General features: G+C 55.0%; 5 protein-coding genes across 10 annotated transcripts; 2 read left to right on the forward strand and 3 right to left on the reverse strand.

The window, feature by feature from the left end:
- Positions 1-7,599: 7,599 nt before the first annotated feature.
- On the forward strand, positions 7,600-19,919 carry PDE4C (phosphodiesterase 4C). 3 transcript variants are annotated; one of them, XM_036849084.1, is made up of 15 exons: positions 7,600-7,763; positions 10,766-10,957; positions 11,656-11,692; positions 11,778-11,851; positions 12,083-12,135; positions 12,431-12,543; positions 12,624-12,717; positions 13,255-13,418; positions 13,618-13,716; positions 14,148-14,312; positions 14,399-14,498; positions 15,132-15,286; positions 16,955-17,077; positions 17,334-17,516; positions 18,043-19,919. In XM_036849084.1, exons 1-15 carry the CDS (start codon positions 7,618-7,620, stop codon positions 18,430-18,432), a joined length of 2,088 nt encoding a protein of 695 aa, XP_036704979.1. In that variant the 5' UTR covers positions 7,600-7,617; the 3' UTR covers positions 18,433-19,919. The 3 variants fall into 3 exon arrangements, with proteins under 3 accessions (XP_036704979.1, XP_036704977.1, XP_036704978.1); XM_036849082.1 differs by having other exon boundaries at positions 7,618-7,763; positions 17,436-17,516; XM_036849083.1 differs by having other exon boundaries at positions 7,618-7,763; positions 17,439-17,516.
- A 3,882-nt stretch (positions 19,920-23,801) lies between these two features.
- Positions 23,802-29,421, forward strand: RAB3A (RAB3A, member RAS oncogene family). The gene is made up of 5 exons (XM_036848785.1): positions 23,802-23,960; positions 25,104-25,331; positions 26,470-26,588; positions 27,211-27,335; positions 28,567-29,421. Exons 2-5 carry the CDS (start codon positions 25,104-25,106, stop codon positions 28,755-28,757), a joined length of 663 nt encoding a protein of 220 aa, XP_036704680.1. The 5' UTR covers positions 23,802-23,960; the 3' UTR covers positions 28,758-29,421.
- A 56-nt stretch (positions 29,422-29,477) lies between these two features.
- Positions 29,478-32,391, reverse strand: MPV17L2 (MPV17 mitochondrial inner membrane protein like 2). Its single transcript, XM_036848786.1, has 5 exons — positions 32,135-32,391; positions 31,332-31,502; positions 30,596-30,672; positions 30,299-30,427; positions 29,478-29,983 (listed from the first exon to the last, which is right to left on the reverse strand). The coding sequence occupies exons 1-5, from the start codon at positions 32,319-32,321 to the stop codon at positions 29,894-29,896; spliced, it is 654 nt and encodes a 217-aa protein (XP_036704681.1). The 5' UTR covers positions 32,322-32,391; the 3' UTR covers positions 29,478-29,893.
- A 10,571-nt stretch (positions 32,392-42,962) lies between these two features.
- Positions 42,963-48,674, reverse strand: IFI30 (IFI30 lysosomal thiol reductase). The gene is made up of 8 exons (XM_036849234.1): positions 47,603-48,674; positions 46,248-47,345; positions 45,030-45,212; positions 44,865-44,939; positions 44,542-44,634; positions 43,571-43,723; positions 43,337-43,390; positions 42,963-43,252 (listed from the first exon to the last, which is right to left on the reverse strand). The coding sequence occupies exons 2-8, from the start codon at positions 46,488-46,490 to the stop codon at positions 43,190-43,192; spliced, it is 864 nt and encodes a 287-aa protein (XP_036705129.1). The 5' UTR covers positions 46,491-47,345; positions 47,603-48,674; the 3' UTR covers positions 42,963-43,189.
- A 633-nt stretch (positions 48,675-49,307) lies between these two features.
- Positions 49,308-61,814, reverse strand: PIK3R2 (phosphoinositide-3-kinase regulatory subunit 2). Of its 4 annotated transcripts, none has more exons than XM_036848111.1 (16): positions 61,688-61,814; positions 59,631-59,884; positions 56,219-56,311; positions 55,831-55,872; positions 55,591-55,722; positions 55,287-55,497; positions 54,707-54,792; positions 54,448-54,556; positions 54,260-54,358; positions 53,931-54,111; positions 53,703-53,828; positions 52,524-52,666; positions 52,117-52,293; positions 51,217-51,288; positions 50,870-51,040; positions 49,308-50,542 (listed from the first exon to the last, which is right to left on the reverse strand). In XM_036848111.1, the coding sequence occupies exons 5-16, from the start codon at positions 55,703-55,705 to the stop codon at positions 50,335-50,337; spliced, it is 1,698 nt and encodes a 565-aa protein (XP_036704006.1). In that variant the 5' UTR covers positions 55,706-55,722; positions 55,831-55,872; positions 56,219-56,311; positions 59,631-59,884; positions 61,688-61,814; the 3' UTR covers positions 49,308-50,334. The 4 variants fall into 4 exon arrangements, with proteins under 4 accessions (XP_036704006.1, XP_036704003.1, XP_036704004.1 ...); XM_036848108.1 differs by having other exon boundaries at positions 59,137-59,884; XM_036848109.1 differs by lacking the exon at positions 56,219-56,311 and having other exon boundaries at positions 59,137-59,884.
- Positions 61,815-62,634: the final 820 nt, after the last annotated feature.

Raw genomic sequence — 62,634 nt, forward strand, 5'->3', positions numbered from 1 at the left:
ATAGACTCATACTAGCTGGAGAGATCAGGGCAATATGGAAACCCAGAGGAGGCTTCTGACCCAGCGCTGGGGGGTGGAGGGGGGGAGGAAGGGCTGGTTGGAAGAAGTGACATCTAGGCTTAGCCTAAAGGATGAAAAGAAGCCAGCCAGGAGGAGCACAGGGAAGTGTGTGCCAATTAGAAGAAACAGAATGTGCAAAGTCTTGGACTCAAGAGTATCAGATGCATGAGGAGTTGAACATGGGTCACTGCGGCTGGAGGGTAGGAGGGGAGCCTGGGGAGGTGGGCAGGGGCTTGACCACACAAGACTTCATGGGGTGTAATGGGGAGACATGGGTGGGTTTTCAGGGGATCGAGATTGGCATTTAAAAAAATTCCCTGCGACTGCTGTAGGCAGAACAGTCAGGAGCAGGAGTGGAAATAGCTGGAGCCCAACGAAGAGGCCTGGGCAGTTCTGGGCAGGAGAAAGTGGTGCCTGGACCAGGACAGGAGCCATGGGCTAGAGAGAAGTAGGTTATTTATGAAGTAGACACATCAGGCATTGGTGGACACCAGCAGGGGGTAAGAGAGAGGGGGCACTGGTATGGGCAGCTCCTGGTCTTTGACCCTTCACATGTGACATTTCTTTTCATCCTTGCAACAATGCCAAGAGGTGGGAATACCATCATTATTCCCATTTTCTGGAATAGAAAACAGGTTTGTGGAGGGAAAGTGACAGCCAGCCAATGACAGAGCCCACATGTCCCACCACTGGACCAAGTTGTCTCCCACTGTCAGCTTTGGAGGACAGGGGACTGAGCCATATGTAATGGACAGAGAGAAGCAATTTGTTTTGCATCACCCAGCAAGGTGTGGTAGTACTGGGGCTGGAGCTCGGTCCGCTTGACTCCCTGGCCCAAGCATTTTCCATTCCTCCAACTTGGGGACATAACTGGAGTAGAGGGTAGACAGTCTTCATGGGAAATATCCTTGGGATGTCCTTGTGAGCTCTCTGAAAAGATCGGGGCTCTTCCTCTCCCAAATCTGCTGCACCAAATGGCTGCAAATGCTTCCCTTCCCCAGCCACACCCACCTTCTCAGCCCTGCTCTTGTCCATGTCTACTTCTGTTAACCGTGATGATAGAAAATATTCTCGCCCTCCCTTTGCCACTTCCCAGGAAATTACCCCTGAGATTAGAATGTCTTGTGGTCAGGGCCTTGAGTTTCTAGCACTGTGGGAGGGAGGGGCAGGCCTGGGATTTGAGGGCAGCAATTGTGACTGTGAGGTGGGACCCAGGGCGTCACAGGGCGAATGAGATCCTGCCATTTCTGCTGAGGATCTGGGTGTCGGTGTGGCTATAAAAGAGTGCCCCTCTCTACCCACCCCCACTGTTGGCAATCCCAACCAGAGGCAGCTTCTGTGTGCCCATCCCAGGCATTGGAGAGCCCTGCCACAGCCCTCCCCCATCTCTCTTTACTTCCCGGATTCCTGCCCTTCATGTATGTGGGTTTTAAGGTCCCAAAGAGACCCCATCTGGGGCTGAACCGCTAAGCCTACCTTCCTGAGCAGAGAGACTGCCATCTGTGCCTACCACTGAAGACCAGAGCCCTTGACTCTGCTTCCAGACTCGTCTTTGCTACAGTCATGGGGGAGGGTTGAGGACCCACCACTGCTTTCAGCACCTCCTGGGCAGTCGGCACCCTGGTCTGAAGGTTCTCCCGAACCCCTGTCTGTCTTCCTGCCCTGCCTTTCAGAACCGACAGGTTGCAGACAGCTCCTCTCTGTCTCAGCCACCCGGAGCTCCTGCATCTACTACCTTCTTTCCTTTCGGCATCAGGAGTCGGGGCAGTGCCTTGGTGTTGGGGGTCTCCAGAGCCCCTGTTTTCCCGCTCTCCATTCAGCAGCAACCAGGAGGATAATTTCTGTCTTCACTCCAAGTCCGTGTCTTGCCCCTATTTCGTTCAGCACTAGAGGGGACGTCAGGCCATTCTTGGCGCTGGGGATCTCCCCACACCCTGTCTTCAACCCTCACCCGCAAGTTCTTCTTCCCCTGCTATCTATCCTTCAGCACCATCTCAACGAGGACAGCTCCTTGATGTCAGCCCCACCTTGAGCCCCTGTTTCTACCTTCTCCCGCCTCAGCACCGCCGGCGCGGACAGCTCCTCCACCCCCGGCTCTGGCCGGACCCGGGCTCAGACACTTCGCTCCCGGGGACCGCTCCCGCGCCCTGCTCTCTGCCTGCTCCCCGGCTCGGTCGCATGGAGACCCCGGGGGTCCAAGAAGGGGTAGAGGCACCCCGCGAGCTGAACCGCGCTCGCAGCTGCCAAGGCATAGCCAGGGCTCCGAAGCACCTGTGGCGGCAGCCCCGGCACCCCATCCGCATCCAGCGGCGCTTCCACTCAGACCCTGACAAGTCTGTGGGCCGCAGGGAGCGGGACCTGAGCCCGCGGCCGGCGCTCGAGAAGTCGCGGCGCTCCTGGCCCTCCTCCTTCCACAGGCGGTAGGTGGGCGGGGGCAGGGCCCTCCCGCGGAGTGGGGGAGGGGCGCGCAGGGCCTGGCGGGAGTAGGGGAGGGTCTTTGCTTTTCCAGGGGCGGGGGTCTCTGCCTCTTGGCTGAGGCTGGCGCTTTAGAGGAGGGTGGAGCTGGGAGGTGGTAGTGCCATGATTGCTTATGGGTCTGTGTGACCTGGTGTGCCCAAGTGCCGTTGCATCCGAATGCGTGTGAGTCTGAGCAGTTGCGACCCCGTGTGTGCTATCTGTTGTGTGAGTGTCCACAGCTGGCTGTGTCTCTGTGGGTGATGGGATGTGTTCAGGTGTGTGTGTACCAGTTAACTACGTGCTTGGGTGTTTCCCCTTGTGGTGCCCCTGTGTGTGTGGCTGGGCACGACTGTCCTCGCTCTGATCCAGTTGGGTGTCCAAGGGCCCTCCAGACCCTGGAGTGTCCTCGGGTGTTTGTGGGTTTGTGGCCACGGCAAGCATTTCAGGGGAGCTTGGGTTGGGTATATGAGAGGGCCAGGGCAGGCTGTCTGCTGTGCTGGGGGAGGAGCCTCCTCTGTGGCGTGTCCACACACACACACACACACACACACACACACACACTCACGTGTCCGCTGATGTCAGAGGGAAGCCTCTTGGGGAGCCTGAGCACAGGATGTTTCTTCCACACAAGAATGAGGTGGAGAAGAGGGGAGCAGAGGTGGGGGAGGGGCTGCTCCCGTTTCATATAAACTGAGGGAAGGGGGCAGAATAAGACAAAGACAGAATAGAAACAGAAAAACAGGGGCCTTAGAGGGGTCAGAGGGGCCTCAGTGCCACCAAAGAGCAGGGTCCAGGAGTCCCAGGCCCTCCTTGGATGGGAGGGGGAGCTAAATCAGGCCAGACCTAGAGCCCTGGGTTTGAGGCCAGGCTGAGTGACCTTGGGTGAGTCGCTTTCCTCTCTGGACTTTTCTCTTGCCTTGGTCCCTGGACCTCCCCGGGGCCACAGGCTTCTTGATCAACAAGCCTGGCCTAACACCCCAGCCTGGCCCTCCAGCGGCCCTGGCTGGTGTGTGGGGCAGAAGGGCCCCACAGCCCAGAAGGGTTGGAGCTTTCCCAGGTGACCCAGCAGGCCCCTTGCCTCCACCCTCCAGCCCTCAGCTCCTCCTCCCCTCTCTCCCAGTGACTCATGATTTTCCATCTTCAAGAAAGAACAAACAGAGACTAGGTTTGGGCCCATCTCGGGGGAGAGCCACGTGGCTCTGGAAGGCAGGAGTGGTGGGTTGTGTGCCTGTGAGTGTGTGTGTGTGTCCCGCCCATGCATATACATGCTGATGTGCTGGGAGAGGCTCAGCCTTCAGGGAAGCTGGGTTCAAGGCCAATGTTCTGTGCACTGCCAAGCAAGCAGTGGTGCTTCCCTGAGCCTCAGTGTCATCAGTGAGATGCAAACACAAACTCATAATTTCTGCATTCTGTCATGAGCGTCCTGTGCCAGAGCATAGTCCTCAGCTGTGGCCCGCCTCCCCACTACCCCAGGTGGATCACATGGGTCTGGGAGGGTCTGAGCATCTTGTTCAGCAAGCATTTATTTAGCAGCTACCATGTGCCAGGCCCTGTACTGGGGCCACAGCCCAAGGGCAAGCAGGTGCTCATAGGCTAAAGGTAGAGACAGACTCATACCAGCTGGAGACAACACAGAGTGATCTGTGCTGTGATGGAGAGAGAGCAGGGTGCCGTGGGGCCCAGAGGAGGCTTCTGACCCAGCTCTTGGAGGTAGGGGGTGAGGAAGGACTGCTCGGAAGAAGTGACATCTAAGCTTAGCCTGAAGGGTAAAGAGAAGTCAGCCGGGAGGAGTGCAGGGAAGGGTATGCCAAGCAGAAGGAACGGAATGTGCAAAGCGTCAGACTCAAGAGGATCAGATATATGAGGATATGAACACAGATCAGTGTGGCTGGAGGGTGGGAGGGGAGGCTCTTATTCATCTCACAAACATTTACTGAGCACCTACTGAGTGCTGGGCACTGAGGGCACAACTGGGAGCAAGGCAGACCTGGTCCTGCCCTCAAGGGACTGGCAGGTGAGGCAGACACAGATCAAATAATCAGGACAGTAAATGTGAAATTGTACCAATGAGAGGAGGGTGCTCTGAGAATATTTATTTACTTGGCTGGTCATGGAGGGCTTCCTGCAGGGGGTGATGCTTCAACTGTGACCTGAAAGACAAAAAAGTTAGCAGGGGGGACTTCCCTGGTGGCGCAGTGGTTAAGACTCTGCACTCCCAGTGCAGGGGGCCTGGGTTCGATCCCTGGTCAGGGAACTAGATCCCACATGCATGCCACAACTCAGAGTTCACATGCCACAACTAAGGAGCCCGTGAGCCACAACTAAGGACCCGGTGCAACCAAATAAATAAATTTTTTAAAAAAGTTAGCAGGGGAAGAGCCTTCAGGCAAGGGCATGGGATAAGAATGAGCTTGGATGCTTTGAAAAACAGCAAGCGGGGAGGGGATGATGAAGCTGAAGCAGAGTGAGCCAAGAGGAGTGTGCGGGGGAGGCAGGCAGGAGTGAGGCCACACAGGTGTCCTGGGAGGTGTGGATTCAGAAGTGAGGGCAATGGGGAGCCACAGGAGGATCTGGAGCAGAGTAGGGTGAGATCTGACCCATGTGATCATCTGCACATGTGACTCAGCCTCCACCCTCCTCTCTCTATCTAGATTCTTCAAAGGGAGACTTTCCTGGTTGTCCAGTGGTTAAGACTCTGTGCTTCTGATACAGGGGGTGCGGGTTTGATACGTGGTCAGGAAACTAAGATCCCACATGCCCTGGAGTGTGGCCAAATTTTTTTTTTTAATTCGAAAAAAAAAAAGATAACTAGATTCCTCAGGCGGACTTGGGCAAGTCATCTCTCATCTCCAGACCCCTGTATACTTGTCCATAAAATGGGTGTAACAGCACCCACCTCCTGTCTCACGGGGGCCACCTGGTGGCAGAGGAGACAAGTGCTTGCCCAGGGAAGAGGCTCATATAGGGGAAATTGAGACACCGAAGTGTTAAGGGCACTAGAGACTGCTGGGCACCTCCTCAGGTCACATAGCATGCAGGGACAAAGTTAGGGTGAGACAAAGTCATGTCAACCCCTCCTTTGGCCTCTGCCCCTTCCTGGGCGAAGCTTGGGGTCATCTCTCAGGGTCAGGCAGGCCAGGTTTTGAATGCTGAATCTTGGCTCTGTGGCTCAGTTTCTCCATCCAAAAAGCTACTGATAATGCATTACCGTTAAAACTGGTTATAAAGTATTTAAAGTTGAATCTATTAATGAAACATTAATATTAAAACTACTGATAAAGCATTAATGTCAGAGTAGCACCTGGGACTGCAGAGGAGATGGAGCCATTTAAGCATTAAGTGGAAGAGGCTTGGGAGGCTGCCAACCTAGGCTTGAATGACCTCAGGCAAGGAGCACACCTCTCTGTGCCTCGGTTTCCCCATCCACAAAATGGGAATAATAGTCCCCACTTTATAGAGTTGCTCCGAAAATAAAATGACTTTTACATGCACAGCCCTTGGCTCAGCACCGGGAGAGCAAGGAGTGCTCAGTTCGTACCCATGTGTTTAGCCTTAACCTTCCATTTTATGTTTGTGAATTCAGGAGGACTGCACCTCTCTGTGTCTCAGTCTCTCCTTGGGGATATGAGAACACTGTGAGTCTCCCCCATGGGGTTGAGGTGGTGTCAAGGCTCCTTGGACCCAGCCCCAGTCTCTCCACTGATCCTGGCGGCCTCTATCCCCTGGGGACCAGCTATAATTAGGTCTAGCCGCAGCAGCTACAGATGGTATTTTTGTCTTGGGGACAGAGAGTCTGATTCCCACCAGGTGTCCGGTTGCAGGGCCATGGGGACAGAAGGGGGTTCCCAGCCAGACCCTTGAGACTCTTTGTCCTCCTGGGCCCCAGTGTGACTCCTCTGTGAGCCTCCATTTTCTCATCTATACAACGGGGACCATGGTATGATTGACATGTCAGGGGAGGGTCAGGGTCTCACCACTGAAGCCCTGATCTCCCGAAATAGTATCTCGCATCCCCCCAGGATTGCCAGAAACCTGGGTGGCATTTGTCTGGGGCTCCCAAAACTAGTGCAGTCCCCTGGGCCAAGACCCAGGCAGGGGGCTTGTTATCCCACAGCAGGACACAGTCAGGCCCATAGCTTCTGTGTGGCCTCAGCTGGGAGGCCCAGCCTCCCTGGGCCTTGGTGGCTTCTGCCTGAGAGGTGGGTGTTCTGGGTCTTGTCTCCAAGTGTGACATTCTCCGAGACTTGGTTTCCTTTTCTGAAGAATGGGGCAAGACCACCCAACCCCAGCATTCTGAGGGTAGGCCAGCTGGTACAGACCCCTGAACAGCCCCCCTGATACCAGGGGCAAGGCTTCCCTTTCCAAGGGTCCTTCCTGGGGTGGGCGGTGGCAGCTGAAGCTTCACAGGACCGGAAGGCCTGGCAGGAGTAGAGTGCGGATGTTTGTCCAGTAGAGACAGCAGGAGAGGGGAAACGATCCAGAGACAGGGCCTGGGGAATGTCAGAGCAGGTGGAGGTCATGTGGGGACTTGTGGAGGGGGACAGGAAGAGGGGGAGCTGCCTTGCAGTGAAGACTTGCGACTGTTACCACTTTTCTCCAAGCCTCAGCTCCCCACCTGACAAAGGATTAAGGGTTTGTAGTTTCTGAGCAGCCCCTTGGTGGCTCAGTCCTCAGTTTCTCCATCTGGAAAATGGGTAGAGGGGTATTGCAAACACTGTGTGGGATCTGGGCAGCCCCTCAGCAAACTCTGTGTCTCGGTGACTCCCTGATAATGGAGAGCACTTCCTTTTTTGACTTCTGTATCTCTTTTCAGCCGAGTTATCAGCTGAGCAAGCTGCACTACTGGGGGACATGGTGGCAGAGGGAAGTGGTATAAGATGCGGTTTCTGGGCTCCCCCAAAGGGGAAGCAGAGAGTGTCCCGTCTAGCTAAGGGCCTCGGTTTCTCCATTTGTCCCGGTGAAGGCGTCCCTGAGCGGTCCTGCGGCGAAGGCGGGGCGGGTGCGTCTCCTGCCCTCTCCCTGCCGGGCCCCGCCCCCGTGGTTGTCCAGAAAAGGTCCCGCGCAGCCTGCACTCCGTCCAGCCTCCACGCGGTCTTGGCGATGCAGGGCCCCCCTGCGCCCGCCCCGGCCCCTGTGCCCAGCTCCCCACGGGGCTCCCCGCGCGGCTCCCCCGGGCTCTTCAGGAAGCTCCTGGTGAACCAGAGCATCCGCCTGCAGCGGCGCTTCACCGTGGCCCATCCGCTGTGGTGAGGCGAGACAGTGGGCCTCGCAGGGGTCATGGGAACCGTCGGGCTGGAGGTGGGAAGGGCAGAGTCAAGGACAGCTGGGGCCAGGTTGGGGGTCAGGGCATAAAGGCTCTGCCCCTTTGCCCTTTCTCGGTATCTCTCTCCCTCTGTCTTATCTCTGTCTCTTTTAGTTGATGACTGTCTCTCTCCATCTCTGTTTCCCTCCACCCACCGCCTGGACACACGCCCAGGGGACCAGCCGTCTGTCCCTCTCCAGCTGTGCGGCCTGGAGCAGGACGGGCTGAGGCTCACGTCTCCTTCTGACCCTCGCCAACCCGGGGCAGGCGGGCTGAGAGTCCTGGAGGTGGAGGGAAGAGGGTCACTCCTCCCCTCGGCCTGCCCCCGCCATCCGTTCTGGCGCCAGCAACGGGATGGCCTGGTGGCCTCACACTAAGCCCTCGATGTTCGCGGAGGAAGACGTGATTTGATGGAGGCCTTTGAGGCAGGGTGTTCGCGGTGTAAGAGAGCTTGTTGCGCACCCGCTCAGAGCGCCGCCTCTGCGCAGCCCCACTCGGTTGCGTTCTCCAAGGACTCGTTCCACCGCTTTAGGTTTGAATTCCGGCCCTTCAGGAAGCGACTGTCACATCGTGGGTCGCAGGGCAGAGGCTGGGGTTGGAGGTGGGGCTGGTGGGCGCCGACTGGGTCTCGTACCTTGCGCTTGGCTCGTGCGGTTTTCGCACTTGGTGGTATCTTGTGGCTCAGAGACTAAAGGTCCCTTCTCCAAGGTCACACGGCCAGTGGCAGCTGGTGGAGAGGGGGGCAGTCGTGACCGTGGTCCCTGATGGCGCCACTTCAGGCCGAGACTGGGGTCCCGGGTCCGGGAGAGCGCCCAGAGGGCACCAGAAGCTTGCGAAGAGGGGTCCCCGCCGAGGGCTCCGGAGTGAGCACAGGGGCGTCAAGGACGTCAAGGGCGTGAGGCTGGGCGAGGGCAGGTCTCTCCGAGGCCCCTGTGCTTCAGTTTACCTGTCTAACCGATGGACAGACGCGCCGTTCCCACAGTCGGTGCGAGCTCCTCCCCGCTGCCCGCGTCATGGAACCACGGCCTGACCCCGCAGCTCTCGGCTAAGTTTAGAGCAGAAAGAAAAACAGCTTCCCCCGCAGCGACAAAACCCCGGCTCAGCCCTTAACTCTCCGTGCTCGCTACTTGGATTCGAACCCAGCACGCTGTGGCCTCTCCCGGCCTCAGTTTCCCTATTCATCCATAGGTGTGCTTTTCCCAGAAGTTTTGGGGAGATGAGAGGGAGGGGTAGGTGGTAGCCACTCCCAGGCCTCCCCCTCTGAGCACAGGTTTAGGGTATCCACCGCCACTAGCCCGCCCCCAAGAGTGTCTCTCCTCCAGTCACCCGGCACACTCGGAGGCCGGGTAAGCGCTAAGAAGTCCCGCCCCTCCGGGTGACGTCACGAAGCGGGAACTCAGAAACGCTGGACTTTAGGGGCTTCTCCAGGAGCCCCAGAACCCGAACAGACCGAGAGCGGTCGGACATAGCCGAACACCCGAGTGAGGCCGGACTAAGCCGAATATGCCCGACCTAGCCCGAGCGCCACCCGGACTTTCTCGAAAAACCTGGCGCTACCGAACACGCCCGAACGCATCCGAACCTACCCGAATGCGGTCGGTTGTAGCCGAATTCTACCGAACTCACCCGACAGAACTCAGGGGAAGAGGTCCAATCCTGTATGATCAGACCCAGCTTAGTCAAACCTGGCCGTACTTGACGGAGCCGGACCGAATCCAGTTGAACCGCACAGAATCCTGACGAATTCCCCACCCCCAACCCGGTCTGAGCCGAATTCCCTGTTCGGAGTCTTCCGGCAGGCGCCGATCCCATCCGTGGACGGGGATGGGGTGACCTGGAGGGGGACCAGGTGGACACTGGCCCTCGGCCAGGAGAGGCGTGTCTAGGGGCGGCCCCTGGGGTCTTCCTGTCTCCGTCTTTCCTGCCCGCTCCCTTCTCAGAAACCTGTGACCCACTTGCAGCCCCTCTCCCTGGTTGCTAACTCCCCCTCCCACACTTCTGTTCTAACCCCCTGCCCCCTGCCACTCTTTCTCTGACCTCTGACTCCAAGGGGGAGAGTCGTAGATCCCCCTTATTCCGTCAGGGTGTGGCTGGAGGGAGAGATGGGGCTGAGAGATGGGAGGGGCGATTGGGGATTGCCTGGAACAGGAGGAGGACGGTGCTCTGGGGAGAGGACACATTCTGTGCAAAGGCCCAGAGGTGGAAGAGAACAGGCAGAGCGTTCAGGCCAAAAATAAAGCAGAAGAACTGGGGAGCTAAGGATAGGGCCAGAGCGAGCTGGAGGCGTGGTTGGTGAGATTGGGGCAGGGCCATATGGGCTGAGGGTGGGGACCTGGAGCTGGGGTAAGGGGACAGGTGGTCCAGGGCGTAGCCAAAGCTGGCTGGGGATGGGGGCCTCTCCTGGCTGTGAGGAGCCTTCGCGTGTGCCCCGTCTAGGCGGGACCCAGGTCCCCTCCAGAGAGGAAAGCCCAGGAAGTCGTTTTCAATCTCCATGAACTTACCCTGCGACCTGGACCTCAGTTTACTCCTTAGTAATACGGGAGCCCTGTCACTCTCCACAGGTGCTCGGTTGTAACTCCCTAAAAGCACCCTGGGGATGAAGTCTTCCACACCCATATTAGAAACAAAGTTGTTGATGTCCATAGAAAAGCTGAGACCTACCCATGGTCACAACAGCCACTTGGAGACAGATCCGAAACTCATGTCCTGGAGTCCAGATTAGTCCCAGTGGAAAAGACTCTGGGGTACAGAGGTGGAGATGGAGGCGTGAGGGGCGCGGTGTCCCTGAGTGGGGGTGTGACTGTGGGACAGATGGACAAGCTGCAGGCCACTCCTGCCCAGCCCACCGCGTGGCCCCAGGGAGGATGTGACAAAACTGATATAGGCCATGACCCAGCATCCATATGCCAGGACCCTCGGCTCTGACTATGACTCCTTTTCCTTCAGCTTGGACCTGGAAAATGGGCTCTCATGCAGAAGAAGCGCCCTGGACCCTCAGGCTGGGTCTGGCCTTGGCCGGGTCATCCAAGCCTCTGCCCAGCACAGCCAGAGGCGGGAGTCCTTCCTGTACCGCTCAGACAGTGACTACGAACTCTCGTCCAAGACCATGTCCCGGAACTCCTCTGTGGCTAGCGACCTGTGAGTCTGAGGCTGGGGGATAATACCGCGTTCTACTTCCTTCCTTCCTTTATTCCTCCATTCAGCACACCTCCTTCAAATGACCGTTTGAGGTGGGCTTTAAAGTTTATGTAGGAGTTTGCCAATTTGCTTGTTCAGTCGGACATGCCGAGAATGATATCCAGTGATCCTCTGTGCCTCACTTTAGGCTGGGGTTGGGTGGCAATCCAGTGGCATTAAGGCCAATTAACAGCAACCGAACATACACTTTGATTTGAGCTTCCTGGTAGCCATAATTTCCTGCCTCTACTAAGACCCCTATTGCCCCTGGGACTCAGATTCTCCATTTGTGAGATGGGGATAAAGTGAGTGATTGGTCAGAGGGGCTGTGGCTGCTTTCAGAGAAGAGTCAGGTGAGGGGAGTCCAGGAACTACTAGGAAGACACCCAGAGGAGGGAGTCGGGGCAGGAGGATGCACTCAGCTGAGGGCACAGTGGGGGTAAAAGCTGAAAGATGCGGGACTTCCCTGGTGGTCCAGTGCTTAAGACTCCGCGCTTCCACTGCAGGGGGCACGGGTTCAATAACTAAGATCCCGCATGCCACGTGGCGCAAAAAGGAAGAAAAAACAACAACAAAAAAAACCCCCACAAAAAACTGGAAGATGGGAACGTGTGGGAGGGCTCCTTCTGACCGCCCTTCTACGTCTGGTCTCCCCGCAGACACGGAGAAGACGTGATTGTGACACCCTTTGCCCAGGTGGGTGCCCACCTCTTCCTTCTCCCGTGTGCCGGGCAGGTAGAGCCGACCCCTCCTTCCCAACGCTGACCGCTCCCCCTCGCAGGTCCTGGCCAGTCTGAGGACGGTTCGGAGCAACGTTGCGTCCCTTGCCCACCTGCAAGGCCGCGGGGCAGCCAAGTACGTAGGGGGCGGGGAGGGGGCGGGGCCTTGCGGAGAGAAGGGCAGGGCCTGGGGGAGAGGGGCGGGATCAGAAGACAAGGTGGGCGAAGCAGAGGCGGGGCACGGGCGGAAAGGGCGCGGCTGGCAATTCGGGGATGGGGGGAAGGGGAGGAGGGGCCGGGGCCACGAGGTCTTGGGGGCGGGGCCCTATGGGTGGGGCAGGCCGCTCCTGAGCCGATTGTACTGCAGGCAGGCATGCGTCGGGAACACCCCATCTGGCAGTCAGCCCCCTCCACCAACAGGTAATGCGCCTGCTCCTATCCCCTCCTTCCACTGTGGGACAGCTGTGAACTTCCTCTCTATGGGGACCTCCCCAGCCCATGAATCCTTAGGCTGTGCTAATTGTAAACCTACCCCCCAACCCCACCCCGCCATCCCCCCGCCCAAACACCCTTGGGGTTGCGGAGATCCTGGGGTCCTGAGTGGCCCCATTCTCATTGGGAAGGGGTCCAGGGTCCAGATGCAGAGATGGGAGCAGGAGGGGCACAGGGTTCCCAAGTGGGGGTGGGGCAGGCCCCTGACCAGCTTGGCCCCCAGAGGACACTGGGCAGACGCTGGCTTTGGAGACACTGGATGAGCTGGATTGGTGTTTGGATCAGCTGGAGACACTGCAGGCGCGGCACTCGGTGGGGGAGATGGCCTCCAACAAGGTTAGTAGAGCCAGATAACTGAGATCACTTGCCTATGTCCACAGTGCCCCCATCATCACTGACATCACCTTCCCCTGCAGTTCAAGTGGATGCTGAACCGGGAGTTGACTCACCTGTCTGAAGCCAGCCGCTCTGGGAACCAAGTGTCTGAGTACATATCCCAAACCTTCCTGGGTGAGCTATGGTGGGTCACTGACTAGGCCACATTACAGAGATAAGAAGAGGGAAGGGAAAGAAAGACTTCTGCTACAGACCTCAACTGAGGAAGATAGAAGCAGACACGGACACCCCCAGCCCCATGAGGCAGGGCTGGACCAGAGGGAGGGACAGGAGGATCTTCCAGGAGGAAGGGGACATTAAAGTTAGGGTTTTGAAGCATGAGTAGAAGTTTGCCAAGGAGGAGATAGAGGGAACCACAGAGCTGGGTCTCCAGCTTGGGAGACGGAAAGGACATTTGACTGTTTTGGGAAAAATACTAAGCTCCAGGTACCCAGGGGCCATGTCCAGCAGAAGAGGTCACTGAGATCAACCTTGAACAGAGGAGAAGGGTATCTACAGGCCAGAAAAGACTTTACTCTGAGATTACTTTGGTCCAGGTAAAAAGGAAATAGGTTGATCTTGAGGCTTGGCAAGGTCCAGTACTTGAGGCCAAGCAGGCCAACCCTAGCAGGTGAATTGACTTCTCTGAGCCCTACCCTGCCCCATCTACAGACCAGCAGACTGAGGTGGAGTTGCCCAGGGTGACCCCCACGGAGCCCCCAAGTCCCATGTCCCAGATCAGCGGCCTGCGTGGACTCCCCCACAGTACCAGCATTTCTGCAGCCACTGTCCCACGCTTTGGGGTCCAGACTGATCAGGAGGGGCAACTGGCCAAGGTGGGTTTACAATAGGAATGCTGAGACCCAGGTTTGAAACCTGGCTCTGTGTGGCTACCCTATTTTGGGCCTCAGTTTGCCCACCTATATACTGACCAGGTGGGGGTCAAAGTAGGACCTGAGGCCTGGGGATGGGGTTTGAGGCTCCAGAGTCTGGGGAAGTTGGGCTGCAGTTAAGCTCCAGTCCTTCACATTTTAGGAGCTGGAAGACACCAAGAAGTGGGGGCTTGATGTGTTCAAGGTGGCAGAGCTAAGTGAGAACCGGCCCCTCACAGCTATCATGTTCAGCATCTTTCAGGTACCTTCCCTGCCCTTGGCTTCTAATACCCTTGTGTTTCCTTCACTCCTTCCTACCTCAGGACCTCATGGGACACACATTCTTCAAATCCTCCCTAACATCCCTGAATGGGGTCATTTGAGCAGGGGCATTGAAGGATGGATAGGCATTTGTTAGGTTTAAAAGTTCACTGCTGATTGGCAACAAGACTCAAGCCTCAGCCTTGGGCCAGGCCTGAAGGGACCCAGTCTGTAGGGCACAACTGTGGGGTCAGAGATGAGCCAGAGGGGAAGGACAGAGACCAAGGGAGTTCAGATGGAGAGCAGGGAGGGCATCCTGGAAGAGAGGGCACTTGAGAGATGGATAGGGATTCAGAAGGAGAGAAGGCATAGGAATAGTGTGTGCTGCCACCCAGAGGCCGAGGCCCTGACTGGGGCCCTGTGATGGACCAGGAACGGGACCTGCTCAAGACATTTCGGATCCCAGCCGACACACTTGCCACCTACCTACTGACACTGGAGGGTCACTACCACAACGATGTGGCCTACCACAATAGCCTACACGCCGCTGACGTGGCCCAGTCTACACATGTGCTGCTGGCCACACCTGCGCTCGAGGTAGGGCCCTACAGCTGCAGGCAGCCCTGGTGCGTGCAGGGCACAGAGAGCCTACCCCTCACCTCTTATGCTCCGTGCCCACTCAGGCCGTGTTCACAGACCTGGAAGTCCTGGCTGCCATCTTTGCAAGCGCCATCCATGATGTGGATCATCCTGGGGTCTCCAATCAGTTTCTCATTAACACCAGTGAGTTAGGGGGCTGGGCCCTGCCACCACCTGTCAATCAAGTGATGTTAGTTGGTCCCATTCCTGCTCTGAGTCTCCCTGTTTGTGAAATGACTGCCACAATCTTCCCTCCCTTAGGTGCTGAGAGCAGACCCAGATATACAGTAGACACTCAATAAATGAGAGAATAACAAATGTGGCAGAGCTGATTTGGGCCCACTGAGATTTTAAAGTTTAGGATCCTTTGTGGTGTCAGAAAAACTCAGTCAACAAGCAATTATTGGGTACCTCTTATATACATCCCTGGAGAGCTGGAGATAAGAGTGGAGCCCTCTCACTTGAGGATCCCAGGGTCTAATAAGACAAAGACTTGGTAGTTCATTCAACCAGCACTCAGCACTGTCTCCTGTCATGCCAAGTCCCCAAGGAGTCACCAGTCTCGAGGAGGTAGAGCTGAACACAGATGCCGCCCCCCCCGCAGAGTCAGGGCAGGGCCATGGGGAGAGACAGGGTCCTAGAAGGCTTCCTGGAGGAGGGGGCATTGGAGTTGGGGCTTCAATGCATGAGTAGGAGTTTACCGAGAATTTACAGAACTGGCCTTTGGGTGGAGTAGGTTGGGCAGGCAGGTCTTGAGGTGCTCCACCTCCCCTACAGACTCAGAGCTTGCACTTATGTACAATGATACCTCCATGCTGGAGAACCACCACCTGGCTGTGGGCTTCAAGCTGCTGCAGGCAGAGAACTGTGACATCTTCCAGAACCTCACCATCAAGCAGCGGCTGAGTCTGCGCAGGATGGTCATCGACATGGTGAGACAACAATGATGGATGGGGTGGGGCGATCTTGGTATGGCTGGGGGTTCAGTTGGACCAGGGCATGTCCCCATTCTGAGTCCGAGCTTCCTGGTCTGTAAAATGGGGCGATGACTGTCCAAGCCTTAAGTAGGGGTGACTAGGCCCTTGGTCAGGCTAATCAGGTCTTGGATGTGATTCACGTGCAAATGATGTGGAAACTTTCTGGGGTTTCAGGTGCAACTTTTCTGACCCTTAAGTCTGTGCGTTTGATATTTTTCAAGCTGGGAGACACCAGTATGTTTTGGGTTCTTATGCATCAATTCACTTATTTAACAAGCATTTATTGAGCATCTATTGTGCTTGTCCTGTGACAATGACCATTAGAATTCTGGCCTTTATGAAACTCACAGTCTGTGGGGGAGATGGGCACATAGGTGGGAGCCATGATGGGGGACCCACAGCAGAGCCATGATGGGGGACCTGTAGACAGAACTGTGATGGAGAGATGCTCAAAGTTGAGGAGGGCTTCCCCAGGAGGGAACACTGAAGTCAGGGCCGGAAGAGTGTAGAGGACCATGGGGTGGGGAGGAGTGTTCCCAGCAGAGGGAACAGCATGTGGGGAGGGCTCAGAGGAAACCAGGCTCCAAGTGAAGAGGAACTAAAAGTTTGCTGAGGCAGAGTGGGGGCTCTGGGCAGTGGGCACTCCCAGTGGAAGCATCATTTGGGCCAGATGGGAGGTTTGGGGAGAAGTATTTTTTTAAAAATATTTATTTATTTATTTTTATTTATTTGGCTGTGCCGGGTCTTAGTTGCCGCACGAGGGATCTTCACTGCAGCGTGCAGGATCTTCGTTGTGGCGTGCAGGATCTTTAGTTGTGGCGTATGGGATCTTTAGCTGTGGCATGCGGGCTCTTAGTTGCGGCATGAGGGATCTAGTTCCCTGACCAGGGATCGAACCCGGGCCCCCTGCATTGGGAACATGGAGTCTTAACTGCTGGACCACCAGGGAAGTCCCCTGGGGAGAAGTTTTGAGACTTCTCTCTGATTGTCAAAGAAGCCCGTGGGTCATCCCTGGGCTGGGTCCGCATGGGTCCAGCTAAATGAGTTTTAAGCAGCTGTGCTCAGAGCTGAACTTCCCTTCTGGTGGCTGAAAACAGCCCTCCCGGCCACGCAACAGCCACAGGAAGGTTCGGGGAGCACTGAGTCCACCTGTGGCTCCCACGGCCCTCTGGATAAATCCCCCACTCCTCCCTGAGGCCCTCCCCACTTTTGTCACCCTCACTTGCTCCCATGTTGCTCCTGCACTCGTTTGCTCTAGCCACAACTCTCTCCCCTATGTTCCTCAGCTTATTCAGCCTCAGGGCCTTTGCACTGGCCAAGTCATCTGCTGGGCTTCAGGCATGTTTCATGTCAACCCCCAGGTCTAATCTCCTTCCCTCATGCCCTGTCCCACATGTGGGATGCACCCCACAAGCCCAGCAACCTTGGAGAAGAGACTATTGACTCAGCTTCTCTTGTAAGCTGGGTTTACAGCAAATCTTGATACACGCCCCCATTTGACAGATGAGGACACTGAGGCTCAGAGGGCTGAGGATCCAAGTGGGTGTGGCGTCTGGGAGGTGGGGAGTGGGGGTGGGGCAGGCGCTATCCTCATACCTGCCATCCTCCTTCACCTTCCCCCAGGTGCTGGCCACAGACATGTCCAAACACATGAACATCCTGGCTGACCTCAAGACCATGGTGGAGACCAAGAAGGTGACAAGCCTTGGAGTCTTGCTGCTAGACAACTACTCCGACCACATCCAGGTGTGTGGCTGGGCCAGCCCTAAGGTCTTGGTTTCCACACTCTCATTCAGCTGCATTTATGAAGTGCCAACTGCGTGCCCAACTTGAAGAAATGGAGGCACATATGGTCGCGTGGCTGTGCCTTAGCCACCCTTTCCCCTGCCCAGCCTCAGTTTCCCCACCTGTAAGATGGGTATGTCCATGGCGCCAGCCTCTGGGGCGGGTACCAGGCCTGGGGTGGCCTGGCCTGAGCCCTCCCGAGCCTCGGTCTCACCAGGTCTTGCAGAGCCTGGTGCACTGTGCCGACCTCAGCAACCCCACCAAGCCGCTGCCGCTCTACCGCCAGTGGACAGACCGCATCATGGCTGAGTTCTTCCAGCAGGGCGACCGTGAGCGTGAATCAGGCCTGGACATCAGCCCCATGTGCGATAAGCTCACGGCCTCGGTGGAGAAGTCCCAGGTCTGAGGGTGACTGAGCCGAGCTGGTGGGCACTGGGGAGGTGGGAGGGAAAGGAGTGGCTGAGCTGACCCCACGAGTCCTGGCTTGACCCCTGGCTGGCAAATGAGGGGATGTGGCCTAAGGGTCTGCACTGGGCTGTGCAGAGTCAGGCCTGGGATGTATTCCCTCTGGGCTGCCGGAAGAGAGATCTTCACTCACTTGTGGAGTTTGGAAGTATCTGTTCTGAGTGACATAGGAGATTCTTGAGGTGCTCCCAGTCTGGGGGACACATTCATCCAGCTCTGAGGAGTCAGGGCTGAGGTAGAGGGAAAGACTTAGGGGTTGGGGGAGCCCAAAAGGGGCAGAGGAGTCTTCCAAGAGGAGGGGTTATTTGAAGAGGGTTTCGAAGGATGTGTAGGAGTTGGGAAATGGCATTCCAGGCAGAGGGAACAACCTGGGCAAAGGTCTGGGGGCTGGACTGGGTCTAGATTCCATGGTAACTCACCACCCAGCAACCTCTATCCCCCAACTCTGTATCACCCCACAGGTGGGTTTCATTGACTACATTGCCCACCCACTGTGGGAGACGTGGGCTGACCTGGTACACCCAGATGCACAGGACCTGCTGGACACTCTGGAGGACAACCGCGAGTGGTACCAGAGCAAGATCCCCCGCAGCCCTGTGGACCCCACCAGCCCCAAGCAGGGTGATCCCGACAGATTCCAGTTTCAGCTGACTCTGCAGGAGGCAGAAGAGGAGGAGGGAGAGGAGGAGGGAGCATTGGGTGGGAAGGCCTCAGAGTCACCTGACACTGAGCTCCTGTCCCCTGAGGCCAGCCCAGACCCTGGGGCCCTATACCTGGGCAACCAGAGGACCATGGGCAAGCCCTGTGTGGACCATGAGGGCAATGTGATGGCTGAGCCTTTGGGCACCTAGTGGCCCCTGATGGGTGGGTGGACTTTCCAGGAAGAGGTCCCAAGTGGCCCCTGCTTTGCCTTCCACACCCACTGAGGGAGACAATCAGGCTTTTAGCTACAGACAGTTCTCAGGGTTGAATTGGAGGCACCTGGCGGGGTCCACGCTGACCCTGAGCTCAGCTGAGAGAGCTCTCCAAGGAGCTGGGCTGGGAGCAGCCTCTTCCAGGGCCCTTGAGTTCTCCCTCCTGGACTTCAACCCCTGGTGTAGAAAGGGAGTATCTGCCAGGCCCCTTGTCTATCTTCTCCAGTGGTCACTCTTCAGCCACGTCCATCACTTTATTCTTTCATTCTTTATCCGATATTTACTGGGCACCTACTGTGTGCCAGGCCTGTGCCTGTTATGTGCCTCTGGGGTAGCCCTGCACAAGGAGGTGGGGAGTCAGCCTCAAGGAGATGCCCCCTCCTCTAGACACCTCCCCTTCATCTGCAAGGCAGCTCATTACAAGAGAACAAGAACTTGAATGGGAGAATTCTCAGCACCAAAGCTTCATCCAGACTCAATTCTGGCTCTGGAGCTCTGGTGGGGGGTGATAGGGGCCATGAAAGAGAGGGCTGTGTGTCAGGAACTGTCTCTGAAGACTGATTTAACCTTCATTGCTTGTGCACTGGCTGTTGCTTTAAGTTGCTGTGGTTTCTGTCTTCAGGTCTAAGGATCCTAGTTCTCCCTGGTCCCAGGACCCCCTCCTGGCTCCCTTATACTTTCTCCCTCTCTAGAACAGCAACAAAAGCACAGACTTCTCCCCCACGGAAGTTCTCTCCATCTTCTGATTCTGAGGCTGTCTCAGATTCCCCGTAGGGAAAAGGAGGCCTCTGATGCTTTCTTGCGAGTCACAGCCCCTTCTGGGCCTCAGTTTCCCCTCCATGGCCTGATCCTTAGTACTTGGGTAAACTTTGGTTGGAGGGTGGTGTTTGTGACCTCCCTGAAATATCTTAGAAATATGGGGCATTCTCTGGGGTTAAATAAACTCTATCACCCATAATTAGTACCGTGCCCATTTCACGGATGGGGAAACAGGAGCGGAGAGGTCCTGTGACCTGAGGGCTCAAGGCCCTGTAGGTTGGGGTCACACGTTAGCCAGCGGCGCCCTCTGGTGGCTGGAGGCGCAGCAGGGAGGCGGGGCGAATTCGGGGCCCTTCCTCGCTTTGCCAGAAGTCTCTCCCGCGCCCAGCTTGGTTGAGTTCACCCTGAGGGTGCGGGCCTGGCACAGAGCAGGTGAGGCGGCTCTGTGCTCAAGTCTCAGATTCAATTCCCGCTTCCGGAGGCCTCAGTATCCCCCCATCCCACCACATCCCCCACCCCCTAGCCTCCCTCCCTGCGTGTCTGATGACTTATACATGGCACAAGTCATCACAGCAGCCCCTGGCTTCAAGAACAGCAGGCTTCATTCCTAAATAATTTCATTAATAATTTCATTCCATTGATGAGTCATCGTCATCACAATTAATGATCAAATTCCACAGAGGGAGAATTAAAGGGCAGCTGGATCATGAACTTGGTGCATTTCCTTCCACACTTTTAAAAGGCAGAGACTTATGGGATTTTTAAAAGGCAGAGATTTATGGGATTTTTATTTATATATATTTTTTATCATTTTCCCCTTGCAAGTAATACATGTCGCTGTAGAGAATCCGAAAATAATGGAAACATGTAAAGATGAAAATAAAATTCTGCTGTAACCTCACCCACAGATCATCTGCCTTCAGCATTTCACCTTATTTCCCTCTGGTTTTTTCTCTCCCCATTCATAAGAACACTCATATGTCCCCCTTCATTTTGGGCCACAGGTATTCCTCCCTCTTACTGACTGCACACTACCCACACTGGTTTTTTAACACCCCAAGCACAGTGCCACCTCAGGCCCTTGGCACATGCTGTGCCCCCCTACCTGGAATACTTCTCTCCCTCATCCTCACCCTTTGGGTCTCAGCTCAGCATCCCCTTCTCCAGGAAGTCCTTCCTGACCCTCCCCCTCCCACCCCAGGCTGGCACTGGTGGAAGCTCTCTGGGAGTCTTTGCTTCGTGTCTACCACCCTCTCCAGACTGTGATCTTCAGAGTTCCCCAGAGATGGACTTTGAGAACGTCAACAAATCTCTTAACCTCCCCGAGCCTTTGTCATTTCGTGGGTAAAATGTGTTCTTTGTGAGGCTCACAGAATTGTAACAACAGGTATTGTTTGAGGAAAGCATGTCCTGAGCTCTTTCTTCACACGTATAGAAACTGAGGCCCACAGAGGGTATGAGGAAGAAGTCACTCACATGCTCCAGGTCTCCCATTTTCTCCTGTTTAGGGTCCTTCCTGAGGGACATAGTCCTTGCCTTTGTGGCCCACTCTAGACCCAAAGAGGAGGGTGGGAGAAGATCTTTAGGGCCCCTGGGAACTTTCAGCCCTTGTGAACTCCTAGGGTGACTCGTAGGGCCTCAGTTTGCCCTCTGTTGAGGGGGAAAATGTTGCCTGGCCCCCCTTCCTCACAGAGCTGGAGAGGGGTTGTCCCTCGAGCTTGTTTAGTGAGTTCCAGCCTCAGGGCCTTTGCACTTGCTGTTCCTGCTGTCTGGAGCACTGTTCCCCCACTTCTCCCAGTGGCCAGCTCATTCTCCTCCTTCAGATTCCTGCTCAAATGTCACTTCCTCAGAGAGGTCGTCCCTAACCTCAGTGGCCAAAGTCACGCTCCTTCTAATCATTCATTTGTTCATTCATTCATGTCATACCATCACAGGGCACCTACTGTGTCCAAAGGTGTAGGTGCTGGGGACACCGATCACCGACTTTCAAAGCTCACAGCTGGCTATTGGATAAATAAGTCAACATGATCATTTCTAATGGGGATGTGTCAGGAAGGAGAACTATGGTGACATGATAGGAGGTGACATGGTGAAATCAGAACTTCTGGAGGGAGGTGGGTGTTGATTGGAGATCTGAAGGGGATGAGAGCCAGGCACAGAAAGAGCTGGGGAAATACCTGGGGAAGAGGACACAGCAGGTGCAAAGGCCCTGAGGCAAGGTTGCACCTGGAACCTCGAAGAGGGAATGACTCACCGGAGGAGAAAGATGAGGTAGTGGGATGGGATCTGAGAGGGTTTGGGGCCCTTCTGCTACCCAGCTCTGTTGCTCGGACCACACAGGACACCTCCCCTCAAGTCTGTAGTCCCCACCTCCAATTCAACCATCCTAATTCCAGAGCCTTATGCTGATTCTTAACAATAAATCCTTCCATTATTTTTATTTTAAAATACAAAATCCTGGGACTTCCCTGGTGGCGCAGTGGTTAAGAATCCGCCTGCCAATGCAGGGGACACGGGTTCGAGCCCTGGTCCGGGAAGATCCCACATGCCGCGGAGCAACTAAGCCCGTGCGCCACAACTACTGAGCCTGTGCTCTAGAGCCCACGAGCCACAACTACTGAGCCGGTGGGCCACAACTACTGAAGCCCGCGCGCCTAGAGCCCGTGCTCCGCAACAAGAGAAGCCACTGCAATGAGAAGCTCGCGCACCGCAACGAAGAGTAGCCCCTGCTCGCCGGAACTAGAGAAAGTACGTGTGCAGCAACGAAGACCCAACGCAGCCAAATAAATAAATGAATAAATACATAAATAAAATAAAATACAAAATCCTTTGTGCAGAAGCTGGTATACATTGGTGTGGGCTTTTACCCTTTGGGAAAAAAATAAGTGCGTGTTTCCGATCGACACCCACGTACAAAGCCGGAAGCATGCATTTGGGAGGTCAGGGAGCCTAGCTGCCTCGCACGCCCTCCCCTCCACCTGGGCAGCTCCTGGAGCTCCGCCCCCCCCCAATCCCCCACCCCAAAGCGGGAACTCGACTGCTGGTCTTCCCGTGGGGAGAGATTGGAGGTGGATTTATATTTATTCATTATCTTTTTCTGAATCTTCCCAGTTCTCCGCAGTGGGTTTGTGATACTTTTATAGTCTGAGTGAAGAGGAGGGACAAAAATGTTATCCTTAGAAAAAAATAGATTTCCCAACTGCAAGGAGAGCTGGAGGGACGTCTCCGCACTTCCGGGGCGCTGGGGGCGGGGGTAGGGGGCGTGGGCGGCCTCCAGGCGCTAAGTTATTCTGGTTTCTAGGCGCCTCTGCAGCTGGCGAGGTTTTTATAAAAAAGACAAGCCCCGCCCCTCGTCTCCTGAGGAGGAATCAGGGAGATGAGAATTTTCCTGGGGCCACACGCCCCCTGCCGGGTGTGGGGACCGGAGTTGGGGCGGAGGGCAGAGACCTGGAATGGAGGCCAAGGTCTCGTTCTTCCTCCCCTCTCCCAATTCTGACTTTTTCACATGAAGATGGATGTGACGGGTCACCTTGGACCCCAAAGTCTCCATCTCTGAGTCATTTTGCCAGGATGGAGGAGGGAGGACTCTCTGTCCCTGTCTTTTTAAACTCAGGAACCAGGGAGGAGTAAAGCATCTCCCACCCCTTGTCTTTATTGTTGGGTCTTTGAACCTCGCTCGTATCCTCCCTGTTTCCCAGGTTTTTTACCGCAGACTTCGCGAGTTTAGGGGACAGGCCGTCTTTCTGCCCTACTTCCGCTATTTCGTTGAATTTTTCTCTGGAAAATGGGGAGCAGGAAGGAAAGGAGTTCCTGGAGCGTTCGTTAGCCCCTTCCTTTTTTCTGGAAATTGGTGGGGAAGGGTGACTCTCTTGATCCCAATTTCTTCTTTCTTCATCTCAGAAACAGGGTGGAGCATCTACTAGCCCAGCCTCTTTTGGGGGTCTTACAGCTGAAATTAGACGGAGTCTATCTTGACCCCTATTTCCGCTTTTTCTTCTTTTCTACTTATGTTGAACCCAATAAATAGGAGACGTGGAGCATCTTCTCGAACCTCTGTTCCTCTTTTCTGAAATTGGGAATAGGGAGCGTTTAAGGAGAGGTCACAGCACCCTGGACTGAAAGGGGACCTGCTGAGTCTCCGACCTGAGTGCATGGGGGCGGGGAAGTGGAACACCCCAAGAAGACCCAGGCTCAGCCCAGGCCTCAACCTCTCGCCCCTTCAACCGCTCGGGAACCGTCATTGGACAGGAGGAGGAGTGACAATTGGCTACTTTGCCCGTCGCTCGAGGACTTAAGCCAATGAGAAGGCTCCGCGCAGCCCCGCCTCCCTAACGCTGAAGAGAGGCGGAGCCGGCAGGCGATTCCTCCCCTCCCGCACCGCTTCTGCTAGCTACTGGATGCGCTCTCTGGGCCCCGCCCCATTCTCGCGTCAATCTGCGTGAGAGCCCCGCCCCTCCCGGCTCTGTGTGCGACCGTGGACCACATCCCCATCTGTGGCTCCTCCCCAGAATGGCGTCACGACCGCATCTGCATGTGAAGCCCCTCCCCTCTCTTTGCAGGACGTCACCGCGGACTGCAGGGGCCTGAGCCGCTACCGTCGCCTCCGCTGCCACGCAGCCCCACATCAGCGCGCTGGGGGCCCTGTCACCGCCGCTGCCAAAAAAGTCGCTGCCGCTAGGGTCGCCGCCGCATCAGTGCAGGGCAAGGTGAGCTCCCGGACGGTCCGGTGCGCTCCCTCTCGGAGCACCTACATAACCTTCATTTGACTGATGGGCTGGGGTAGGGGGACGAAGTTGGCCGGCGTTAAATGAGGGGAAGGATGCGGCGGTCGCGAGCCTGGGGAGGGGTAGGGCCCCGGCTCCCTCTACCTGCCCTATCCTCACCCCCACCCCCATCCCTCCACCCCCGGCTCTGCGGCGGAGGGGGAGGGGAGACGAGACGAGTTCCTTGCGGGAAGCTGTGCGCGCGGGAGGCTCCGTGCGTGCGCGTGCGCGTGGTGTGCACACGCGTGTGCGCGCCCGCCTGTGCGGGCGGATCTGTGTGTACCCTTGCTTGTGTACCAGGGTATTCTCGTGTGACCCCTTGGAGGTCCCGATCCAAGTTTGTGCGTGTTGCAGGCATGTGGAGGGAGACGCGTGGACTGTGCGTGTGCGTGCACAGCAATGTGCATATGTGCGCGAAGATGCCTGTCCGTGTGGGTGAAGTGTACTCGGCTGCATGGGTGGAGGACGCAGTGCGCACGGGTGGGTTTGCACATTTGTATATGCATGTCGGTGTGCAGACAGGTTCTGTCCCGTGCACCGAGTGTGTTCGACGCTCAGATATGCACGAGCGTGTCTGTGTGTGCCCTGCTGTGTGCACGTGAGCGTGTGCACGCCCCGCTCCTATCACGTGATGTAGCTGTCTCAGCCCAAGCTCTCCCAGCCTGGGAGTCTGGGAGGAGGACTGCGGACACGCGTCCCCGCGGTACCATACACGCGTGTGCACGTGCGCCCGCGTGGCTCAGTTCTGAGGAAAATGAATGATTGATGGGGGGCGGGGCCGGCCGTAGTCACCCCTCCAGGCGCAGCTGTAGTGCTTAGATTACAGCCGGACCTGGGGAGCAGGCCTGCTGGAGGGGCCTGCAGGGGTGTCTCCATCCCCTTCGCTCTGAGGTTCTTCCCTGAAACCTCGGGCCTTTCAAGGTCATGGCCCGCCCTCTGCCGTGGGCCGCACCGTTAGTACTGGGGCTCCTGATGGGATAAGGGTAATCTCCATCCCTCTCTGGGAGCTCTCCATCCTGAGCCTGGGCTTGGGTGTTTGGGGATGAAGGGAGACCCCTCACGCTTGCCTACGACCCGCACCCCCAGATGGCATCCGCCACAGACTCTCGCTATGGGCAGAAGGAGTCCTCGGACCAGAACTTCGACTACATGTTCAAGATCCTCATCATTGGAAATAGCAGCGTGGGCAAGACGTCTTTCCTCTTCCGCTACGCAGACGACTCCTTCACGCCTGCCTTTGTCAGCACTGTAGGCATCGACTTCAAGGTCAAGACCATCTACCGAAACGATAAGAGGATCAAGCTGCAGATCTGGGTGGGTCCAGCTGGGGGGATTCTGGCTTCATCACTCTCCCTACCGAGAACAGCAGCCCCAGCTTTGCCTATTTCTTTCCTGTCTAGATTCATTCATTACACACTGGGCATTTATCAAGCACTTACTGTGTACAAGGGGCTGGAGGCACTGAAGAGAGTGCCCCTGTTCTTCCATCAGTGCCTAATCAGTGCTCTTCAGGGGTGGGGAAGGAGCAAATGCTGGGTCCTCTCCTGAGCCTGACATCATCAGATGCATCATTTGCTTGGTGCCTCAGTTTCCCCATGTTCAAGTTCCTCCATGTGTGTCTGTATCAGGTTTCAGAGGGATCTTGACCCCCAACCTCATTCCCTGGGACAGGAGCAGGCTCCTCCGTCAGGCTCTTCTGGCCACTTCCCTCCGAGGCCTGAGGAAGCCTGCTACACCCCAAGTCAGAACTGTTCGTTCCCCGCTCCCAGCCCTTCCACGGCTCCCACCTCACTCCGGGTAAAACCTGCACGCCTCCCCGCAGCCAGACCCTGCCTGGTCTGCCCCCGTTGATACCCCATCTCATCTGTCTCCTTCCATCTCTGTCTCAGCCTCTTCATTGTTCCTCAAACGTACCAAATGCAGTCCCACTTCAGGGCATTTGCCCGGGCTGTGCCTTCTGCCTAGACTGTCCTTCCTCTGATCCCCACACGGCTCCCTCCCTCATCGTTCAAGTTTTAAAATTGAAGGCAGCTCACGCTGCCCATCCTTGTCGGGCTTTTTTCTCCTCAGTCCTCGCCACCCTCTGACGATACATTTTGTACCTTTTCACGGGTTTATTGTCTGTTTCCTGCACTGGATTGTCAGTTTCACAAGGGCAGTGATTTTGGTCCATTTTGTTTACAGCTGTGTCCCCAGTGCCCAGCACAGGGTGTGGCACAGGTACACGTGTGTTGAATGAATGAGGGAACGATCCTGTAGGTACCTTAGGATGACTGGGTACCACATTCCCAGTGCAGGCAGCCAGCTCACTCTCCCTGACCCACTGTGCCTCTGGGCAAGCCCCTGCTCCTCTGGGCCTCGAGGGGGCTGGACTTGACCATCTCAGAGTTCATACCCACTCTGAAGAGTTTCCGTGTGTGTCCTCTCTGACACCCTGTCTCTTCTTCCCCAGGACACGGCGGGGCAAGAGCGGTACCGGACCATCACGACAGCCTACTACCGGGGCGCCATGGGCTTCATCCTCATGTACGACATCACCAACGAGGAGTCCTTCAATGCGGTGCAGGACTGGTGAGCGTGCCCCCACCTGCTCGCAGATGGTCTTCTGAGCTAGGCTTGGTGTAAAGCCTGGGGTACAGGCAGAGATCAGGGAGCCCCAGCCGCTTGGCAGAAATGTAAATAACAATATTGGGGTCCCAGCCCTGCTATCAATCTATAATCATTAAAACAGTGTGGCATCAGCTCAAAATAATGGGAAACAAGGTTTCAGGTGGAAAAATGAAACTGTAAACATATAGGAAAAAAAAAAATCTGGGACAGAAAATATGAAGACAGTTTGCATAGGTTAGAGGATATAAACATTTATATTTTCTGACTAGAGTAATGATAAATTTTGAGAAAATGTCTGAATTTGTTTTAAGAGCGAGAATTCTTCTCTGGGGGTGGGGGGATCTGGGAAGGATGGGAAAGGCTGCTTGAAAGAGGACCTCCCAAGAGCAGTGAACTGTGGGAGCAGACACCTGCAGAGAGTGTTCCTGGCAGGACAAAGACGGGGAGGAGGACCGAGCCTGCCTCCCTCAAGAATTAATGGGAGGTGCGGGCTGGAGTGGGGTGAGGACAGGGAGAAGGGGGAGAGGGGGGCAGAGCTCAGATTCTCCAAGCCCTAACCCTCCTCTGTCACCACCTCCTCCAGGTCAACCCAGATCAAGACCTACTCATGGGACAATGCCCAGGTGCTGCTGGTGGGGAACAAGTGTGACATGGAGGATGAGCGGGTGGTGTCATCGGAACGCGGTCGGCAGCTGGCTGACCACCTGGGTGAGTACCCAGCGAGGCTGGACACCCACAGGCTAGGAAAGGGACACTGAGGCCCCGAAAGGGGAGGAGACACACCCAAAGTCTCACAGCAAAGCCAGGATGGGGCGTGGATTCGAATCCAGATGATTCATACTTTCTGCAAGCTGGCCTTGATCCAGGGGCCATTTGAGGTGAGTCTTTTTTTTTTTTTAATTAATTTATTTTATTTATTTATTTTTGGCTGCATTGGGTCTTCATTGCTGCGCACGGGCTTTCTCTAGTTGCAGCAAGTGGGGGCTACTCTTCGTTGAGGTGCGCGGGCTTCTCATTGCAGTGGCTTCTCTTGTTGCGGAGCACGGGCTCTAGGCACGCGGGCTCAGTAGTGGTGGCTTGCGGGCTCTAGAGCACAGGCTCAGTAGTTGTGGTACATGGGCTTAGTTGCTCCACAGCATGTGGGATCTTCCCTGACCAGGGCTCGAACCCGTGTCCCCTGCATTAGCAGGCGGATTCTTAACCACTGCGCTACCAGGGAAGCCCCTTGAGGTGAGTCTTGATGGATGCTTAGGAGTTCACTCTGCAGGAAGTTTCTGATTCATTCTGATACTCTCGCTGCCCAGCCTTGTGCTGGGTGTTGCTGGGCCCCTGAGAGGCCTCCAGCTTTGTGAGAGAGGGAGGGACCTCAGCTGGGGGAGCCAGGCTCTGCCTGGCACAGGTAAGTCTTCCTGGAAGTGGGCCTTGGATCTGGTACTTGAAGAAAAAGGGTGGTCTTTCAGACAGAAGAAACAGCGTGGGCAAAGGCCAGACGTGGGAAAGATCCTTTTGGCAAACAGTTTTACGTGACTGGAACACGAGGGTCACTTGGAGGAAATATGGCTGATCTTGCAGGGCCTGAAGCACGAGCTGAGGAGCCAGACTTTTCAGAGGGCAATAGGGAGCCATGGAGAGTGTGTGAGCAGGGGAAGGCCTGGGATCTGAATGTCAGATGCCGCCAGGGCCAGGGCTGGGCTGTATGGTGGAAGCAGGGAAGTGGGTCTTACCAGGGCTCTGGGGACAATGAGGGGACAGTTTTAGGGTGAAGAAAGGAGTGCAGGAAATAAAGGCTGACTCAGTCCAGTGTTGCTTCCGCAAGGGACCTGTCAGTGCCTTTAACGTGCAGTTGGCACTGGGAATCTCCAGGTGTTACCTGCCCTCGGAAAAGTGTCTCTGGGCGTGGGGGGACCAGGGTCCTCACCCCTCCCTTCCCCGACCACAGGGTTCGAGTTCTTTGAGGCAAGCGCCAAGGACAACATTAATGTCAAGCAGACCTTTGAGCGGCTGGTGGATGTCATCTGCGAGAAGATGTCCGAATCATTGGACACAGCCGATCCTGCAGTCACGGGCACCAAGCAGGGCCCACAGCTCACGGACCAGCAGGCGCCCCCCCACCAGGACTGCGCCTGCTGAGAGCTGCCCCGCCCCATCCTGGCCCCGCCCCCTGCCCGCCCCCTGGGCCTGAGCCAGGGCCCCTACTGGCCATGGGCGTGAGTCCCCTGCCCTGATTTAGCCCATCACCCTATTTATTATCGTAGCTATTTATTTATTTATTTATTGGAGGTGTCCCCCAGGGGCTCGGGCACCCCACCTGCTCCGTGCCCCACCCTGTACATACAGCCCTGTTCCCGCTCTGCAGTGGCGTGTCGTGGCCCCGTGAACTCACCACTCACCCTTCTCTCCAGAGCCCACCTTTTTATAAAGTCACCCCCATCAACAGTTAACAGTTTTGAATAGGGGGCCGGATGACACCCCAGGGCAGTCTGGTTGCGTGATGCAAGGTAGCCAGACCTGCCAGCCCCCTGGCTGTGACACGGTAGGTCCAGGTGGCTGCAGGCATCTCAACGTGGACCACGGGGTGGGTCAGAGCCAGGAAATGGCCCGCCTGGCTCCTCGCCCCCAAGGTTGTACCTTTTTTTGGAGGGGGGCGGGGGCTGCTGTGGATATTCACCACCCTGGGACACCGCCTCCCACCTGACCTGTTCTGATGTCATGAGTGTCAAACATGCCCCCCAGTCCCCCCAGGAGATGTCATGACAACACTACACACACCCAATAAAGTGAATGGACGACACAGTGTCCCTATGAGCGCCGGCCTGCCAGTGCTGGCTTTGCTCATCCACAAGATTTTCAATTACAAAGAATTTAATTCTCTGTCCTTCCATAGTCCACGAACAGAGGATGAGACTGGAGGCTATCCAGCCCCACCCAAGGCTCAAAATTCTGGGGGCCCTGCTCCAAGGGTATGGGCGATGTCCCCACCTTGGTCCCAGAGCCCAGCCCGCGGGAGTGTTGAGGGCTTGGTACTAGCTGGCTGGCTGAGGCCCACTGCTGAGGATGGAACATCTGTCACCAGTCACTTGAGGCTCTCCCAGAAGGGTTGGGGGATGACGGTCCATCTTCATGGTTGTGTTCCAGATGGAGAAACAGAGGCCCGGCAGTGGGCTTGGAAGGGGCAGCCCAACCGGATGCCTAGGAATCAGGGTGGGCCTAGGACTGGGCCCAGCAGTCTGTTCCACTTCCTGCCGAGGCAGCTGGTCAGCTGAGGGTCAGTCTTGCCCTGTCTGGCATGTGGTGGCAGTGTGGGGCAGCTCAGTGCCCAGGGCCACACAGCCTGGGGGCGCTGGGGGGCCTGGGATCTGTCCACACAAGAGGATCTGGTTATAGGCACTATTCATCCCTCTGGACTCCTCACTGAACCCTCCTCCACCCGGGCTGGGGTCAGCCTTGCCGGACAGATGTGGCAGGGACCTGGCCGAGGTCACATCAGACAGAAGACATGGGCTTGGTCTTCACCCCGCTGGTGATCAGCAACCCACCCACCCACCATGGGGTGCAGGTTGTCGTGGGCACAGGAGGCCCGCACCCTGGAGCGTAGTTGTACTGCCATTTGGGGCTCACACATGTGGCCCCCCAGGAGTCCCCTGGGTACTTGGTCTGCCCACTGCACTTACCCGGTATTTCAGATAGGAGAGGTATGTGTCCCAGCCCAGCGTCAGGCCGTTGATGTAGGTGACTCGGAACTGGGGGGGCACGAAGAGGAAATTCACCAGCTGCGCAGCAGGCCACACGCACCAGTCAGCCTACGGGGAGGGGTGGAATGCAGTGAGAGGCGGGGCCGGGAGGGGCCTGGGTGGGGCCGGGTGGCTGTGAGAGGTGGGGCTTTGAAAGGGGGTGCCTGTGAAAGGGAGAGGAGGGACAGATGCAAGGGGGCGGAGATGGACAGGCGGGGCCTGGGAGGGCACGCCCACCTTGTAGAATTCCCAGAACTTGTCCCGCAGCTCCTGGCAGCTCTCGCCCAGGGTCTGGCCCTCCAGGCAGCCAAGGCCTAGGAAGGAAACCAAGAAATCAGAGTGTCAGAGGCTGGGGAGTACGGAGTACGACGGTAGAGCGGGTGGGGTTGGACCCCTGAGGAACAGTGTCTCAGGCAGAGGAAACAGGACACTTAAAAGCCTTGCAGTGGGAAGGGCAGCACAGCAGGGTGGGTAGGGTGGGTAAACAACAGAACAAGTCGGAGAGAGGTGAGAGGAGAGAGGTCTGTCGTGAATAATCGCGTACCCTGACGGATGGGTACGCCACACACCCTTGTTGTGGCTGGGGCTATTTTATTACCGGTCCTAGGATGATTGTGCCCTGTCACCGTCAGTCTCAGCTCCCCTTCCTCCAGCCTCAGAGCCTTTGCATGGGCTGTTCCCCCTGCCTGCTGGCTCCTTCTTCAAGTCTCAGCTGAGTGTCTTCTCCTTTGGGAAGTTCTCCCAACCACCGTCCAGGGCAGCCCCATCAGACACTGTCTTCATCCTTCCTACATTTAGCGTCATTGTCTGTAATTCTGCCATTCACACTTGCCTCCACTGGGTCTGCCTATCACCACTGTACCCCAGCCTTCAGGAGGTGCATCAGTAATAGGTCTCCACATCCTTAACACAAAGCTGGCTCTGTCCCTCCCGACTTATGAGGGGCAAAGCCCAAGCTCACGGGGCTCCTTACCCAAGAAGTACCAGACGCCCAGCATGGGAGAAGCCACCAGTTGGTCGACGAGGACCTTCCTGAGGACGTTTGGGAGGCCACGGAAGCCAGATGCAGGGAGCAGGCGGTCCAGCCAGAGGTACCAGTAGTGCAGGAAAGGGCCCATGCTGCAGCCCACTGCAAACATGCTCGCTGTGGGCGGTCCAAGAGTCAGGGGGTCCATGTTAGGCCAGCAAAGCCCCCAATTCACTCCCTCCCTGTCTAAGACCTGGGTAAGCCTGACACCCTCCCGGAGCCCAACCCATTACTAGCCCCACTGCCACGTACCATTCCAAGAGCTGCGTTTGCATTTTCTTCCCGCATTCCCTCACCACCGTGGCAGAGGGTTCTACCACCGCCCCGCTTTCCAGAGGAGGAAACAGAGGCACAGCGGGTAGGGAAGTGTGGGACCAGGGCGCGATCCTAGGCTGGCTGGGGCCAGACGCTGCGCCCTTGACTACCCCGGGTGCAGCATCCTGTGCTCAACGCTAGGTCTCTCAGTGCAAGGGAGAGGGAAGCAGACCAGGGGCTGGGCGGGGACCTGACCCTCAGGATGGGAGCGAACAGAAACCCCACGTATGGTAGGGGAGGAAGACCCCCGAAGGGGGAGGGAGCAGAGATCGGGGAGGGGCTGTCTAGGGTGCACGCTGAGGTCAAGGGTCTTGCCAGGGACTGAGGTCTCGGGTCATGGGTCACGGCACGCGGGTCCGGGTCACAGGTCTCCGAATTGAGGTTGGGGCCAAAGATCCTCTGGGGTCAAAGGCCAGCAGCACTCGCCCCCTCACCTGAGCGCCGAGGGTCAAACTTCTGGCCGGGCCGGGCGCGGATCTCCCAGGACTGGCGAGCTCCATCCCCGGCCGCCATGAGAGCGCCGCAGCCCAGCGTGTTGGTGACGAGCAACGCACGGCCTTGGAACAGGGGCTGCCCCGCGGCCCAAAGGCCGCGCAGCCAGCACCAGCCGCGGAACACCATCGCCTGCCGGGACCTAGGAACTGGCACACCCGGCCGCCCTGCCCATGCCGGCCAATCTCCAGTCACCCCGCGTCCCGGATGCCCGCCTCGCGCCGTGCTACCCAATCGCACGCTGCCTTCGTGATTTGCACGCCTTCCCCAAGTCGCTGCAGCCAGTCACCGGCCGCTTGTCTCTTCACTTTGCCCGCCCCGAGAGGTATTAGCCAATCAAAAATCGGCATCTCCTCTAGAGGCTAACTGCCGAACGAAGCCGCACACCGCCTTCCGCGCCTTACGGGCCAATCGCAAATAGGCTTCGCGTCACACCGCGCATGCCAATTGCTGTCGTTCTAACCTCGTTTTCCCGCCCCTATCTGCTCTGGCCTATGGGTAACCGTCGCCACACCCTTATTTGCCTGCCCAGTACTGCACTGGCGAATCGGAGAGCCTCGCTGACTATCGTTAGGCTGGCAAATCACTGACTGTCGTCCTGCCTCCCGCATTGAGATGGCCAATCTTGAACAACTCCACCGAGTTCTCTCTTGTAGTTGCCCTCCAGATTTCCAGATTCTCCCGGAATTCCTGAAATGGGGAATCGGACTGTGGCCATGACTACCGGGGCGGAAGTCCAATCCCGCAGAGACTCGAGAAAGTGGGGGCGGGGCTACAGTTTTGCGGCGCGCGCCGGCCGCTGGGATTCTTGTGTAGACGTTGACCTTGGTCCTGACTACTGCTGGGTATCTGACCTCAGTTCAAGAATGATATAATTAGGGCTTCCCTGGTGGCGCAGTGGTTGAGAATCTGCCTGCCAATTCAGGGGACACGGGTTCAAGCCCTGGTCTGGGAAGATCCCACATGCCGCGGAGCAGCTAGGCCCGTGAGCCACAATTACTGAGCCTGCGCGTATGGAGCCTGTGCTCCGCAACAAGAGAGGCCGCGATAGTGAGAGGCCCGCACACCGCGATGAAGAGTGGCCCCCACTTGCCGCAATTAGAGAAAACCCTCGCACAGAAACGAAGACCCAACACAGCCAAAAATAAAAAAAAAAGAATAATTAAAACGTTAGGCACTGTTCTGGGCACATGATGTGCATTAAGATTTCACAGCAACTTTGTGTTGCTGCAGGGACAGTTTTATCACCATGTTATTTCCTGTGTCCCTGTAGGGGAAAATGTGAGTTTCAATGGAAATCTATGCGTTACCTACAGGAGCAGGGTGTCGCAAACTGTCGCCTGTGGGCCAAATCCTGTCGGCGCCGGTTTTGGTGAGGCTCGCGAGCTAAGAATTCTCTTACCTTTTTTAATTGGTCGGTGAAAAAAATCCAAATAATATTCTGGGACATGTGAAAATTATATGAAATTCAAATTTCCGAATCCTTAAATAAAGCTATGTTGGAACACGGTCATGCCCATTTGTTTCTTTATTGTCTACTCTCATTACAATGAGCAGTTGCAACAAAGATTGTATGGTCTGCAAAAACTAAACTATTTACTATTTGACTCTTTACAAAAAAAATTTTTTTCCTCTTTGTTAGAGGACACCCTTCAGGGTTTTCTGATTTTGATTCTATGGGAGATATTTTATAAACCCTGTGGTTATAACTGATAACAGGGAAAAATAATTCTTCCCTATAGACATGCAAATGAATTCTGCCAAGTGGAGAGATGCCCACCCCCAATTTTTTTGCCTTCATTTGCACATTCATTTTACTGTGCTTGTTTTGTCTGTTTGGTTCTTCTTTGAAATGGGTTTAACGCCTGATCAGTTGCCTTTATTAACAACGAGTTAACAATTTTTAACACATGCTCATTTTTATTTCTGTATGAGAGTCGTGATTTTTACCTCTTTTGGGAAAATTATCCTTCAACACTTCCTATTGCTCTCAAGTAACTCAACCTGGTATTCCAGGTTCCAGATTTTACTGCATTTTGGTGGAAAACCTCCAAAATGGTTAAAAGAGGGGGAAAAGTCAAATTATGATTCACGAAACAGAGTCAGGTAAACTTTTTCAGCAGAGAAGTGCATTTCATGGTGGCTGAAGCCCTGGCAACTTCAAGAGGTAAGAGAATCTTGCTGGTTCTTTATTTTTCTCATCTGTGTTTTCCTCTCTCTAGATAGGTGCCTTGTTTTTGATGCTTTTATAATGGATAATGTCACCAGCATTAGAGGCATCAGCGACTGGGAATTTGTCTTTATGGTCTGCCATTTGGCAATCTCTATCAATGGATTACTGCTTTACTGGCTGAAAAGCAGTGGAGGATCCATTAAGAATTTAGTGCCCACCAGGAGGAACAGCTTTTGATGTCTAGACCTGTGATTTTGGGTGTTTCTGTTGAAGGAGTTTTCAGAACATGCCACCCCAAAATATGCTGCTCTGGCAGATTGATTATTTTGAGTTAAAGGCATTAATAAGACTGCAAGATGCAAGAAGGGCTCTTGGTCTTTCCTTTTTCTTACTGAAAGCAGGAAATAAAATTCCCATGGCAAAGGTGCCCTCCCTCTACTGGGAGGAAGAAACCCTCTTATCCCCAGAGACAGGGAGTCGAAGCTGAGAGAAATCTGTACAAACAGGTCTTGTTGAAATGACTCTTATCTTCCTTTAGTCTCCCTATGTATTTTAGTTGCTTTTCTGCAGTTGACGCTCTGTTCAACCTAGTAAATAACAAGTCTTTGGGTCTTAATTTTTCTTGCGAAGACTCCCACGTACATGTAAATAAATTTTTTATGCTTTTCCCCTGTTAATCTGTCTTGTGTGTCAGTCTCAGCCAGAGACTTGTGTGCCGAGAGCTTGGCTTGGCTTTCTGTCTGCTAGGGCATGCCGGTTTTGGTCCTACATGTCCAACCATCAGGTGAGAGCCCTGAGAATATGTAGATGGCCAGAAAGAAATGTGGGTTGCACCCCATTTGTGGCTAGGGTCCTATCGACCACTGGACCACTGTTGCCAGCCTCTGAGGGGAATTGTCTAAGTCTTTCTCTCTTTTGGCCATCTTTGGGAGTGGCTCTGGATCTTGAGAGAGCTGCATTTTTTGCACCCTCTTTGGGGACCCCTCATGCATCCATGGTTTAGTCATAGAAGGCTGATTGGTTTTGGTTTTGAATCACTTGGAATAGGTATGTTTTTGGTTAAAAAAAAGAAGTTAAAAAATAAAAAGGGAGTTCAATACTGCCGGGAAAATTTACTGTTTGGGCTGAAACCTGATGATAAGATATTGAAAGGATTTTTTTTTAAAGGAACTCTATGTCAGAAATTGGCTTTATTGGAGACATATTCAGAGCCTGATTGGAACTATTTTCAAGGCCGTCTTCTTTCCTAAGCTAAAATGGAACTATGTACTCAGAGGGCTATTTGGAAATACACCGGCAAGAAAAAAAGTTTAAAAAGGCTTCTTCACAAATATTAGTAACTTGTTCCATCTGCCAGAAACACACTTTGGATCCAACTTTTTTTTTCTTCAATAATGAGTTAAAAATTCTTGTACCTGTCTCATGGCTAAAATTTAAAAATAAAAGTTATAAGATCTCTGTTTGCTTCTGTCTCTATGTTTATGTTTGTCTATATACATGTGATATTCTTCTACCTCTGGGAAGTATTGCTAAAAATTAACTTGTAAAAGAGCTCTATTTAATTGTCTTAAAAAAAAGTGCTTACGTAAGTTGATTAGTCAAACAAACTGGTTGTCTCTACTAGATGTTTAGATTATAAAACTGTAAATTCAAACTAAGAACAAAACAGACAATAAAAGTGAATTGCTTGATGTATATCAAGCACGACAGTAAATTTTAAAATAAAGGAGGTCATATATTTAACTTTTTACACTCTTTGCTTCTGTGATTTTTGATACTTGCTTGATTTATCAACAATAACAAGATTATGGCTAGCTATTTAATGAGTCATGAAATTTTCATGAGTAATTTAAGCATAATTGTTAAAAACAAGTTAAGTAATAAACGTAAATGGGATAAAAGTTTATAAGTGAACTTCTCAACAATAATTTTGTTTTGTAATGTCTCCTTAAAAATAGTTTCCAGAATCATTTTGGAAAATTGAAACCTTATACTAAGTTAAGTGAAATGGTGGATATTCATTGAATATGTAGACAATTTTCAAATATGAGAAAATACTAAAATATTAATCACTAAACATAAGTTTATCTTGTTGGCTTCTTAATTTTTACAAAGGGACTAATGATGTTTCCGTTAGTAAACACGTCCTTTGCCACATCAAAAAACTGTATTATAAGGAAGCATATGCCTCTAGAAATTATGAAATGATGTATTCATAAATTTGCTAATCTACTATAGAATGTTGGTATAAATGTTGGTAAGGCCACAGGCAGTTTACAATTGCTTGCTTCCTAGTTTTCACTGGAACTTAGGGTTATGAATTATAATCAATGTAAGTAAATGAAACTGCTAGGAATAATAAAGGTACAGAAAAAAAACTCTGTATGTGAAGTGTGCAAGGAAAATAAGATGTGTTTCTGCAGGAAAAAGTATGAGGTATGAAGGATGCGCTCTTTTTTTTTTTAATTAGCAAGTATTTAATTTAATTTATTTATTTTTGGCTGCGTTGGGTCTTCGTTGCTGTGCATGGGCTTTCTCTAGTTGCGGCGAGCGGGGACTACTCTTCGTTGCGGTGCGCGGGCTTCTCATTGCGGTGGTTTCTCGTTGTGGAGCACAGGCTCTAGGCGTGTGGGCTTCAGTAGTTGTGGAGCACAGGCTCAGTAGTTGTGGCACTCGGGCTTAGTTGCTCCACGGCATGTGATATCTTCCCGGACCAGTGATTGAACCCTTGTCCCCTGCATTGGCAGGCGGATTCTTAACCACTGAGCCACCAGGGAAGACCAAGGATGCGTTCTTAGGAAGGAAAAAGAAGAGTAATTTTGTCCCTGTTTAAGCGTATTTAGTGATTGTTTCAAAATACAAAAGAGGAAAATAAAGGAGAAAAACCTAAATGGATTTAGAAAGTTGGAGAGGGAGAAAGAGGAAATCTTATCTTGTGTGGTCAAATTGGCAAAAATTAAATGGATTATTATAAGAATTTTTAAAATGAGCTTTATTTTAAAAAAATTTTTTATTGAAATATAGTTGATTTACAATGTTGCATTAGTTGCAGGTGTACAGCAAAGTGATTCAGTTATACATACATATATACCTATCTATTCTTTTTTAGATTCTTTTTCATTATAGGTTATTACAAGATATTGAGTATAGTTCCCTGTGCCATACAGTAGGTCCTTGTTGGTTATCAACAATGAGCTTTAATATCAATAATGTGACTATGCAAAACTAGAATTTGACTTTCTTTCTCTGTTAAAGAATAACATTTTCTTGGATTATTGTAAAAGATTTTTCTTTACCTGTTAAGTAATTCATATAGAAAACAAAGATTCTGTTTTATCAAAATGTTGTCTTTATCAAGTCTCTAATTAGGAAAACTGAGTCGTCTCAAAATTAAAAGAGCTGGAGCTTTTTCTTTTATTATGTTACTGTATTTGCCTATAAAATCTTTTATTGTCACTTTGGTTAAATAGGTAACTAAGTATTGTTTCATAATAATTTGTGAGCTTATTTAACCTAGTGTTCAAATCTTTGACATTTTGGACAAACTTCCCAAAATCAAATTCTAAATTTTATTTCCCCTACACTGTGTTTCCTTTTGAACCATGGTTGAAATTTTAGAATTGGAGCCACTAAACTCTGTCTGCCTACCTATAGGTCTGTAATTCAGAGAGGCCTTTACTTCTCACTATGTATGTTGTATTTTTCTACACCAGGAGGTGTGAGAGGCAGGATTCTAAGATATGGCCCCAAGATTTCTGCCTCAGATGTACATCAGTACATCCTCCTCAAGTGTAGGTAGAACTTGTGAATATGATAACATGCAAATATGACGTTATGTTGTATTTTAGAAGGGATTTTTTAAAAACTTATTTTACTGAACTATAGTTGATTTATAGTGGTGTGTTAATTTTTAGAAGGGATTTTGTAGGCATAAGTACCCTAGTCAGTTAATTAAAAAGGAGCTTGGTTAGTGCCCTCACTGTGATACATTTCTTTTTTTTAAATTGAAGTATAGTTGTATAATATTATGTAAGTTATAGGTATACAGTATAGTGATTCACAACTTTTAAAGGTTATACTCCATTTGTAGTTATTATAAAATATTGGTGGGACTTCCCTGGCAGCTCAGTGGATAAGACTCCCTGCTCCCAATGCAGGGGGCCTGGGTTCGATCCCTGGTCAGGGAACTAGATCCCACGTCAGGGAACTAGATCCCACATGCATGCCACAACTAAGAGTTTGCGTGCCACAACTAAGGAGCCCACCTGTCACAACTAAGACCTGGTGCAACCAAATAAATAAATAAATATTTTTTAAAAAATTGGGCTTCTCTGGTGGCACAGTGGTTAAGAATCCGCCTGCCAATGCAGGTGACACGGGTTCGAGCCCTGGTCCAGGAAGATCCCACATGCCACGAAACAACTAAGCCGATGCGCCACAACTACTGAGCCTGCGCTCTAGAGCCCGCGAGCCACAACTACTGAGCCTGCATGCCACAACTACTGAAGCCTGCGCGCCTAGAGCCCGTGCTCCGCAACAAGGGAAGCCACCGCAATGAGAAGACCGCGCACCGCAACGAAGAGCAGCCCCCGCTCGCCACAACCAGAGAAAAGCCCACGTGCAGCAACAAAGACCCAACGCAGCCAAAAATAAAATAAATAAAATTAAATTAAAAAAAATATTGGCTATAGTCCCCGTGTTGTAGAATATATCCTTGTAGCTTATTTTATACCTAATAGTCTGTACCTCTTAATTCCCTACCCGTATATTGCCCCTCTCCCCTCCCCCTCCCCACTGGTAACCACTAGCTTCTTCTCGATATCTGTGAGGTCTGCTTCTTTTTTTTTTTTTTTAACATCTTTATTGGAGAATAATTGCTTTACAATTGTATGTCAGTTTCTGCTTCATAACAAAGTGAATCAGTTATACATATACATATATCCCCATATCTCCTCCCTCTTGCCTCTCCCTCCCACCCTCCCTATCCCACCCCTCTAGGTGGTCACAAAGCACGGAGCTGATCTCCCTGTGTTATGCGGCTGCTTCCCACTAGCTATCTATTTTACATTTGGTAGTGTATATATGTCCATGCCACTCTGCTTTTTTGTTACATTCACTAGTTGGTTGTATTTTTTAGCTCTGTGATACATTTCTTTAAAAAAAATTTTTTTTAGTATTTATTTATTTGTTTATTTTATTTTTGGCTGCGTTTGGGTCTTAGTTGCAGCTCGTGGGATCTTTCGTTGTGGTGTGTGGGCTCCAGAGAGCGTGAGCTCAGTAGTTGTGCTGCGCGGGCTTAGTTGCCCTGCAGCATGTGGGATCTTAGTTCCCCGACCAAGGATCGAACTCCCATCCCCTCAATTGGAAGGCAGATTCTTAAGCACTGGCCTACTAGGGAAGTCCCTGTGATACAATTCTATTTGGCAGATTCCTGAAGGTGCATTGGCTGATGTCAGGGAACCACAGGACAGCATTATCAATCCTAATTCCAGTTATTCGTTCAAATGTGAACTTGGCCACAATCCCACCACATTGCGTTTAGTCATCCCCTCTCCTTAGGCTCCTCTGGTCTGTGATTCTTTCAGGGTTTTTTCTTGTTTCTCATGACCTTTACACTTTTGAAGAGGACCGGTGGGACATTTTGTAGAATGTCCCTCCATCTTGGTTTGGGTGCTGTTTTCTTGTGGTTAGACTGGGGTTCTGGGTCTTTAGGGAGAATCCCACAGAGGTGGTGTCCTCCTTGCATCAGATGGTGCATGTGATATCACATGATTTACCCCGGTGACGCTAACTCGGATCACATGATGTTAACCAGGATCACGTGAGGCTCACCTGGCTCACGTGATTAAGGGACGTCTGCCCGGTGTTTCTACTCCACTGTCAGGTTACCATTTCTCCCTTTCCCTACTCTTTGGAATTGAGTTCCAAAATCCAGTCCACTCTTAGGGCTAGAGTGAGGGGGTGGAATTAAGCTCCACCTCCTGGAAGACAGACTGTTTCCAGATACAATTTCACCAGCCATTTTCGAGAAACTAAGTTGGACTTTTGGGAGCCAGTGCTTACAAAACCCTCACAGGAAAACTGGCCTGTCCCTGATTTGAGGGTCAGCCCTACAGGTCCAGCCTGGTCAACCAAGATCCTTGCCATACTTTGGGGACATCAGAGAAGAGAGAAATTCACCAAAAGGCACAGATGAAACTGCAGGTGAAACTCGAGTTATCTCCAGTTAACAAACGATAGAGGCTTTTAGAAGTCCACCCTGAGATTCTTTACAGAAACTTCCAGTAAAGCAAACTGAACTCCTGCTGCACCTGTGTAAAATAATCAGGGCAAATCCCATGAGACCTGTCAAGGAAGGACTTTTATTGAGATTTTATTTTTTATTTTTATTTTTTTGGCTGAGTTGGGTCTTCATTGCTGCATGTGGGGTTTCTCTAGTTGTGGAGAGCGGGGGCTACTCTTCACTGCGGTACGCCGTCTTCTCATTGTGGTGGCTTCTCTTGTTGAGGATCGCGGGCTCTAGGGCATGTGGGCTTCAGTAGTTGTGGCCTGAGGGCTCAGTAGTTGTGGCACACAGGCTTAGTTGCTCTGCGGTATGTGGGATCTTCCCGGACCAGGGCTCGAACCCGTGTCCCCTGCATTGGCAGGTGGATTCTTAACCACTGTGCCACCAGGGAAGTCCTGAGACTATTTTTAACAAAAGTCACAGCTCAAATATCATTCATTCATTAAAAAAAAAAAGGAAATCCTGCTACTTGTGGCACCATGGATGAACCTGGGGGGCGTTATGCTAAGTGAAATTAGACAGACAGTGAAAGACAAATTATGATTTAGTTTATATGTGGAATCTAAAATAGCCAAGTTCGGGCTTCCCTGGTGGCGCAGTGGTTAAGAATCTGCCTGCCAATGCAGGGGACACGGGTTCGAGGCCTGGTCCGGGAAGATCCCACATGCCGCGGAGCAACTGAGCCCGCGTGCCACAACTACTGAAGCCCGCGTGCCTAGTAGTCATAGTTGAAGTGGAAGCCACCGCAATGAGAAGCCCGTGCACTGCAGCGAAGAGTAGCCCCTGCTTGCCGCAACTAGAGAAAGACCACGTGCAGCAATGAAGACCCAATGCAGCCAAAAATAAATAAATAAAATAAATTTATTAAAAAAATAAACATCCATTTTTATAAATAAATAAATACATACATAAATAAAATAGCCAAGCTCATAGAAACAGAAGACCGTTGGTTTTCAGGGGCTGGTGGGGAGGGAAGGAATGGGGAGATGTTGGTCAAAGGGTACAACTTTCACCGTAAGATAGTAAGTCCTGAGGATCTAAGGTACAGCATGGTTACTATAGTTAACAGCACTGTATTGTACACTTGAAAGTTACTAAGCAAATAGATCTTAAGCATTCTCACCACACACACCAACCATGGATCATGTAGGACTATAGTACATATTTAGTGAAAAAAATCCGTGTAGAAGTGGACCCATGCAGTTCAAACCCATGTTGTTCAAGGGTCAACTGTATTAAAATTAGAAAACCATAAAGCTGGGTGGGAAAAAAAAGGAAGAGCTCTCCCATCCCCTGCCCCTGTGAAAAAGTCGGTTTTGCACAATCATTTCAATATTCCTGACCTATAAATCTGTCTGTTCTTGGAACATCTGACTCGTTTCCCTAATTAATCATGAATTAAATAAAATCTTTAACATGTATTCATTTTACATCAGTATGAGAATCACGATTTTTCCTTTCTTTGAAAATTATCCTATAACATGCCCTGTCGTTCTTAGGTGCCTCAGCCTGGCATTCTTTTTTTTTTTTTTTCTTTGTTTGCATTGGATCTTCATTGCTGCGCATGGGCTTTCTCTAGTTGTGGTGAGCAGGGGCTACTCTTCGTTGCGGTGCATGGGCTTCTTATTGCGGTGGCTTCTGTTGTTACGAAGTACGGGCTCTAGGCACGTGGTCTTCAGTAGTTGTGGCTCACGGGCTCTAGAGCTCAGGCTCAGTAGTTGTGGCGCACAGGCTTAGTTGCTCTGTGGCATGTGGGATCTTCCCGGGTCGGGATCGAACCCTTGTCCCCTGCATTGGCAGGCAGATTCCCACTGTGCCACCAGGGAAGTCCCTCAGCCTGCCATTCTAACTCCGGATTTTGCTGCTGTCTGGGCCTTTTTACACTGGTTCCCCTTCCCTGAAACACCATGATTTCCCCCCAGTGAACATATTCTTTCAGACTCCCCAGACAAGGTCCCTGCCCCATCCTCTGGCCTTGCCTGGCTCCAGTTACCATTCTCTGGCTTAACCCATAATACCCAATGTGAGGCAACAAAAAGGGGTAGCTAGGGATGTTTGCTGAATTAATAAATATATTTTCTGCCTAATGAACTCCTAGTCACCCTTCAAAACCCCAGTCCCAATGACCCTCCTCCCTATGCAGAACGTTCACTCCTCCTCTGGGTTCTCTAGTGCTGGTGCCTCCCCCTCTAGCCCATCCCTGCCCCCATGGGACTAGGGATGTCTGTCTGGCTCTGCATCCCCTGGACAGGGGGCTTCTCAGGGGTTCCAGCATTGTGCAGATCCAGGAAAAGGGGATTTGCTGACTTAACAAATGAATCACAACATCCAGAAGTGTTTATTGAACTAGTTTCAGTGTAGCACCGTTCTCAGTGGGGCAAGATTCTTGATCTCAGGGCAGAGTTTTGAGTCTCAGCTTCGTGGAATGTGTAGAAGTTATCTGGATGATAAGTAGTGGCTGCTGACTCAGGGATCAAAAAATGAGCGCAGGTGGGATCTTGTTCTTCCTGCATCAGTTCCCTCCCAGGGCACCGGCCATCACTTGAAGCAGACTTCCTTGTGGGAACTGGCTATGAGTTGGCAGACATCCGGCTTCTCGCCCTGGAGGAGATGGCCAGGAGTTGGGGTCCTGAAAGGAGACCCTGCCCCCACCAGCTGAATCCCTCTGTTCCCTGTCTAGCTTACCTGGTATAACTGGCAGACGAGGCGTAAGAGCTGGTCCTTCTCTTTCATGGGTTTCTGCACAAACAAGACAGGAGGTCTTAAGTCCCACCTGCCCCAACCAACCCGTGCTTGGCCCAGAAGGGGCTGCAAATGGCCCCAAGTCTGGCCCCTGCCTCCTGCCTCCCAGCCCAGTGGTCACATCCATCAACCCGGTCCCTGCCTGGGGGATGACCTGAGGGCTGCAAGAGTTCTTACCCCATTGACGACGACCCAGGGCACATACTCGTGGGGTGGCTGCAGAGCGTCCGTGAGCTGGGCATTGATGTGCAAGAGCTGCATGCCACGGTCCCCTGTGGCACACTCCATGATGGAGTCAGGGGACACCTTTGGAGCATAGATCTGCAGGCACTGAGGGCAGAGGGGGAGCTGGCCAGCTGGGGTGCTGTCTCAGCTTCCTCCCTGTTATCTCCCCAACGGTCCTCCCACTAGCACCACCCCACACCACAAGCCAAGCTTTTGTTTCCTCACTAGCAACAGGAGACAGTTGGGTTCACAGGGACGCAGCAATGCCCATAAACAATGGGTGCTTAATACATGCCTGAGTGGAGGCCCCCAAGGTAGGGGCTCAGGCTGCTCCTGTCTCCCATAAGACCAGACCCGCAGCCCGACCCCTATAGTGTTTTATTTTCCTGAGAGCATCCGTACTTGCTCTTCCCTCTGCCAGGAGCACTTTTCCTTCCCCTTCCCCTGAGTCTCCTGAGTGTTCCCTCATCCTTTGCACTCCATACTATGACTCTGCAGGGCCTGGAGGTGTCTCAGGGTGGCTCAGGTCTCTTGGGTGGCCCAGATGTTTGATGAATGAATAAACAATCAGGGCAGATGGGTCACTCCTTTGGGAGTTCTTTTTCATAACCCGCCAGGGAGTTAAGTGGGCCTGTCCTGTCATCTCCTTACCCCAGAGAAGGATCACCATCTGTGTCCCTGCACATTCCTGTTCATCTGAGCCCAGCTCGGAGGCATCTTGTCCAGGAAGCCCTCCCTGATCTACCCACGTCCCCAGAAGATCTTTGTTCTCTCGATTCAGAGATCGAGGCTTCGAGAGGGGAGGCTGTTTTCCTGGGGCTGCACGGAGAGTGGTAGTCGTGGCCAGCACTTGAACCTGGGTCTGTCTGGATGCAGGAAGGCCAGGGCCCTCCAACCCAGGCTGAGTGAGGGGCATTGCTCACCGGCTTCAGATTTTTCTCCATGTCATCCATTTCTTCTAGGCAGACAATGGTCAGGAAGGCCGCGCTCCTCTCCAGCTGGTCCAACAGGCAGGCCTGGGGTGGGGGTGGGGGGCAGGCAAGGATGTGAGGGTGGCCCAGAGCACCCCAAGACCACTCCGGGAATAACCACGAGTGTCCACTAATAAAGCGGAGAATGAAGGCACACAGGCAAGGGACGGAGCTGGCTGCAGTCTATCCCTTCTGAGTCTTGATTTCATTTTCCTTATCGTGGGCAGTCTCCCCAGCCTCGTGCCCCCAACTCGGGAACTCTGGGGGCTGCTCACCTCCACCTTGTTAAGCTTGCACTCCTGCTCGCCGTGCTGGCACGTGAACTCCCACCTGCCACTGATGTTCTGTTCCTGAGAAGCAGTGGGGTGAGTGCTGGCTGCCTCCCCGCCCAGACCCCCTTCCCCTGGCCACAGGCCTCAGTTTCACCCACACCCACGCACCTGAGCGTTTCCGTAGGGCACCAGCGTGACATTGAGGATTTCCCAGACCATCAGCCATGTCGGGAAGAGCTCTCGGATCAGGAAGTACCGGCAGCCGGGGCACAGCGACTCATAGTAGAGGCTCACGTTGATGGGCGGAGGGTCAGACTTCCGGAGGGGCGCCTGCAGGCACAGCTCACCGGCCTGCATGGAAGGAAGGGATGTGATTCAAATGTAGCTCTGCTTGGTTCTCTTGCAGGAAGGGAGCTGCAAACAGTAGGTGCTCCATCTCACACTCCTTCCAGACCTTGCCAGGTGGAATCCTGACTCTGAGGCTTAACGGCATTCCTAAATATTCCTAAATATCAGTCTGTCTGCAGAATGGATGTGACAAAGATTTGCAAACAGTAGGCAGTTAATGAATGCACAAGTCTTGCTTTCTTCCTCCAGGTGAGGTGAAACTCCTCACCCAGGGGCACGCCATGCAGTAAGAATTCAAGGCACGCACATTTCTGGTCTCTGCCGTCAATCCTGCCTTCTCAGTCCTGCCTTCTCGTGAGGCATACCACTAAGGCAGGCTCATTGGTTTCCACTTCATCCCTAGAGCCTTCGCCCTGAACTGAGCAAGGCCCTACATACCCGCTGACTCATTTATTCTTCCTCTCCACGGGCCCACTGAACCCCTCCCAAGGCTACTGCAGAGGCGGCGCCTAATAGGTGTTGACTTCCGACTACAGCTGACGGGGGGCGGACGGTCGCATCTGTGAGCGAGTCGTTCAGCCTCCAGGGCATCTGCTTCGTCCGCACCAGGAGCACGCGAGCTCTTCCCCGACCGAAATGCACCCAATAAGGAGCCCCTAATGAATGCGGTGGCCACGCGCAGGCCGCTTAGCTAGTCTGGGCTTCCCCTGGCCTAAAAGAGGAGACTCTGATTCCTGCTCCAGATGTACACAGTAGGTGCTCAATGCACCCTGGGGGGGCGGGGGAGTTGCGGGAGGATGGGGTGGGGGGACAGCTGAGCGACTCAGACTCCAGTTAGGGAAGCGAAAGGGAAAGGGAAGTATGGCCAAAGTGTAAGGATTGAAGCGGGGGTGAGGGGGGGGCGGCCGGCACCGACCCGGGCAGCGTCCCCTCCGGACCCCGGTCGTTCCCGTCGAAGTCTGGGGAGCGGGAGGAGCCGCGGGCACCTCGCCTGGGCGCTGGTCCCCGCCGGCCCGCCCGCCGCGTCGCCTTCTCTACCTCGCAGGGGGCCGCCCCCTCGGGGAGTATTTCCAGCGGGGACGCCCGCGCCGCAGCGGCGACCTCCAGCAGCAGCAGGAGAGGCAGGAACAGCAGGAGAGGCGACGAGGCCATCACAGTGGGGGCGAACGTGCGACGGCGGGAGCAGCGTCCCGGGGAAGAAGCCGCCTTTAACCAGGCGGTGGCCCAGCCCCCAGGCCGGGCCCGCCTCCAGGTGCACACGCCTCTCGGGGGCCGGGGCATGACGTCTCTAGGGATCTCTACTTTTCTCTCCCTCTCTGGGTCTTTCTTTCCACCCCGACCCCACCCGCATCCCACAGCCCGCCAGGTGCTGGGCTCCCAGTCTCCTGGACAACGTGCTGCCCTTCGATCTTCCCCGACACCCCCGGAATCAGCCCTGTCCAGTCCTGTGAGGCTGGGGCTTGAGCACCTTGAGCGGAGGATAGGTGGGGGCTTAGAGACAGAGACACGGAGAGACCAAGAGATAGGAGGGTCTCTATGGGTCCACGGATCCCTCTGGGGGCCGCCAGGGTGCTCCAGGCCCCCGGTCCTAGCCCGGGGACCCCACCTCCCCACACCATGCTCCGATGAGAGGTGATCCCTGGCCTGGGAGCGGGCAGGAGCTGAGCAGCCCGGGCCCTTTCCCCTAGCCTGGCCCGGACCCCCCTAATTCTCAACCTCCACCCCCTCCCCCTCTCAGGCTCCAGAGCCCAGACGCTCCAGATCCACCAGCGTGGTCCCGTGGGGCTGACTCAGGCTTGGCCACAGCTGGGCCAGAAAGCAGAAGCCAGCGCAGGGAGGGGCTCCCTTCTCTTGGCTCCCTCACCCCTGGCTGGGGGGTGGGGAGAGAAAAAAGCTGGTGTTCCTTCTTTCCACCGTCCAAAGGCTTGAGGAGGGGGGCATCCCTGCCCTCAGCCAGCGCCCTTGTCAGAAGAGAGGCCCGGGTTGGAGCAGTCATTATTACCTGAAGCCTGTACTCTGTACATGGAGCGGGGGCGGGGGATTGGCCCCGTAGGACCCAAACCCACAGGAATCAGCCAAACCCACGTTTGCTCTAGGACGGTGTGGGCATCTCAAGTGATGAAGCCTCAACTCATTCTGTAAAACGAGAGAAGTGAGGTTTGGGGAATAAAGCTACCATGGGGGGCTCAGAGCAGAGGGAGAGTTGCCCCAGGCTGGGTGTGGAGGTGACACAGGTGAGCCTGGGGAGGTGTTGACGGGACAGCAGTGAGGGCAGGGAGAATAGCCCAGATAAGGGCTTGGCGGCTGGTAGTGTTGGGGGAAGTAACCGAGACGTTCAGACTTCAAGGCCTTGACACGACACAGACTCAGATCCCACCAGAGAAAATGCTCACCCGTGGGCCGGAAGACGGCCCAGTCCTCGGCTCCACAGCCCGTGTCCCGCTTCAGTTCTGGGGAAACCGTGGCCCGCGTGGCCACATTCACAGCAGCAGGTTTGGGAGCTGGGGTTCCCCTGAAGTCTCCACTGCTGGATGAACCCCCACCCCATTCCTCTGAACCCTTAACAAAACCCACTTCCTTTGTGAAACCTGCAAGACTAAGCAACACAGCTTTGGGGAACTAGTGTGTGCTCGGTCCCGTACTGGGCAGGACAGAAGAAATAGCAATAAATATAATTGCTACTATTTTTCCAGTGGTTATTAAACACCAGCCCTATTGGAGGAATTCATAAATGTAACCTCACCCATTTGATTGTGGAACCCTCAGAGGTGTCCACTGGGGGCAGGGGTAGAAACTACTGACCCTACTTGGTAAGAGGAAACAGGATCAGAGAGGGGAGGCGACGTCTCTGAGAAAACACAAGTTGACTGAGTGTGGGGACCAGCTAGAGGCTCTGTGGGCCATTCTCTTGTGCCCCCAGGCTCCACCCGGCTGGACTCATGGGACTGAGAAGGTGAGCTTTACCCTGCGTCCACCCATGCAGTGGGTGAAGACCACAGTGGGGGCAGAGTCCGGGCTGGAGTTATTTATGGGGTGCCTCCTGACTGACCACTCAGCGGGGACAGTGCTTGGGAAGGACCAGAGCTCTGAGGCCAAGGGAAGCAAGTCCTGTCCCTCTGAGAGCCCAGTGGAGAGACGGGTCAGAGGCAGCCTGGTTCCTTCATCCACCTGGGGCTGCCTCAGGCGTGTTGGATCCTGACAGGTGCTGTGTGGGGAGAAGAAAGGTCAGAAGGTTCCCAGCCCTGGGGCTGTGAGAGGGGAGGGTAGAGTGGCAGGGACCTTGGGGAGGGGGAAGATGGTGAACATGAATCTGCGTTAAAGACAGCATGAGGACCCAGCTCAGTGTCCCCTGGGACATGGCAGCTGGCGTCAGGGACAGGTGTGGAGAGGGCGTCAGTGGAAGGTCAGCAGGGAGGGGCTGGCACTGAAGACTCCTCTGGGTGTCAGGGGAGGGGCTGTGACTATTGAGCCTGCCTGGCAATGAAGCTGCACATCAGAGGGGAGGTGACTTTCTGGAGGGTAGGGCTGGTGGCTGATTGCCGGAACTCCAACTCCAACTTGGGGGCCAGGGAGGAGCTGGGCCAGGGTCTGCCTGGGGTCCCCCCAGCAGGCCAGGGTGTGGGGCAGAGCTTGGGGTCTGAGCCTCTCTGCTGTGTGACGTTGGCGGGTCTCTCAACTTCTCTGGACGTGAGCATCTAAACTGGGGTTGGGGGACTTCCCTGGTGGCGCAGTGGTTAAGAATCCGCCTGCCGATGCAGGGGACACGGGTTTGAGCCCTGGTCCAGTAAGATCCCACATGCCGCGGAGCAACAAAGCCCGTGCGCCACAACTACTGAGCCTGTGCTCTGGAGCCCGCGAGTCACAACTACTGAAGCCCACACACCACAACGAAGAGCAGGCCCCGCTCGCCGCAACTAGAGAAAGCCCGCACGCAGCAACGAAGACCCAACGCAGGCAAAAAATAAATAAAATAAAATAAAAAATAAGTAAATAAAAAAAATAAACTGGGGTTGGGGGTGGAGGCGGGGAGGAGGCAGGGGTTGTCAGCCCTCGTTTGGCAGCCCGGAGCTAAAGAAGCCTGTCACCAAAGACAGAAGCATCCATCAAGTTCAATGTTTTATATCCACATCAGTATCAACGTACCATACAAAACCCGCCTGCCAGCCTGGCCAGGCAGGCAGGAGGTGGGGTGGGATGGGGGTCCGTGGGCGGCGTAGAAAACCAGGGCTCTCGTCCCAAAAGAGGAGAGAAAAGAGGGCTTTACGTACAGTCGAGGAAAAATAAAATCAGAGCCCGACATGATTGAGAAGAAGCCTTGAGTCTGCATCGCGTAGAGGTGCTGTGGGCAGCGCTGCGTGTCGGCTGCCCCAGAGGTGCTGGTGGCCTCAGTTCCTGGGAGGCCTGGGGTCAGCTCATGAGTTTATTTTTACTTATTTTCTTTTTTGGGGTTACTTCTTGGCAGCAGCCCCGTCATGGTGTTAACCGGGTTTCACTTCAGGATTTGAAGGGGAAGTTGGGGTCTGTGGGGCAGGTCCCGCCTGGCCCCAAATGTCACGGATGAGGTTCCTGGAAGTGGCCAAGCGAAGTTCCTTCCTGCCCTGATCCCAGGTCTATGGCTTAAAAATCGGGGTACCCAGGTCGGGGCCGCACAGCCCGGAGGCCTCTGTAAACATGGCAGGTGCAGCCAAGGTGGGGCTTTGGGGACCCCGGGGGCCTGTCAGGGGCAGGGCACAGGGGTGTGGGTGGCCAGAGCTGCAGGGAGGGCAGTACTGGTGGGGGAAGGGGGATGGAGTGGGGGAGGCGGGACCCCCACCACAGATACATAGAGGGACAGAGACCAAGAGGGAAAGAGAGGACAGACAGATGGAGCTAGAAAGAGACGAAGCGTGACAGCGGGAGACGGATAGAGACTCAAGAGAAAGAGACATGGAGAGACAGGCAGACACGGAGGAGAACCTGAGAGAGACAGAATTGCAGAGAGAGGAAGAGAAAAACAGATAGACCTGGAGAAATTCACAAAGACGAGAGAGATGGAGAAAACCCAAGAAAGAAGAGATAGGTTCAAAAAGATGGAGACCGCGGATGTAGCTGCCACCCCAGCCGGGCCAGTTCTCCTGCTCAGAGCTCAGCGGGTGGCAGGTGGGGGCCCGGGGCCCGGGGCGCGCACAGGATGGGCAAGCGTGACGGTGAGCGCGTCGTTGTGCTGCACCAGCGAGGCGTGCTGGTAGTGCAGCACCAGCTCTTTCAGTGACCCGTACAAGTTGTAGGGTTCTGCGAAGCCAAAGCCTGTGGCGGTGCGGTAGATGACGCAGTGCTTGGTGTCACCGTCCACCCTGTGGGTGCAGGCGAAGGGGTGGGTTAGATGGGCCCCCACCAGGCTCTCCCAGCCCCGTCCCCCAACTCCTGTCGGGTGACCCTGCCTGGCACCCATATCTCCCCATTTCCTGGATGCTGGATGCTGACCCGGTCCAGACCCCGCAATCTCCTGCTTTGATACTGTTCCAGCTTCCTCCCCTGTCCCCAAGAATCTAGGGCTTCTTCCTGACTGTCTTCTCGAGGCCTAACATACAGTTGGCACTCAATGAGAGCTCTCGGAAGGAATGGGCGGATCCCTCCTCCCCACCTTCAGTCCACTCTCCGTTCCCTCGCCAGGCACTCACACCACAGAACAGGCATAGCAGCCCCGCTGGCTGCTTTCACGGATGAGGAAGGTGCCATCCCGCTTGCCGCTCAGCATTTCCTCAGCTTGGGTGCGGTTGATCTTGCCTACATACCACGTGCGTTCCTCATGGTGGGGGAGATCATCTTCATCCTCCATCAGTGAGTACTGGCTGCGGGGGAGGCAAGGAGGAGCCCTGGTCACTTACTCATTAGCCTCCAAGGTCCCCCTGCCACCTGGACAACTCTCCCTCCGTGGTGAACTCCTACTCATTCTGCAAAGCCCACCAAAAATGGCCCCTCCCCTGGGACAACCCCTCCCCCCCCCCCCAACCAAGTGGTCACTCACTCCTCAGTCTCGTTCTTGATCCCCAACCATTCATTGATTTTCTTCTGCCGAGCACCTTTCTGAGTGAGCCACCTGGGGGGAAGAGGAAAGGTGGGCTCCTGCTGCTCCGCTGGTAGAGGAACAGCAGCTGCAACACAGGCAGGGTGAGCCACCATGGGCCAGGCCAGCCTGCCTGGAGGCAAGGGCTGACAAGTGCAGGTTCTGGGTGTGATACCCCTGGTTGCCACAAGGGGTCAGCCTTGGCCTGGCCAAGGACCACTTGAACCCAGATGGACTCCCCAAGCTCTGCCAGGGAACCCCCCTATTTATTATGTTTCTGTTAACACTTTTTGAGACCCTGGATTGTGCCATCATGGCAAGGTCTTATCACTATCAGAGGCTCAGTCCCGGGGACTGCACAGTGGTGCGCCTTTGCACAGGGCAGCTTTACAAAGGACTTTGAAAGGACCAAGTGAGCTAACGTGTGCAGGGTGCTTGGCACACAACAGGTGCACATGAGCGTCAAAGACCCAGGCGGAAGAAGGAAGCCGCTGACGAAGTCCTCAGTGGGTCAGTGGGCAGAGGAGGGATCCTGGGCTCAGGCTGGGCACCGTGTGCTGAGCTGCACAGTTGGCATTCATGGAGTGGACCCTATCGGAGGCTCCCAGTGGCCCGGCCTCGTGAGAGCAGTGTTCCCATTCCACAATTGAGGCTGAGGCCGCCGCACAGGGAGCCCTTCTGAGGGGGATGGGAGGGGCCTGATCGAGAGGGAAGGGGCTGGTGGACAGACGAGGGGGCTAGGAGACTAGGTGGGGCTAGCTGGTGGAGAAAGCAAGAGTGAGATGCATGCAGAGGTCACCTCGCCAGGTGCCCCTGCACTAACGGGGGGATCCACGGGTGAGCGCAGAGCCAGGCACTCACACGAGGTACTGGTCTCTGATCTTGCGCAGCTGCATGAGGTCTGGCTTGAGGCTGTTCATGCGCTTGTCAATCTCTCGGTTGTCGGAGGCCTGTGCCCGCAGCTCCTGTTCCAGCTTTGTGCGGCTCTCGTGGATCTCAGCAATGCGAGACTTAAGTCGCTCTGAGTTCAGCAGGATCCTGTAGGAGGAGTGGCTCAGAGGCCTCAGATGGCTTCCAGTATCTAAGCCTTTGGACATGCTGTTTCCCTGATTGCTCTTTCTGGCAAACTCCTATTCATCCTTCAAAACCATTTCAACCGACCCTCTCTTCCCCTGAAACCCAGGCTGCCCCTTCTGTTTCCTTTCTTTCCCCACTTGCGCTGTGTCAGATGAAGGTGCGGTAGGGCAGGGCAGAGGAACCAGACTCACCTCTGCATCTCTTTCTCATTGCCCTCACGCCGAAAGCGCTCCAGATATTCCTTGCTGCACTTCTCCTGTGTCTGGCCCTGCTCTTCAAAGATCTTGATAGTCTCATTGAAGGCCTCAATGGCTGTGCGCTTCATCTGCAGTTCCTGGAGGAGGGAGTAAATCTGAGCACCTCCTGGGACTCCCCGCAAGTCCCTCAGGAGGGATAAAGGCAGATCCCAACCTGATATGGAGACTTTGCTCAAGCTGTTCCCTCCACCGCGTGCATCGTTCCTCTAGCCCCTCCTTCACCAAACGAACTCTTATTCAGCCTTCAAATCCCACACTCCCCAAACCCCCTCTTCCTTTAGATCCTCCTTTAGGCACCTTAAAAAATACCTGGGTCTGTGAGCACGGGTGAGAATTAATGATAAATCTAGTTGCTACAATTCATGGGGCTCCTTCTCGGAGTAGATGCTGCACCAAGCACCTTCCATGCATCATCTCATAAAACCTCCCAACAGCCTCTTACAAAGTCAGAACTATTAATGGGGAAACTGAGGCTCAGGGGGCCTAAGCCATTTCCACGGTCATGATGTTCCTAATTGATCCCAGACAGGTATCTTGTCCACTTAGAACCTCAGGTGACCCATCACTAGAAAGGGGACAAGACAGAAATTGCTCAGCGACTACAGGGGAGACAGAGAAATTCCCTGCTTGAGATGGATGTTCAATCTGAGTAAGTTGCATCTCAACTTACAAGAGAAATTTATTAACACAGTCTTTGAGTAATAAAACCTCCCCCCACTTCCCTGTTTTTAAAAGACACTGCTCTTTTCCATGACCTCTTGACCCTTTGTCTTAGGCAACTCTTCGTCAGGCGGTTATCATCATTTTGAATAACGTCCAGGTTGAAGGGGATGGAGAAGTAATTAAGACTCACGGTTCCAGTTTCCAGATGGGGAGACTGAGGCCCAGAGGCTCAACCAAGACATCTCCCACAGCTCAGCCGCTCCTGGGAGGCTGGTTGGTGCCTCTTCATCTGTTTTGTTTTTTTTAGAAACACATACATTGATTTCTATGTTTTTAGGGTGGTCCCTGGTTGTAGGAGCCTGCTGTGACCTAGAAGTGGACGTCTGTCCCTGTGGCCTTGGCACTGCCCTTCCGTGCCTGGGTCTCCCGGGGTGCGCTGGCCCGCAGTACCTGGGAGGTGCGTGTGTACTCCTCGTAAAGCTGGTCATACTCGCGGCTCTTGTCCTGGTACTGCTGGTGGTAGACCTTGAGCTGGGCGCCCACTGCTTCCACACTATCCTCCTTGACGATCTGGTCCTGGGGATAGCCGGTGCTGTCAGGGAAGCTACCTGGGAAACAGGCCCAGGCCCGGCCAGGCACCACCCACCCCCGCCCCCAGCTCCCACCCCAGCCCTGCACCTGCTGGTACTTGGACACCGGGTAGAGGAGTCGCGTGTCCAGCTTGGCGTTGTACTGAGCCAGCGACTCGTGGCGGTAGTGGGTGATGAGGTCCACAACAGAGCAGAAGGTGAGTGGCTCCGAAAAGCCATAGTGCCCGTCTCGGTGGAAGACCTTGATCAGCTTGTTGTTTCCACCTTTCCTAGGGGCGGGTGAGAGGGGAAGTCAGCGACCAGCAGCATCTGCAGACCCAGCAACGTCCCACTGGCTGTGCGACCCCCAGTCCTCTGACCTGGGTGTTCTCCCTCCCAACGCTCACCCCTGGTCTCCCTGAAGGGACAGGCCCCCACCTGAGGGTCAGCGTGTACTCCCCCTGGATCTTGCTAGATGCATCTCGGACCAGAAAGGTGCCATCAGGTGTGTCCCGCAGTTTCTCGTTTACCTCCTCCCTGTGGAGACAGCCAGGACTGGGGCTGCCCACTGGGAGACCCGACCCCTCAGGCTTTGCCCACCATGTGGCTCCACCCCACAACCCTACCTGGAGATGTCACCCCAGTACCACTCAGCATCCTGCAGGGAGGGCGGGTTGCCCCCATTGACCAGGCCTGTGGGGGCTGGCTTTGCCTTGGGGGGTTTTGGTGGCAGTGCTGGGGGACAGGAAAACAAATGCACACTGAGCACCAACTGTATACTGTGGCCAGCTCCCATTGCAACCAAGCCTGCTGATACTGGCAGGGCTCCGAGTCAGCATTCTTGGTCCCCAACGATAGGAGCTAATACAAGGGGGTGGAGGTCACCTGGGGGCGCAATCTCCTGTTCCTCCAGATGTTCCTGAAGCAACTTCTCCACCAGTAGCGCAGGGAAGTCGGGGGTAGCCTCAGTCCTACAGGGAAGGGACGTGTGGTGAGCGCTGGGTAGGGCCTGGTGTGCACAGGGCCCTGCATGTGCTTGCGCGTCTGGCGGGGGGTCTATGTGAAAGCATGTGAGGGGAAGAAGAGTAGGTGACGCAGGCTGGTGTGGGAGACCCACTACTGTTTATGCATATGCAGTTAGCGCCCAGTAAGTATTCATACAACAAACAACAGGAGTCAGCATGTGAAGGAAGGTACAGACACCACCCAAGTGCGTGCCCTCCGGTCTAGGCCCCATCACCTTGTCCCAAGCCCTGCTAGAGTCTTCCTGGACCTCAAGTCCCACCCCTTGTTATCTTTCCTAGCTCGCCCATCATGACAGCTCTGGCCTCTTCCCCGCTGGGCCCCGTCCATACTCCTTTCTCATCGTCTAGACCCCCGCCCTGGCTACGTCTCCAGCCCTTCCTCCATCTAAAGACCCACCCCTTTTTGCTCCGGCTCAGCCCCGCCTCCCCAGGCCTCTCACCCGTCGGGTGCGCCCCCTGGCGGCGGCGGAGGCGACGGCGCCCGCAGAAGCAGCGGCCCAAAGGCGGCGCTCAGGGCACGCACAGCTGGGCCCAGGGCTGGGGCGCGCCGGGCCACCCGGCCCAGGTGCTGGAGCAGGAAGCGCAGTGTGAGCGCGCTGTGCAGCGGCAGCGTCGGGGGCTCCAGCGCCGGCCCCACGGGCCCCGCGGCCTCTGCGGACAGACGGCCAGGGGAGGGTGAGCCACCAGGGCCGGCACCCGCCCGCCCCAGCGCCCTCCCCAGTCCGGGCTTCCCGCCAGACTCACCCCGCAGGGCTCGGTGTGCCTCAGCCGCGGCCTCGGGTGTCACAAGGGGTGCGGGCAGCGCCAGCAGGAAGCCCTTCACGCCATCAGTCAGGGCTGCAGCGTCCCACTGCTCCATATCGCTCAGCGACCAGTCTGCGGGTGCAAAGGGGATACATCGATCCAAGGCGGGTGCAGGGAGGGGACATCATCCGTCCGGGGCAGGTTCCTCTCCCACTCTTGCCCACTGAAGCTTTCCCTCACCTGTGCGCGCGGCAGGTGCCTCAGGCCTGTAGCTGTCTAGCCCTGTGGGGAAGGGGATGGGGTAGGTTAGTGCCACCCCACGTGGCAAGGCCAGCTCTCAAACGCTGCCTCGACCCCCGTGTGGGGTCTAGGGTGGCTGCTAGCCTCCCAGAGGTAAGAACAGGGCGAGGGGAGGGAAATGGTGGCAGAGGGCATGGCACATGCAATGATGGGGTCTACATTCCCCCCGGGAGTTACTCCTTCCCCAACTCAACATGGAGGCCCAGAACATCCAGACTCAGCCTCTTCCCATACAGAGTGAACCCAGCAGCCCTGTGAAGGAGATGAGTTGCCCATCACCAGAGGTAAGCAAGCAGAATCCAGGGGTTGCAGCCAGGCCGAGGCTCACCTGTCCGCTCAATGGCCTCCACAAGTTTCACCAGGATAGGGGGAGCCACATCAGGTGGGGAGAACTGCTCGGGTAGGTCAGGGAGTGTGAGGCCTGGCAGGAGGGGACAGAATGTTGGCAGGGTCCCTAGAAGGACCCCGGTCCCTCTCTTTGCCTGCTGCATCTCAGCCCAAGTGCCTGGCATCTGGACCACCACTCTAGGGGGGGAAAGAAGGCCCAGCTGGTGGGGCTGGGAGGGCTGAATTAGCGGGAAACGATTTTCTAGATTAAAATATCAATTCACCCAACTACACAGGCCAGCTATAGTTGGCTGACTAGTGTCCTCCCAAATGGTATGTCCACTTCCTAATCTCTGGTACCTGTGACTGTGACCTTACTTGGAAATAGGGTCTTTGCGGATATAATTAAGGTAAAGATTTCAAGATGAGATCCCTAAATCCAATGACTGGTGTCTTTATAAGAGAAGGCCATATGAAGGGAGAGGCAGAGATTGGGGTGATGTGGCCACAAGCCAAGGTACACCTGGAGCCCCCAGAAGCTGGAAGAAGCAAGGAAAGATCCTCCCTTAAAGCCTCTGGACAGAGCACAGCCCTGCCCACACCTTGATTTTGGACTTCTGGTCTCCGGAACCATGAGAGAATAAACTCCTGTTGTTTGAGGCCACCGGTTTGTGGTAGTTCATTACAGCAGCCACAGGACGCCCATACAGCAGGTTTAGGGCTCTGCCATTGCTTGCTGTGCAACCTCAGGCACAGGACCCACCCTCTCTGTGCCTCAGATTCCTCAGCTGAGAAACTGGTCGATGGCATCATCTCTCCTTTCTCAGTGGGAACAACAAAGTGGTTGAAGAGAGTAAAAGGAAAATACCCCAGCTGGATCAGAACACCTCATTCCAAGGACCTTTCTCCATTTTCTAAGTCATTTTGCTTAAAAAAAAAAAAAAAATTCCCCCCTTTTAAAAATGCTGACCTCCTTCCGTGTCCCAACCCCGCCCCCCCCAGCCCCATGTTTCTGCCCCACCCAGCCTTTTGTGCTCAGGCGCACTCTGCCTGCACAGCCACCATTTGATGCAGCTTTGGCCCTTGGCGGGGACGCCCTGGCACACAGCAGGAGCAAGCCGGGGCCTGCGGGGCCTCCCTGAGTGATGGGCCAGGTGGTGCCTTGAGCTGAAGAAAGGCCCAGCTGTGTCAAAAATGCAAAAAAAAAAAAAAAAAAAAGTGAGCGAACAAGGGGAGGTGGGTGACATCCCAGCTGGTATGGGGACTCTGAAATTCAACTTTGAAATTTGCCTGTGACCAGTTTGCAAAGCATGGAGGGAGGTCCCATCAGGATAGGCATTATCCCCATTTTACGGATGAGGAACTGAGGCTCAGGGAGGGAGCAACCTCCCCGTGGGTGCACAGCCAGACGGGGGCGCAGGTGACATCAGGGTTTGGCACGCAGCTCCCTGCGTGGAGCTGAATGGAGGGAAGGCAGCTGCAGCCTGCTGCCTGGTGGTCCCAGGATCCTGGAGGGTCGGGGCTTGAACAAAAGGACTAGTACCCCCCATTTCCAGATGAGGAAACTGAGGCCTGGAGAGGGCTGGTCCTAGCTGATGTCATATAGTCCTGGAAGATTTGGAGGGTGGGGCTGGGTGGCCGCCTGGAGCGGGGATGTGTGTGGTGTCTGGACCCAGGCCAGGCGCAGGAGGGAGGCGGCTGTTACCAGGGGGAGAGGCAGATTCTGGCTGGGAGCCCGGATGGGGCCTCCTCCTGCTCCTCTAGGCCGAGGCGGGACGCAGGCACTGGCCCTGGAGACGCCAGATGCTGCAAAGCCCAAGCCAGCAACCATGCTGCCTCAGCACCCCGCCATTCCACCCCACGCTGTGGGACCCTGGCCTGACCCTCTTTGGGCATCAGTGTCCCTCGGGCACAAAACCAGGCAGGCCGTCGGGTGGGGCCACGGTGCCTCCCAGGGGCTTTGGCCTTCACTGGGTGACTGCCCCTGAGCGAGTGGTTCAACCCCCTTGCACCTTGGTCTCCACATCTGTACACAGGGCCTCACTGGGCGGCTGTGAGGGTCGGAGCAGACCACGCCGGGCGCTCAGCACTCATCAGCCTCCTCCCCACAAGCTGAGCCTCGGTTTCCCTGGTTGGAAGCCACACGCCCTGCCCAGCATACAGCCCGGCACGCAGCAATTGCAGCGTACGTTCAGTGCCCTGATTCTCCACTCCCAGGATACTCTTTGGAAGTAGGGATGGCCGAGGGTCTCTTTGGGGAGGGATGTAGGGTCCTCACACGTCACTGTGCTGCGTGGCCTCGACTGAGTAGCCCACCTTCTTTGGGCTTTTTGGCTCTCTTCATTTTGGAAACGGGAAAATTAGGGTTACAACAAAGGGGGTTCCTCAAGGGATTCTGTCTGCAAACCACAAGATGAAGCTAAATTGAGCCCCTGAATCTTACTGGACACTCCCTATTGTCCTCAAAATCAATCACACGAAGTCCTTGAGGTGAGGACCCTGCCCCTTTCCTCACTCCGCTCCACCTGATGGCTTGTTCCCTGAACCCGTCATGACATTCCCACCTCAGGGCTTCTGTCCTCGCTGTACCTGCTGCCCGGAGCCCTTTACCCCCATCTCTCCTGAGAGGCTTCCTCCTCACAGCATCTGTCATCACCTAATCACGTTCTCATCACTTCTTGAACCGGAAGCCCCATGAGGGCAGGGCCAGGCCTTGTGTCCACCACTCGGTGCCCAGTGCCATGAACTGCATCCAGCCCTTGACGGCAGTGTAATGAACACTTGCCGACCAACCAAATGTCCTTATTCCTCCTCTCCTGGAAGAAGCACCATTGCCTCATGGGAGAGAAGAGGATACTGAGGGTCTGAGGGCACTCCCCCTTTTCCCCAGCCCTGCCAGGGGCCCTACCTGTTGCTCACCTGGCTCAGGGGGCCCATCTCGGGGCCTGGCAGGCAGTGGGCGTGGGCCACGTGGGCGAGGCCCAGGCCGGGCCAGGGTCACAGGCCCTAGGAACTCAACATAGGTGCCAGGGAAGTCGCCGCGCTGCCGTGTACGCTCATTGAGGCCAGGCATCCAGCCCACGCTCTGTGGGCAGCGCTCGCTGCCCTCGGCCACGCCCAGCGCCTGCAGGGCTGCCCTGCTCACCACCAGCACGTCGCCCGGCAGCAGCTCCAGGTCCTCCGGCCGCTCCCGGCGGAACGGGTACAACGCACGGTATTGGAAGCCCTCGGCGCCAGCCATGGCTGGGCAGGGTGGGGTATGGATGGTCAGGTGGCTGCTCGGGGCCCCAGTGGCCCCATCAGCCTGGGGTGGGGGCCAGGAGGGTCCGCTGGGTGGGCTTGGGGACTCAGACCTCTATTTCCACCAGGAAGTTACAGGTGACCACAGGGGATGCTCACGCCTTGCTTCCCACCATTGTTCCACGACCCTGACAAGGGTCACTCGTTGCTCGGTCCACCATTCGTCAACTGGTGGGAGGGGGGCGGCAGCAGCGTGATCTCAGGTCACTCAGCCGCTGCGTCCCCCCTCAATCCGTAGGGCTGGGCTGGGCCGCTCACTCCCTCACGTGGGGGGCCATCGGCTCCCGAGGCTGGCGGCTCTTCCAGCTGCGCCAGGCGAGGGGGCCGAGGGCACAGGCTGTCACCATGCTCGGCTCGGGACGCCGACCTAGGGGGAGAGGGGCAGGGCAGCATCAGCCAGTTTGGACTCCTGCCACCCCCAACTCAGAGATGGGCCCAAACACCAGGTTAGAATCCCCTGACTCATTGGGTAATTGGGGGGCCAGTCCCTGCTCCCTCAGTTTCCCCAGCTGTAAAATGGGTACAATAATAGACCTCCTTTGGGGTTGTTGGGGGCAGAGCTCCAAAGAATCTGCCCCGGGCATATTGCATGCTCAGTAAACAAGCTCTTCATCATCCCTGTTAGAGATGGGGAATCTGAGGCTCAGAGCAGGGAGGTCTTTGTTGGACAACTCAATGGGCCAGGATGCCAGGACTCAAAAACTCAGATCCGTCCAACTTCACAAGGCCCAGGATAGATGAGAGGAGGCAGCAGCCACATGACAGATAGTTATACCCAGAGTGGGTAGGGTGTAATGGGCGATGCTCAGGGTGCTGTGGGAGCCCCGAGGAGAGACTGAGCCAGCTGAGCACAGAAGGAGGCGTCAGGGGCAAAAGGCGGTAGGAAAGGAGGTACAAGCAGAGGCCCCAGCACAGGCAAAGGGCTAGAGGTGAGTCCAAACAAATGGATCTCTGATCTCTGCGGGGGAGGAGGGAATGGGGGGGGCGGTGTCCAGACATTGCTCAGTTTGGTGCCCACAGTAGGTACTCAAAACAGAAGGGGGGTGGTGGGAGGCCAAGAGGACCTTAGCTCCAGGGTAGACATGGAGCCAGTAAAGGGTGGAGGGAAGGAGGGCACTGCAACTGCCAAGAGGGAGGCTGCTGGATGCAGGGGCAATGATCACCCCTTAGGAGCCCCCAGTCTCAGGGAGACACAGCCCAGCACAGACACATTCTCAATCTCAGCCCTGCAGGTTCAGTCCTCCAGAGAGGTTGGGGGGTGGTAGGCGGTGCTTTTCCTAGGGGCAGGTCCTCACAGAGGAGAGGAGGGGGCACTGGCCAGAGGAAATAGTACAGGCAAAGACTTGACAGCAAGAAATGCTTGCCAAGAGTTCAGGGTGGCTTTAAGAGAGCCGCAGACCATGCAGGGCCCTCGAGTGCCAGGCAGAGGGTCAGACTGTATCCCTCGACCACGGGAGCAGCAAGACGTGTCCGAGCTGGGGGCACAAGCTCCACATTCCAGGACGCCCCAACTTACCCGCTCCCTGGCCCCTGTACCCCCACTCTACAGGTGGGGAAACTGAGGCCCAGCGAGGGGGACGTCCAGGAAACCGCCTAAATCCGCTTGCCTGCCCGCCTCCGCGCCCAGCTGAGCACACGTTTGCACACGCCCCGGTGTGCGCGCCTGGGAACCAGCGCTCCCCGAATCCAAGAGGCGGGTGGAGAGGCCAGGCCTGGCTGGGGTCTTGGCGGCTGGACTCAGGGCCTGCGCGCTCACGCGTGTGCAGACGCGCACTCGGGCCTGCGTGGACCCCGCAGCCCGGCCCAGGGGCCGGAAGTGGAGTCGACCCTCTACCGTCTTGCACCCCACTATGCCCCACACAATGCCTGGGCGCCCCTCATTACTGCTCAATGCTCCACTCCCAGCAGGGCCTCCCTCAATTCAGGGCCGCAGCTCCAACCCCTTATCTCTGCCTAGGGTCCCCCGTTCCACCCCTATCGTCCGGGGAAGGCTGCAACGCAGCCAGGTCGAGCCAGAGGCCTCCCGCTCCCTGCGGCCCCCAGTTCCCGCGGGGCCCGATGCAGCCCTGCTCGCATTCTGGCTTCCACCGTGGCCCCACACTCTGCCTGGGCGCCCCGCATCTGACCGAACCCCCAGACCGGCCTGCCACGCGGACCAACCCGGACTTACCTGGTCGCGGCCGCCACCGCTGCTGCCGCGGCCGCCGTCACGCAGAGCCGAGCCAGACCCGTGGCTCTACCGCGGCCGCCGTCGCCGCAGCCGCGGGATCCCCACCTCCGCCGCCGCCGAGGTTCCGAATGGTCGGGCCCGCCCCCGGCGGAAACGGCCGAGCGTATTCGGGCCGGGAGGGTGCAACGAGGCCGAGGCGGAGCCTGGGAACGCTCGAATGCTTCCGGAAAGAGCCGAACGTACTCCCGCGGGACTGGAGGGTAACGGGGGTGGGGGTGGGGCGCCCCGATATAGCCGATCATTTCCGGAAACAGCCGAACATAATCGGGTCAGATGAATAATTCCGAGGCTGAGCTCGGCTAGGCTCGGCTGGACTCAGAGATGCCCGAGCGATTCCGGAAATGACCGAGCGCGCTCCCCCTGGACCGGCAGAACAGAGGCTGGGCCCCGAGACTTCGGAAAGTTTCTGGAAAGAACCAAGGGTGCTCGGTCCCAAATGAGGCCCTGCGAACTTAGATCTAGAGGCGACCACCAGCTTCCGGAAACTGCCGAAGCATGGACGGCTCCAGAGGGCGAGTGAGGTGGCCCAGAACTCAGGAAATGGATGCGGCAGAGTTGGGGGGAGGGGCTCAGACAGAAAGCTGCGCTTTTCAGGAAACAAGCTGAGAGCCGAGAAGGAGCCGGGGTTGAAAGCCGGGGTTTCCGTGGTAGCCCAGAGCATCCGGAAACAGCTGAACTAACTCTCTCGGGTAGGGAGAACTAGTCCAAAGCCTGTCCAGATGCGGACTTTTCCGGAGATAGCCGAAGACACTCGGAAACGGGGCGTGGCCAAAGGTTTCCGACCTACGGAGCGCTTCGGAAGTAACCGAACGCGCTCGGGCTGGGTTGGGTTCCAGTGGTGGCGAGGGGAACTTTAGGGCACAGCCGGTTAAAAAAGGACACAAAGA

Source organism: Balaenoptera musculus, chromosome 3, assembly GCF_009873245.2.
Source record: "Balaenoptera musculus isolate JJ_BM4_2016_0621 chromosome 3, mBalMus1.pri.v3, whole genome shotgun sequence".
NCBI classification, from domain to species: domain Eukaryota; kingdom Metazoa; phylum Chordata; class Mammalia; order Artiodactyla; family Balaenopteridae; genus Balaenoptera; species Balaenoptera musculus.

Excerpts from the sequence above, each read along its gene's own strand:
- PDE4C (XM_036849084.1), top strand. The coding sequence starts at position 7,618 with ATGCAGGGCCCCCCTGCGCCCGCCCCGGCCCCTGTGCCCAGCTCCCCA. Across the intron at positions 10,958-11,655 it reads TCCTCTGTGGCTAGCGACCT|ACACGGAGAAGACGTGATTG; the intron begins GTGAGTCTGAGG and ends GTCTCCCCGCAG. Across the intron at positions 14,499-15,131 it reads TCAGTTTCTCATTAACACCA|ACTCAGAGCTTGCACTTATG; the intron begins GTGAGTTAGGGG and ends CCTCCCCTACAG.
- RAB3A (XM_036848785.1), top strand. The coding sequence starts at position 25,104 with ATGGCATCCGCCACAGACTCTCGCTATGGGCAGAAGGAGTCCTCGGAC. Across the intron at positions 25,332-26,469 it reads GGATCAAGCTGCAGATCTGG|GACACGGCGGGGCAAGAGCG; the intron begins GTGGGTCCAGCT and ends CTTCTTCCCCAG. Across the intron at positions 26,589-27,210 it reads TTCAATGCGGTGCAGGACTG|GTCAACCCAGATCAAGACCT; the intron begins GTGAGCGTGCCC and ends CACCTCCTCCAG.
- MPV17L2 (XM_036848786.1), bottom strand. The coding sequence starts at position 32,321 with ATGGTGTTCCGCGGCTGGTGCTGGCTGCGCGGCCTTTGGGCCGCGGGG. Across the intron at positions 30,673-31,331 it reads GGGCGTCTGGTACTTCTTGG|GCCTTGGCTGCCTGGAGGGC; the intron begins GTAAGGAGCCCC and ends TTTCCTTCCTAG. Across the intron at positions 29,984-30,298 it reads TCTCCTATCTGAAATACCGG|ATCCCAGGCCCCCCAGCGCC; the intron begins GTAAGTGCAGTG and ends TTGTGTGGACAG.
- IFI30 (XM_036849234.1), bottom strand. The coding sequence starts at position 46,490 with ATGCCCCGGCCCCCGAGAGGCGTGTGCACCTGGAGGCGGGCCCGGCCT. Across the intron at positions 44,635-44,864 it reads GCAAGCTTAACAAGGTGGAG|GCCTGCCTGTTGGACCAGCT; the intron begins GTGAGCAGCCCC and ends CCCCCACCCCAG. Across the intron at positions 43,724-44,541 it reads TGGAGAAAAATCTGAAGCCG|TGCCTGCAGATCTATGCTCC; the intron begins GTGAGCAATGCC and ends CTCTGCCCTCAG.
- PIK3R2 (XM_036848108.1), bottom strand. The coding sequence starts at position 59,458 with ATGGCTGGCGCCGAGGGCTTCCAATACCGTGCGTTGTACCCGTTCCGC. Across the intron at positions 54,359-54,447 it reads TACTGGGGTGACATCTCCAG|GGAGGAGGTAAACGAGAAAC; the intron begins GTAGGGTTGTGG and ends CTGTCTCCACAG. Across the intron at positions 52,667-53,702 it reads AGTACACACGCACCTCCCAG|GAACTGCAGATGAAGCGCAC; the intron begins GTACTGCGGGCC and ends TCCCTCCTCCAG.